This window comes from Rhinolophus sinicus, linkage group LG15 (assembly GCF_036562045.2).
Source record: "Rhinolophus sinicus isolate RSC01 linkage group LG15, ASM3656204v1, whole genome shotgun sequence".
Taxonomy (NCBI): Eukaryota; Metazoa; Chordata; class Mammalia; order Chiroptera; family Rhinolophidae; genus Rhinolophus; species Rhinolophus sinicus.
The window spans coordinates 30,843,839-30,894,329 of record NC_133764.1 but is presented as its reverse complement, the minus strand read 5'-3'; the positions used below and the strand labels follow the sequence as shown (position 1 = coordinate 30,894,329).

The following is a 50,491-nucleotide window of genomic DNA, read 5'->3' as shown; positions in this document are numbered from 1 at the left end:
TCTTTCCTCAGTGCATGTATATGGAGAGAAGGGGAGAGGGGGAGGGTGGGGGAGAGAGAGGGATGGAGGGAGAGAGAGAGGGCGGAGGGGGAGAAGGAAAGAGAGAGAGAGAGAGAGAGAGAGAGAGATCTTCTAAGGCCACCAGTCCTATTGGATAAGTACACCACCCTTAATGATTTCTTTCTTTTTAATTTTTTTTAATTTTTCAATTATGGTTGACATTCAGTATTATTTTATATTAGTTTCAGGTGTACAGCATAGTAGTTAGACATTTATATAATTCATGAAGTGATTCCCCCCATTAGTCTGTACATAGTTATCACAGTATTATTGACTATAGTCCCTATGCTGTACATTACATCCCCATGACTACTTTGTAACTACCAATTTGTATTTCTTAATCCCTTCCCCTTTTTCACCCAACCCCCCAACTCCCCTCCTATCTAGTAACCATCAATTTGTTCTCTGTATCTTTAGGTCTGTTTCTGTTTTGTTTGTTTTTTCTCTTTGGTTTCCACATATCAGTGAGATCATATGGTATTTGTCTTTCTCTGTCTGACCTATTCCACTTAGCATAATACCCTCTAGGTCCATCCATGCTATCGCAAATGGTAAGATTTCATTTTTTTATGGCTGAGTAACATTCCACTGTGTATATGTACCACTTCTTTAGCCAATCAGCTGATGATGAGCCCTTGGGTTGCTTCCATATCTTGGCTATTGTAAATAGCACTGCAGTGAACATAGGGGTGCATATATATTTTTGAATTAGTGTTTTGGATTTCTTCACATAAATGCCCAGAGTGGAATTGCTGAGTCATACAATAGTTCCATTTGTAACTTTTTGAGGAAACTCCAAGCTGGTTTCCACAGTGGCTGCACCAATTTGCAATCCCACCAACAGTGCACGAGGGTTCCCTTTTTTCCATTTCCTCACCAACACTCATTGTTTTCTGATTTATTGGTGATAACGACTTTGACAGGTGTATTGCTAAATTGGGTTTGCTAATATTTCGTTGAGGATTTTTGCATCTATGCTCATCAGGGATATCAGCCTATAATTTTCTTTTTTTTGTACTGTCTTGTAATGGTGGCCTTGTAGAATGAGGTTGAGAGCCTTCCTTCCTCTTGAATTTTTTGGAATAATTTGAGAAGAATAGGTGTTAATTCTTCTTTGAATATTTGGTAAAGTTCACATGTGAGGCCATCTGGTCCAGGACTCTAGTTTGTCAGGAGTTTATTGTTTACTGATTGGATTTCATTAGTAGTAATTGGTCAGTTCAGATTTACAGTTTCTTCTTCATTAGGTCTTGGAAGATTGTATGTTTCTAGGAATTTATCCATTTCTTCAGATTGTCCAATTTATTGGCATATAATTGCTCATACTATTTTCTTATAATCCTTTGTATTTGTGTGGTGTCAGTTATCACTTCTCCCATTTGATTTCTGATTTTATTTATTTGGGTCCTTTCTCTTTTTTTTTAAATGAGTCTGGTTAAAGGTTTATCAGTTTTGTTTATCTTTTCAAAGAACCAGCTCTTGGTTTCATTGATCTTTTGCATTTTTTTTAGACTCTTTTTTGTTTATTTCTACTGTGATCTTTATTATTTCCTTCCTTCTACTTACTTTGGGCTTTGCTTGATGTTCTTTTTTGAGTTCTTTTAAGTGTAGGGTTAGATTGTTTACTTGAGATTTTTCTTGCTTCTTGCGATAGGCTGGTATTGCTATGAATTTCCCTCTTAAGACTGTTTCCACTGTGTCCCACAGATTTTTGGTTGTTGTGTTTTTATTTTCATTTTTCTCAAGGTATCTTTTTATTTCTTCTTTGATCTCATTGTTAACCCATTCATTGTTTAGTTGCATGCTGTTTAGCCTCCATGGGTTTGTGTATTTTTCATGGTTTTTTTCTGCAATTGATTTCTAGTTTCATACCATCGCGATCAGAAAAGATGCTTGATATGATTTCAATCTTCTTAAATTTATTGAGACTTGTTTCATGGCCTAAAATGTAGTCTATCTTGGAAAACATTCCATGTGTCCTTGAAAAGAATGTATATTCTGCTCCTCTGGGTTGAAATTCTCTAAACATATTAATTAAATCTATTTGGTCTAGTGTGTCCTTTAAGGCTGCTATTTCCTTGTTGATGTTCTGTCTGGAAGATCTGTCCATTGGTGTAAATGAGGTGTTCAAGTCCCCTACTATGACTGCATTACTGTTGGTGTCTCCCTTTATGTTGGTCAATATTGGCTTTATGTATTTGGTGCTCCTATGTTGAGTACATAGATGTTTACTGGGGTTATATCTTCTTGTTGAATTGATCCCTTTATAATTATGTAATGTCTTTCTTTGTCTCTTGTTATAGCTTTTGTTTTAAAGTCTATTTTGTCTGGTATAAGTACTGCTACCCCAGCTTTTTTGTTTGTTTCCATTTGCATGAAATATTTTTTTTCATCCGTTTACTTTCTGTGTGTCTCTTGTAGACAGCATATGCATGCATCTTGTTTTCTTATCCATGCATCTACCCATTCATGCTCCTTTTGATTGGAGCATTTAATCCATTTACATTTAAAGTGATTATTGATAGGTACATAGTTATTGCCATTTTATTATTTATATTTTTGATCTTCTTTTGTTTGTTTTCCCCCTTCTTCTTCTTAAAGGACTCCTTTTAACATTTCTTGTAATACTGGTGTGGTAGCGATGAATTCCTTCTGGGAAGCTCTTTATCTCTCCTTCAAATTTAAATGATAGCCTTGCTGGGTAGAGCAGTCTTGGTTGTAAGTCTTGCTTTTCATCACTTTGAATATTTTGTACCAATCCCTTCCGGCCTGCAAAGTTTCTGTTGAAAAACCAGCTGACAAGCTTATGGGAGCTCCCTTGTAAGTAACTACCATGTTTCCCCCAAAATAAGACCCAACTGGAAAAAAGCTCTAGCATGATTTTAGTGCATCTTTTGGAGGAAAAATTCATATAAGACCCAGTCTTATTACAGAAATTAATATAAGACCCGGTCTTATTTTGGGGGAAACATGGTAGTTGCTTTTCTCTTGCTGCTTTTAGGATTTTCTGTCTTTAACCTTTGATATTTTAATTATAATGTACCTTGGTGTGGATCTGTTTGGATTCATTTTGTTTGGGACTCTGCACTTCATGGACTTGAATGTCTATTTCCTTCACCTCTTATGATTTCAATTAACATTAATTACCTCCTAAAAGCCCCATCTCCAAATACAGTCACACTGGGGGCTATGGTTTCAACAAATGAGTTTTCTGGGGGGTATAATTCAGTCCATGGCAGAGACCAAAGCAGTAAGCATAACTATATGCAAATGATGATGGTAGATGTGATTTTTAGTTCCTTTATTTTCAAAACATTTTATAGTTTTTCAGCTGAATTTGCTTGCTGTAATAAGAAAAAAAGTATCCATAAACTTCAGACTTTTGGTTCAAGGTGATTTTAATCCATTCTATACAGATTAGTTTTGAAGGCCTTACCTATAGCAAACAGGTTGGCCCAATCTCTCCATGTCTGGGGTTATTTTATGACAACACACAGCCTCTCTCTCTACCCTGGAGCAACCTGAGAAGGGCCCTGGATGGAGTGTCTCCCATGACTGGCTCCCGTGCAGGCCTGTGTGTGTAACTGACATTATCACTGGCCCGGGGAAAACCTGGCAGGAGCTGCATGGTGGCCAGAACCAACATAGATGGTGTCTTTTCTGCATCCCCGTTGCTTACAAGCAGGACCAAAGTATATTAGGTAAGTGGTAACTTGAGAAACAAAGCCCAAACCAAATGTTTGGGGCTTTCTTCAGAAGGACGCCAGTGAATCTACAGCATAAATATCTGGGAGGAGAAATTCACCAGACTGGAACAGCCCGAGCTTTGGGGCCAAACTGTGAGGTGTGATTGCCACACAGGAGGCCCTAGATAGAGAGTCCTCATTTATTGCTCAGTCTCCACTACCCTCACACAGGGAAGTAAGGTGTAACACAGCCCTACCAACCTAACACCGTACCAAGGATAAGGTCTAGGTTTCCACATTTCTTAAAGTGCTTCTTTCCAAAGTTTAGTTTCTTCCTGATGCCAGATCTGCAGACTTGGGTTAACTTGCACAAATGAGCAGGAAGCATAAAAGCAAACTCAGGAAGGTACCATTCATTGTCACCACAGTGCAAAGCATGATCTGAGTCAGGGGACCTGTACCCTAGTTCTCACCTGCTAGTGACTAGAGGTGCAACTTCAGGCAGGCTGTTTGACTCAACTTTCGAATGGGAATTAAAATATATGCCCTGCCTATCTTGTGGGATTATTTTGAATGCAGTGTCTCTCTGGCTCACCATTGTATCTCTTGTGGCTTGTATAGCACCTGGCAACAGGATAAATTTTGGGGGAAAGAGTCCATGGTGGTTCAGAAGTTGAAAACGCTTGGCCTGCAGATGTGGATGGCAGTGTGGGTAGCATCGCAGGAGCAAACTCTCACCAGCTCAGCCACAGGGTCCCTAAGGGTGGGCAAACACGTAAGCAGAGAAGCACCTGTGACTGCTTCTGGGGAAACAAGGAGGTATGGAAGACCCCTCACTTCTTAAATTCTTTAGCACACAGTGAGTGCTCAACAAATATATTCTGAATGATTGAATAAAGAAAAATACAAGTTAATATCTACAAAGCATTTTTCAAAGTAGAAGGAAACTTACATGTTGTGGTAGACACTGACCAGCATCCTACAAATGCTTTTTCACCCTGGGCCCACAGCTGGACAACCTTTCCCAGACTCTTTTGTAGGTGTGGCAATGCAGAAGCAAGAGCATCAAGCCTGGCCATCAAAACAGCTGGGAATCCAGGTGCTGAAGATGCTGCAGTGATAAGACAGAAGGAGATTGGGTCCCTGCATCAGAGGAGAGCCTGTACCCAATTAGGCAAACCTGTGTTGACTCTATGTAAGTAAGTAATGAACATGTATTTTACTTGAGTAATTAAATGTTTTGGGGGTTATTTAGCATCCGGTACTATCTTAACTAAGATACAGTCTTTGGTGTAATTCATATCATCAATCTGAGAGGCTCCTAGAAGCCAAATGATGTTGGGGAGAAAGCCCAGGTATATGGTTCTGGAGTCTTGTATGCAACCCCACAGCAGAGCTGGAAGCTCACAAAAATGGAGCTCTGATACTGAAAGTTCCAAATGGTCCCAATGAGGAAGCAAAGTGGGGTACGCCTAAAGAGACTAGCTACAAAGGGGATGTCAAGAGAGCTGAGGTCCTAAAGGAACACATAAAACAAGATGGAAAGAAGTTCCCAAGGACAGCAATATTAAAGTAGTCCAGAATTCGAAGCATAATGTCTGCCAGTTGAGACTTCTGAGAAAAAAAAAAAAAAAAGGCTGACTATGCCAGTGAGTGCAACGTTAGCCACTGAAACCAATAAAGCACAATTTCAGTGGTGTAACGTAATGAAAGTTTGTTTCTCACTAATGAAACAGTTCGATGAGGTGGCCTTCCACGTCATGATGCTGGGATTCATGGTTGTTCCACCTTGTATCTCCACCTACAGCCAGGGGTTTGGAGCTCTCTGCTCTCAGCAGGTGGAAGTGAAGACCACTCACATCCTAAGCTTTTTAGTCCAAAAGTGATGCTCAGCACTTCTTCCACATTCTGTTGGAAAGACCTAGTCACATGACATCCCCGAGATGCAAAGGGAGCTGGAAATGCAGTTCCTGGCAGGGCCACCCTGGCCAGATACAACCCTACGCTATGAAAGGAAAGCATAAAACGTTGGTGGGTATCTTGCTGTCTCTGCGACAACATAGAAAGGGCTTGTTTTAAGTGATAGTTAAGACAAGGAGACCAATAAAGGGGTGCACAGCTGCTTTTTGAGTCAAATGCTATAGTAGTTATGATGGAAAAGGGAAATGAGCCCCCTCATCTCCTCTTGCTTCTGTCTGGGAAGAGAAAACTCAGACTGAGCAGAGTAGGACAGACACTGGTAAAAAGGAATTGAAGCCCTACTTGGAACGTTACTGACTCCAGATGGATTGACTCTCCCGGCCTAGAGAGCCCTATTCCAGAGATCACAGAGGATTTGTGAACACGATGCCAAACCAGACTTCACGGAGAGCAGCAAAAGTATCTGAAACTGGAGATGAGTAAGTGTACTCCTAGCTGTCATAGAGGAGACGGTGTCTTCCACATGCTTGCTTAGGTGGATGGATTCCCAGTTTCAGGTTAAGTACTAATGTTTTAGACAGTTGATATGCTCTTAGAAAGGTAAATAGTGATGGTTAAGAGAACAGTCTTCTGAGACCAACATAGGCCAAGCTAATCTCAACTTCGTCTTCCACAGTCTTAATCTGGTAAATCAAGGAGATGCAGTGAATTGAGTTTTATACAGCATTTGACAAGATCCCTCATAAAATCCAGGAAAGACTATATGACCTGGGAGACTGTACAGTTAGTACAGTTACAAATATTTGACAGATCATATTCAGAGGGTGCTGAAAAATGTGGAGCAGGGGCTGCTGACTCAGTGCCTTGGGGAGTGAGACAGGTATATCATCAATGAGTAAGAATGGGCCGGGGGCTTGGTATTAGGGAGTAGTGGGGACAGAGACAAAGTGGACAGCCTGTGTCTTGCCTAATGGCTGTCGTCACCATACACATCCAGGTGGGATCTGCAGTCTACAACCTACACAACTGCACACAGTGGTTTTGGCCACACTAACTGGTTGTTGCCATGCTGGATTGTGGACCCAGAGTTAAGATATCTTTAAACTATCAGGAGAAGCTACAAATCCAGATGTTAGCCACCGATTTAAAGTTAGAAAAGAGAAAATACTATGCAGGTCAAACCAAACACATCTGCAGGCTACATTTGGCAATGTGTGACCTCTGACCCCAAGAAAGATTTCTAGTGACGCAAGGCTGTGTCCCTGGTCTGATTCTATTTGACATTTTTATCAATGACTTGGACAAAGCTCTAGAAAGCATGCAGATCAAATTGGCTGTTGACCCAAAGCCAGAGGGACAGCTGGGTGACCAACTTGGGATTCGGAATAACCATAACAGATTAGGACGGGGTCTGAACTAAACAAGAAAGAGCTCTCGGAGAGACAAATGTAAGATCATGTACTTGGGTCCAAAAACTCTGCCGTACAAGTACAGGATGGCTTAATAAGAACACATGTAAGGAGGGAAAAAAAATGCTGTAGCGTTTTAGTTGCCTGTAAATCAATACGAGGTGACAGTGTGAGGTGGTTGCCAGAAAGCAGAGGCAATCTCAGCCTGCATCAAAGGAAGCAAATCATGCACAGCTCAGGCCAGTTGCATCTGGAGCTCCACCTTCGGTTCTGGGAAACAGTTGAGGAGGGGCGTGGAGAAACTAGAGCCCACTTGAAGGACGTCAGCCTGGATGGTGGAAGGATTGGAAACTATTCAAACGAAGAATAGCCAAAGATGTTAGGGCTACTTTGCTTACAGAAGAGGAGGCTAGGAGATACATAATGCTGGGTTCCAACATTTGGGAAGTAGTTACATGGATGGGGAATGAGACTTGTTCCTTATGTCTAGACTAATGCCAAGGGGGAAATGGTTCAGGGAGCCAGAGTTCAGTTCCATATTCAAATATGTTCCAAACACATCTCTAGTGAAGGGAAGGACTGTCCAGAAAGGAAATTAGTCCCCCACTCACTCCACCCTTAAAGATGGAAATGTAGAAGCAGACGGTGGGAAATCTCTGGGCAGGAATAGGATGGAGGGAATTTGACCATTAAATGGGTGGCCATTAGAACAGTAATAGGCACACTGAGATGGAACACAGATAGAGGCCAGTAGGATTTAGGGTTTTCTTAGCTACTGATGAAAATAAACAGCCACACAATAAACTTCTGACAGAGAGACTGGCAGGGAATAGAAAAGAAACTTACTGGGGTGGTGGTGGGGGAGTCAAGGACAGTAGTGATTTAGGAGAAATCTATGTATCAGAGTCATTACAAGGCATAGTCTCAGCAGGATAATTCAGGGAACATGGTACTGCGGTTGAAGATAGCACATCAGTGCCACAGGGGGATATGGGGACTGAATGTTAACGTGAATTTTTAGCAATGATTGAGAAAATACTGGGTTCCCTCTTGGTGGGTATTGTGTATCATAAGCCGAGCCACTATTCCTAGATCAAAGTTTCCTTGAATTCTTAAGCCAGAACCTTCATGGATGAACTAGTTCAACCTCTTTGGTCTACAAATTGGGAAATAGACTCTCACAAAGGGATGTTACTTGTCTAGGGTAATATAGGTGATAAGTGACAAAGGTGAAACGTGAACCAGGTCTCCTCACAAGCTGTTTCCACGACTGTCATATTCAGTTTAGAAAACTTTACCCCAGAATCAACCCCACTTCGGTGACTAAAAAACTCGTCTTGGTAGTAATTATATTAGTCTCCAGACGTGAAGCCCTCGAGAGTCTGAGAGGTTCCTATTTATTTTTCCCCCGTGTAGGTTGGTTCCAACATTTCATCATATTCGTTTTAAGTCATAGATAACTCCTATCTGTGGTTGCTATGACATATTCTTGCCAAAATGCAAGTCCAATAGGGTCCCTGGGTAGAAACTGAAACCTTCTCGGTTCATCTCTGGAGGCCAGCTCCCAAATCCCTTCATATTCCTTCTCTGATGGCCAGCTGGCATGACAAGGTAGGCACGGGCTGCCCAGGCTATCCACCAGCCCGTGCCTGAACACAGTCCACGGCTACAGATGCTGCCTGAGCTCTTCACTGGGCCAATCATGCATCTTGATCTCCTCAGAAAGACTGCTGAGCTGCCTTCTGAGTGAGAGAGATGCAGAAGGTGACATCCTGAGGGGATAGGCTTACTCCATATTGAGGTACTGTTGCAGTTCACCAATTCCCCTTCAGTTTTCTTTCAGTGGCAGGAAAGGGTGATGGAGCAAAGCCCCACTGGAGAGTCCATATGCCACCAGACCAAGCTCCACTACACAGAACCCTTCTCTTGGGGTCTTGGCGCTTTTATTCTGCTGAGGTGAGGCTTCCTGCGATAGACTTGAAGTAACATCGACAGGGTTTTCCTAGCACCTCAGCAGAGATCTCATTTCCCTCCACTGCCTTTCCCCTCTGTCTCAGAGCTGCTCAGGGATCTCACACTTTGATAGTTGTGGTTTTCTGAACAAGTTCTTGAGAGAACTCTCTCCATTCCAAGTTCTGGAATGTAAGCAACTTGTTCCCTTCCAGAATAGGTTTGGTCTGGACTGTTGAGGTTCTTGGGAATACCAGGCAAGCCTAACTGAAAATACAAAGCCTGAGGGATCAACTATCTCCCAGTGACTGAAGGAAATAGACATTTCATTGCTGCTGAAGGAGGAAGAGAACCTCTGGAGCCCAGAGTCATTCCCTACACTGTGGACCTAAGGCTGTGCTGGCAAGGATATGAGCACCTCCCAGAGCAAGAGGTGAGATGGCCTCTTGGGAGTTAGGGAACCTGAGCTACAGACTAACCTCCTGCTCCTCTGCTGTGTCATCTCTCTTCTTATATCAACCATCTTGTGGGAGAACAAAATGGACCTTCCACTGAAGACTGACTTGTTATAGACCATGACCCTAAACCTTGGTCTATCCATCAGGAACAGCCTTGGTTACCAGTGCAGTGATGCTGGCTTACAGTGAACAAGGGTGTCTCCAGGCTGAGACCAATCTCCTTTGGCCACACTTCGAAGGTGACCTTAACCTAGAGCTTGAGCATCGTAAGGGTACATCTACACCACACTCATTTTCCCGGGTGCGAGACATCTCCTTTGATTTCTATCCTTAGCACTTGGCCTGGCTCATCACTCTGCGCTCCCTGAAGTATCCCCATATTCTGGTATTCACGGCCTTGTGCATACCAGACAGCTGACCTGAATAGGGTTGACCCACTGCAGACATGATAGAAAGTGCAACTACTCATGTTAGTTCAAAAAAATATATTACTGCTTCCTCTTCCCTCTAGGGGAAGCCAGCTGCTGTTCTGTGATGCCCCTCAAGCAGCCTTATGGAAGGGTCCACATGGCAAGGAATGGGGGCCTTGTGCTCACATGTGCGTGAATGAGCCACATGGAACCAGACCCTGCAGATCCTGTCAAGTCTTCAGATGACCATAGCCCCAGCCAATCTCATGAGAGACCCTGAACTGGGTCCACCCAACTAAGCTGCTCTTGAATTCTAGACTCACAGAAATTATGAGATAATACAGAGTTATTATTGTCTACACTGATACATTTTGAGGTAATTTGTTATATAGCAGTAAACAACTGATACTCTATAAATGCTTGGTATGAATGAGTGAATAATGAATGGATAAATCCGACAATGCCTAGACATGACCTGATGTTCACTGCTGCCCACTTCTACCTAAAAGAGGCAAAATGGCCATATCCTACCACAAAAATGCCTCAATCCCACTCTATACAGGAAGAGGACAGCCTAACATAAGTCCAACTCTATGAAAAGAAACTCATTTCCCGCTAAACCCCATTGGGTAAGGGATGCTTTAGTCCTCAAAGATCACCCTAGATGCTGAAAGCCTATTCTTTCCCCTCTCTGTACCACTGCACAGGACGGCTCTTTACCCCAATGGGGAGGTCCTTTCCTAATTCTTCTTCCTGATAATTTCTACTCGTATCTCATAAAGTGAGAATACAAAAAAAAAATAAAAAAAATAAAAAATCCCAGATTGAATTTGTTTCCCTATGAACCCCAGTTCAAGAAACCCAGAACAATGGAATGCCTGTGGGAAGGAATAATATACAGTCATTCAAAGGGATGTTGTAGAAGAGCAATTCACGACCAGGAGAGATGTTTATAATATACTGTTAACTGAAGAACAGCTTACAAAACAGCAAGCTAAGAGCAAATATATTACGTAATATTTATTTTTACTTATATCAGTAATATGTGTTACATAGTTGTATGCATACATTATATGTTGTATGCATACATTATATAGTTGTATGCATACATTATATGAATAATAAAATACATTTCCATGTAACTTGGATTGAGAGAGAAGAGAATACACAGAAAATGCTGATGGTTCTCCTCTTGGGTGGAGCATGATGAATAATTTCAATTTAATTTTTAAATGATCTGTATTATCCAAATTTCTACATTGATCACGTGTGCATTCCTTATAACTAGAAAAAAAATGAGATTTTTGTTTTAAAAGGGAGAAGAGAGGGCACCCCTGACTTGGGGTTGACTCCTCCAGCTTGGGGAGAGACCCTGCTGGTGGGGGCTGAAAGAACAAAGGGACTCCAGCGCCCACAGGTCCCTGGGGACCTCCTGCAGCCACAGGGTGAGGGGAGCTCAGGCCTGGCCAGGCTCCCACCAGCGTGAGGAGCCAGGAGTGGCCGAAGGGCCATCATCTGGGTGGGAAGGTTAGTATCTTTTCCTTCCAACACAGCAGGACTGGGATGAAGGAGTTGTTGGGAGAGCAGGAATAAAGAGCTGGGATGAGAAAATAGGCCACAGGAAATAAACAAAGTGTTCCTGTGAAGGGGAGGCTTGCTTTGATCCTGGGATGGGAATGGGAAGGACTGGCTCTGGGAAGAATGACAGGGTTTCTGCAACATCCTCAGCCCACCATGTGCTGCCACAATTACAGTCTCAATGCAGCACAAATTGGACAGGGGAAAGGACACAAGAGTCCCCCCAACAGCCTCACCCCAACCCACTTCCTCGCTGGAAACACCACAGCTCCATAGTGGGCCTCCAGCAACTGTACTCCACTCAGATCTTCATGGGGCTCCCACCTGACACCCCACCTTTGCACATGCTGACCCCTCTGCCTAGATTACTCTTCTCCCTCCTTTAAAAGTTAGTTCAAACACAGATATGGGAAATAAAGGAAGGTAAGTTGAAAAAAAAAAAAGTTAGTGCAGCTCTCCATTATCCCGAGCAGAATTATCAGTTACATTCCTTTCTTTTTTTTCCTTATTCATTTTTAAGGATTGTCATAAAATATACATAAAATTTATCATCTTAATTATTTTTAAGTGTACCAAGTACATTCACATTGCTTTGCAATTATCACCACATCCATCTCCAAAACTCTTTTCATTTTGCAAATCTGAAACTCTGTCCCCATTAAACACTAACTCCCTTTTCCCTGCCCCTCAGCCTCTGGCTACCACAGTTCTACTTTCTATTTCTATAAATTTGACCATTCTAGGAACCCCATATAAGTGGAATTATACAGTGTTTGTCCTTTGTGACTGGCATATTTCACTGAGCATAATGTCTTCAAGGTTCATCCACGTTGGAGCAGGTGTTAGAATTTCCTTCCTTTTTAAGGCTGAATAACATTCCATTGTACGTATGCATCACATTTGTTTATCTGTTCATCTGTCAATGGACATTTGTGTTGCTTCTACCTTTTAGATATGAACAAGGGTGAACTGCTGTGTTACATTTTGCAGCAAATCTTACCTTGTAGTTTGTTGACATCCAGCATCCACCACTAGCTTCAGTACTAGCTTCGAACTTCTGTATTTACTCATATTTAGCATACTGGCTGCCTTTCCACAAGAGGCCTTTGGGAACCTCCTTGTCTCTTATCCAAGAGAGGTTTCGAGAAAGAGTCACTCTTAGACTTGTACCCTGCATTGACCTAAAATACACATCCCATTACAGATGTGACTAAGTTCAGGATCTAGAAACAAGGAGGTTACCCTGGGTTATTTGGGAATGCCCTAAATGTAACACAGAGTCTTTATAAGGGGGAGGGAGCACTATTGGAATCAGAGAAAGAGATGTGTTGACAGAAGCAGAGGTCCAAGTGGTGTGAGGAAGGGGCCAAGGAATGCAGGTGGCCTCTAGATGCTGGTAAAGATAAGAAAATGGATTATTCCTATAGAGCCTCTGGAAGGAACCTAGACTTGCTGACACCTTGATTTTAGGATTTCTATCCTCCAGAATTATATGTTGCCATTAAGTGGTGGTAACTCGTTACAGCAGCAAGAGGAAACTAATACACTTGCTATATGCGTAGATTGTTCTAAGTATGCCACCCACATTTTTTCCCCCTTTAATCTCTCACCACCCCAGGAGATAAGTGGTATCATTGTCCCTGTTATATAGATAGGAAACTTAAGCAGGGGAGTTAGGTGACTTACCCAAAGTCTTCTGGTTATTGCTTTAGCTAGCCAGAATCTCTCCCTTCTCCTTTCGGTAAAGTGCCCGAGGTTCTCTGAAGCAGATGATTTCTGTCCTTCACATGTACTCTCAGTGAGGTCAAGGTGTGGTCATGTGACATCAACCAGGCCAATCGCATGATATGACTCTTGAGCCAAGTGACCTAAGGACAGAGTGGTTGGAACAGATGCATTCCAGCAGAAGCATTTTCAGAGCTGTGTCCACTGCTTCCTGTCCACCAACCCCCAATCCCACTGCAGGATGGCCCTGACTCTTGTCCATTTTCCAAGACAGATAGTTTCTGTTGCTATATACCTTGCATCAAGACACATCTACCACATGGTATGTAACAGGCAGCTGGAGTGAGGTGCTTATACTACACTCTAGATTCCCAAATCACTGTCACAGTCAAACACAGTGGATTTAGAGGGTGCTCCCTCCCTCTGTGGCTTGATTCTGCTCTCCTGGCCTCAGCACTGATGGCCGAGGGTTAACCACCTGGTCATACACGCACTTCCTCACCTCCTTTGACCAAGGAAACCAAGAGGTGACAACTAGGAAGGCCTTAAGGAGAAGCCTCAAAACTTGCTCTCCCACCCAGGTGCCAACAGAAGCCACCTGACCCTGAGAAGCCTGTAGACTTCTTTAATCCTGAGAGGTTCCATAGAGCCCTGAGCTGCCTCCTTGTCCTGGCCATACTGCATGGCAATTATGTCGTTTATCCGTCTGTCTTCCCTCGTGCACTACTGAGACACTCCTTATTCTTTTTATGTCCCCAGTACCTAGCAGAGTGCCCAGTATGGCATCCATGCTTCCTTCATTTTAAGTGAATGAGTGAATAACTCCGGGAAGGGGATACACTGCTTAGCTAGATATAACTAACTGATTTCCACCCCACTCCAAGACTTCGGACCTACCTGGCTTTGCTTGGTGTTCATTGCAGCTTGTCCGAGGGAGTCCAGGTTATTCTGACCTCCCAGCATTTTTCCCATGTTAGGCAGAGCTGCAAGTGGGGAGAAAATGCAAACTAACATATAGAAAGCAGGCCAGCAATTGCTGGGGACAGTCAGAGAAGTGGGGTAGAGAAGAAAAAAGGATAAAATATGAAGGAGCGTGTGAAAACTTTTGGAGGTAATGGACATGTTTATTATCTTGATTGTAGTGATGATTTCACAGGTATACATTACGTTAGTGCAAAAGTAATTGCAGTATAAAAGGTTGAAAATAATTGCAAAAACTGCAATTACTTTTGCACCAACCTAATACGTATGTCAAGACTTATCAAATTATTCACTTTAAATGTGTGCAATGTATTGTATGTCAATTATACTTGAATAAGACTCTAGGAATACTTTTATTATAATAAAAAACAAAAGAATTGCCATGTATAGTAAAAAATACTAGCATATCATATCCAGAAACACATTAAAAAATAACAATAAAGACTAAATAGTAAGCCTTACTTGGCAAAAGAGTATCCTAGGCATATGTTTCTAATTGTCATTAGAAAACCTAGGTATGTAAGTCAACACATTAACAGATTAAAATGGAACCATATGACCATCTCAGTATATGCAAAATAAAACATTCAATAAACACTTTAACAAACCAGAAATATAAAGGAACTCTTTTATCTAATAACCTCAAAAAGTTTCATATCTAATGTAGAAACATTACAAGCTTCCCTTTAAAGTTAGAAACAATATAAAGATGGTCCCTATTACTGCTTCATGTATCTGCTTGACATTATACAGGTCATCCTAGCCAATGAAATAAGACAAGAAAAATGAATGACAGACAAGTTTGAAAGAGAACAAAGATAATTTTCCACATTGAAAATTCATAAAAACTATTAAGATAATTTTTAAAAGTTGATTCTTTGAGTAGAAATTGCATGCTGAGTCAGATTCAGGCATCCTGGGCTGCAAACAACTCAGAGAAATAGATCTAGTTAATTTTCCTGCCACTTAGTAAAATAATAGTAGTAGTACTAGTAACAGCTACTATTTATTAAGGGTCTCCTATACCAAAAATTCTACACTCACTATTTTTAAATAAATTACATTTTATTAATCATATCATCTACCTACAATTGAAAAAGAAGTATGAAATATATGTAGAAGACATTTATTTAGCCTATTCACAGCACCTGAAGCTCAAATATGAAGATGTTGAAATAATTCCACCACGAAGAGTTGTCTCAGCTAACAGGTTGGGATGCCACAGACGATTATAACCTTTGTAGTTATATAGGCCAAGCATTGCTCTCTTAAATATTTTTTTCTGCGTAAGAGTGTGTCTTCTTTCTTTGCATCTAATAGTGATGGAACAAAAGCTTTCTTTAGACATAGGAGAGTCACAGTGCTTATCTCTTGGATGAGGTATGTGATGGGTGGCAAATGTATTAGTTGGGGAAAGGCAGAATCTTTAGATGACAGATATTGTTTCTCATATTTACAACAATTTTGTGAGGCATGTACTGTTATTATCTACATATTACAGTTAAGGAAACTGAGGCACAGAGAGGATAAGTCAACTTACCCACGGTCACACAGATACTAAGGGATGAAACCCAGATTTCAGCCAGATCTGTTTGATCCTATCCTCCACGTTCTTTTCCTCCTGCTGGCTGCATCACTACAAAAAGATGAAGAGTTACATTGCCTTTGTTTAAAGACCTTCAGATGACCATGCTAAACAGAGAACAGTCAGGCAGGTAATTCAAATTGGCAGATAATAAAAACTCAGTGGCTTTTGAGTCTGGCAAGATTTGAATCCTTGCTCTGCCATTTTCTACCTGTACACGTTTAGCAAGTTTCTTAGCCTCCCTGACCCTGTTACTTCATTTATAAAGTGATAGTAATGGTTTCACAGTGTGGTTCTGAAGATTATCCACTCATTAATTTATTCAACCAATTCTTGTCGAGCACCTGCTGCATGATAGGTACCGTAGTACCTGGGATTCATCAATGAACAGAAGAGACAAAAATCCTGCTTTTCTTGGGGCCTGGATGCAATGACACCTCAGTATCAGTGAGCACACCAGCACCCAGATATTGGGTTCCAATATTCTCCAATAAAAGGAACCAGGGAATTGTGGGAAAATGGATCTTTCTAGGTATTGTACAAGATGAGCCTGGTGCAGCTCGTATTGCCAGAAAGTGAAGAAGTGTTCAAAAACCAAAATGATGGAAGGAACTCTCATGCACAGTTGGTGGGATTGTAAATTAGTGCAGCCACTATGGAAAACAATAGGGAGGTCCCTCAAACAATTAAAAATAGAACTACCTACCATGTGACCTGGCAATTTCACTTCTGGGTATTTATCTGAAGAAACCCAAAACACCAATTTGAAAAGATATATGCATCCCTATGTTCACTGCAGCATTATTTACAATAGCAAAGACAGAGAAGCAACCTAAGTGTCCATCAACAGACAAATGGATAAAGAAGGTGTGGTACATATATACAGTGGAATATTACTCAGCTATAAAAAATGAAAACTTGCCATTTGCGACAACATGGGTGGACCCAGAGGGTATTATGCTAGGAGACACAAGTCAGACACAGAAAGACCAATACCATATGATTTCACTTATATATAGAAACTATAATAAACAAACAAAACAGAAACAATTCATAGGTACAGAGAACAAATTGGTGGTTGCCAAATGGGAAGGGAGTTAGGGGCCTGTATGAAAAAGGTGAAGGGATAAAAAAAATCTCCTGGGAAGGAAAAGAACTAAACAAAATGGAGACAAGATTTCGGACTCAAAGTTCAAAACACTGGTTGTAAGGATTCTTCAGTGATCTCAGGGAGAACTTCAACAAAGAGGTAGGAAACATGAAAATGGAGATAGAAAACATAAAAAAGAACCAGTCAGAAATAAAGACTACAATAACTGAAATAAAGACTACATTAGAGGGAATCAACAGTAGACTAGATGAAGCAGAGGATTCTATCAGCGATTTGGAAGATAAGGTAGCAGAAAACACCAGATCAGAACAACCAAAAGAAAAAAGAATCCAAAAAACAAAAACAAAACCAAAAAATTAGGACAGCTTAAGGGGCCTCTGGGACAACATCAAGATGAGCCCAAAGAGGCCCACACATCATAATTAAAATACCAAAAGTTAAAGACAAAGAAAGACTCTTAAAAGCAGCAAGAGAAAAGCAATTAGTCACTTACAAGGGAGCTTCCATAAGACTGTCAACTGATTTCTCAACAGAAACTTTGCAGGCCAGAAGGGAAGAATATTCCAAGTGATGAAAAGCAAAGACTTACAACCAAGATTACTCTACCCAGCAAAGCTATCGTTTAGAATTGAAAGACAGATAAAGAGCTTCCCAGACAAGAAAAACGTAAAGGAGTTTATCATCACCAAACAAGTATTACAAGGAAGGTTAGAGGGACTTCTTTAAGATGAAAAAAAAAAGATAAAAAATATGAATAATAAATGATAATAACTACATATCTATCAACAATTACTTTACATGTAAATGGATTAAATGCTCCAATCAAAAGACACAGGGTGGCTGAATAAGAAAACCAGACCCATATGTATGCTACCTGTAAGAGACTCATTTCATATTGAAAGATGCATATGACTGACAGAGATGGAAAAAGATATTTCATGAAAATGGAAACAAATAAAAAATCTGGGGTAGCAATACTTACACCAGACAAAATAGACTTTAAAACAAAGGCTATAACAAGAGACAAAGAAGGACCTAGTAAGCCCACTTCTGGGTATTTATCCAAAAAAACCCAAAATTCTACTTTGAGGGGATATGTGCATTCATATGTTCATTGTAGCATTGTTTACAATGCCCAAGATATAAAGGCAGCCTGGGTGTCCCTGAATGAATGAATGGATAAAGAGGAGGTGGTACATATATACAATGGAGTATTACTTAGCCATAAAAAAGAATGAAATATAGCCATCTGCAAACAACATGGATGGACCTAGAGGGTATTGTGCTGAGTGTAGCTAAGTCAGACAGAGAAAGACAAATGTCATATGATTTCACTTATAAGTGGAATCTAAAGAACAAAATGAACAAAGAAAGCAGAAACAAACTCATAGATACACAGAACATTTTGATGGTTGCCATATGGGAGGGGGTTGGGGTGGGTGAAAAACGGGAAGGGATTAAGAATTACAAATTGGTTGTTACACACTAGTCATGGGGATGTAGGGTATAGCACAAGGAACATAGTCAATAATATTGTAATAACTATGTATGGTGTCACATGGGTGATGGGAAGGGGTTGGGGGCAGGGTGAAAAAGGTCAGGGGACTAAGAAGTACAATTTGGTAGTTAAAAAATAGTCACGGGCATATAAAGTAAAGCATAGGAATATTGTTGATAATATGGTAATAACTATGTATGTAACCAGGTGGGTACTGAACTGGTCAGGGGAATCACTTCTTAATTATATAAATGTCTAACCACTACGCTGTACACCTGAAACTAATATAAAATTATATTGAATATCAACTGTAAAATATTAGAAAAGAGGGGAAAGGTGAAGGGGAATAAGAGGTTCAAGTTTCCAGCTATAAAACAAGTCATGGGGATGTAATGTACAGCATGGGGAATATAGTCAATAATATTGTGATAGCGTGGGACGGTGTCAGATGGTTGCTGGACTTATCATGGTGATCACTTCTTTAGGTATACAAATGTTGAGTAACTATGGTGTATACCTGAAACTAATATAATATTGTATGGTAGGTATAGTTTAATAAAAATCTTAAAAAAAAAAAATCTCCTGGGAAAGAGGCTTATAAAAGCCCATTCCTTTAGATCAGAAGGTTTGAGAAGTTCTATTTTAATGCTCCCGTTATCCGAGATAAATTTTTTTTTAAAAAAAGAATAACAACTACTTATGGAGTCCTCTTTGACACGCAGGTTGGGCATCATAATCCTCAGAAAAATCCTGCAAAGGAGATTATACTATACCCATTTTACAGGTAAAGAAACTGAGTTTCAGAGTGCTAAAGAAACTTGCCCAAAGTCACAGAACTTAGCATTAGTGCCACCAAAATCCTCCAGAGCACCAGGCAATGTCAGTCCATTTGGTTTGTTCTTAGTAGCCACGGAGGCCCAGTGCCCCACACTCCCTTGAAATAGGTTGGCCAGGTGCCCCCACCCCACCCCATTCCACCATATGCCAAAGAACCAAAAAGCCTCCATTTATGTGGTCCCACAGGAGGCCCGTGTTGAAAGCAAACACACACAGAGCTGATGACGGTGACTCACAACTTCTAACCCTCCTCCTAACCAGTTGCATAAACTTTTCCAACGTATTGAAGTCTTGTAGAAATAGCGCTTCATGGGAAGATATCAAGGAAAATGTTCCAGAAGCTAACCGGCAGGCCTGACTCCGAGTCCTCCGCCCCTTTTTGAGGTTTCTCTCTTTTTTTTTTTCCTTCAGCAATTCCTTTCAAAAAAAAATTTTTTTTTTCCCCTCACCATTGACCTTGTTAGAATTGCTAGTACTTTTTCCCCTTATACTGTAACACTTCTGTAAATGTTTTGTTCTTTGTTGTACTTCCTACACTCTTTGAGCTTGGCTGTGATGTCTGTTCAGTGGGGCTTTTCTGATCCAATTGCCCCTTGCCTGAACATCCTCTCCCCAGGTATCAAACAGAAGGGCAGTGGGGCCTGGAGGCCCCTCATTAGAGGAAGGCGGCTCCGCTCTCCCACCAGTCACAAGCAGAGAGGGCCGAGCCGACTCCACGAATGACCAGTATTGAAAAAAAAGCTCCTGGGGTGAGAGAGAGACACAGACTGGCAGAGTCAGAAGCAGACGGTTAAAAAAGACAGAAAAGAAAAAAAAAAGAAAGGAAAGAAAGAAAGAAAAACTCCACAAAAGCCTTCTTTCTGACTGCCTAAGTGCCTCCCTTTCAGAACCTGAGGCTTTCCAGAAAAATGTCCTATGAAGAATAGACCATTTCATGCTGCAAAATCTTCCCTCTGAGGGCAACACCTCGGGTACTCGTTGGGTAATCGTTCTGAGAGTTCTTGGCCAAACTCAACTCTCCACTCTGGAGATGAGGGATGTCTTTTATCTTAGCAATCTCTGCCATAGCGATGAGCGGGTGAATTGGTGGGCAGCTCCAACAGGAGCAGATCCCAGGAATTTCCCTGGGATCCACATGAGTCAGCCTCCTTGGAGAGAAGAGGGTGGGGTAGAGGGACCCTGGAGAGCGCCAGGGAGGGTCCAGAGAGTGCAGAGTTCTGGGCAGAGAACTGTGGTGGTCGGTGGGGGCACTGGCTGTCCATAAGCTCATGAGGGCTGGAACTCTACAAGGGGCATGTTTATTCTGAGTAGTGCAAGCAGCGCTGGCCTTGGGCAACAGAAGACCTGGCTCTGAGCCTGGATGACCCAGTGTGACTTTGAGCAAGCCATCCCAACTCTGTGAGCTTTATTTCCTTTTCTGTAAAATGGTGACAATTCCTTGTCTTCATTCGGCATTGAATGCATGCTTTCTTGAGCACCTCCTATGTGCTGGCTGCTAGAAATAGATATCAAGATGACAAGGTACCTACCTGCAAAGACCACTCCCTCCATAGGGGAAGATAGACGCATGAACTGATCATTAAAACCCAGTGTGATGAGTGCAATAAGACAGGTATGTATTGGGTGAGGGAATAACATGGGGCAAGCAGCGATTATTTCTTTCTTGGGAGGTCACAAAAGCTGACAGTAATCTTGAAAGATAATTTAGGAGTTTGATAGGCAGATGGGAGAGAAAGAGAAACTGGCACTACAGGCAGAGGATATACTAGGTAGGTAGCAAAGATTACAGTCCAAATTTGAATAATCACAATAGGAATTAGATTAAGGATGCCATATTGCTCATGTTTCATTTGCTTGTAGAAACAAATGAAAATTCTCTCTGGGAGAAGATAACCATGCAAACATGAAACAAAAGAAAGATTGTATAGTAATATTAAAACAAAGTAGATTTTAAAGGGAAAAGAACATTACTAGAGACAAAAATTTCAAATATTGAAAGTTTCAATTCGTAAACAAATCATATAATAATTCTAAATTTTCATAGAACAAACAGGATAACCAAAGTACATAAAGTGACAATTTTCAAAACTACAAGAAAAATGGATGTTTATAGTCATAGAGGGAGATTTACAACATATCGCTAAAGTTTACAATAAAACAGACAAATAATCAATAAGGATATAATAGATTTGAACAACATGAATAACAAATTTGACTTAATGGATAAAATGTTGGAATCAACAATTTTAATCATGTATTCTTTTCAAACATTCATTATAAAAGGGATTTAAAAATGACTGTATGCTGGGTCATAAAATAAGTCTCAATAAATTTCAAAGTATTGAAATCATATATAATAAATTCACTGACTGCAATACAATTAAGCTAGAAATCAACAACAAAACAGTAAGCAGAAAATCCACGTGTTTTTAAATTAAGCAAGATATACTTCTATGTAACCCAGAGGTAAAAGAATAAATTATAATGGAAGCAAGAAAATGTTTTTAACTGAATGATAATGAAATATAATATAAAATTTGTGTCATGTAGCTGAACTGATACTTAGAGGGAGCTATATAGCCTTTGTTTTATATAATAAAAGGATGCCTGAAAATCAGTGATCTAAGTACCAAAACTAAGAAGTTACATAAAGAACAGTAAATTAACCCCCCCAAAGTAGAAGTTAATGAAACATATAGCTAAAAGCAGAAATTAATGAAATAGAAAACAAACATAAAACAGCCTCAATAAAGCCAAAAACTGATTTTTTTAAAAACTGACTAATAAAATTGATAATTCCCTCATAAGATTAATCACATAAAAAAGAGAAGGCACAAATAACTAACATCAGGAATTAAATTTGAAAGAGAACATCACTATAAATCCTAAAGGCACTGAAGTTATAACAAAAGAAGATATTATAAAGAATTTTACGCCAATAAATTTAAATGCAATGGACAAAATTTTGGAAAAATTTAATTTACCAAAACTGACACTAGAAGATTGAGAAGTGTGAATAGCCCTAAATCTACATTTAAAAAAAATGAATTTTTTTAGTAAAAGCTTTCCACACTGAAAGATCCAGGTCCAGATGTCTTCACTAGCAAATTCTTTCAAACATTTAAGGAAGGAATAACACCAATTTGACATTGACTCTTTCAGCAAATAGGAACAATGAGATGCTTTTCAACTCAACTTATGAAGACAGAATAACCTTGATACCAAAACCTGACAAAATTTCTACAGGAAAGGAAAATTGCAGGTCATGTATCCAATGAATAAAAATGCAAATTCTAAACACAAGGTTGGCAGGCCAAATCCTGAGGTATAGAAAAGGAGAATATGTCACAGCCAAGTTGAGTTTATTCCAGTAGTGTAAAGTTCATTTAACTTTAGAAAATTAATCACGGTAATTCACAATATTAGCAGAATAAATAAGAAAAATTTTACTATTGTCTCAGTAGATGCAGAAAATGTATTTGATAAAATTTTGCAACTATTAATGATTAAAAATAATGAAAGTCTTCATAAACTAGGATTAAAAGAGAACTCTTTAACCTGATAAGAAGTATTTACAAAAATCAAAACAAAACAGAACCAAAAGACCCGGTAATTTATCACAAATATCATATTAAAGGTGAAATGCTAAAATCACCTGAGTTAAAAAAAAATGGGTTCCCAGTATCAATACTTCTAGTTAAAATTACACTGGGAAAACTAAGCTGTGCAATAAGGCATAAAAAATAACAGTATAAGGATTATTATTCACAGACAACAGACTTGTGCATGTGGAAAATCTTAAAAACTATTGATAATTTTTACTGAAATAAATACTAAGAAAATTTAGAAAATTCTTTGACTATATAAATTCAACATACAAAAACAATTGTATTTGATATGAACAACTACCAATTAGAAAATAAAAATTTTAAAGACTGCATTTATAATAACATATGCAGTCATTAAATATTTAGGTTGGACTAAAGCTAGTAAAGGTATTCAAGGTTCCTATTAGAAAGTTACAGGAGATTGTTGAGGGAAACTAAGGAGGACGTAATACATGGAGAATATACTAATTCACATATTGAAAAAGTTAACATTATAAAAATGTCAATTCTCCCCAAACTTACCACTAGATTCAATGCAATCTCAATCAAAATCTCAACAGATTTTTTTTTGTGTGTGTATATGTGTATATTGACAAAATGATCCTAAATTTTATATAAACATGTCAATAGCCATGAATAACCAAGACAGTCTTGAAAAAGAATGACAAAGTGAAAATACTTGCTCTATTTTATATGAAGATATTAGCTGTTATAATTAAGACACTGTGGTAATGTTGCAATGGTAGATAAATAGACCCAAATAACAAAATAGAGAGTCCAGAAACAGAAACAGGTGACTATATATATGAAAACTGGATTTATTATAAACGTGACACTACAGAACAATGCAGAAAGGACAATCTTCTTGATAGAACAAAATTAATTTTGATCCTTCTTCATGCCATGTACAAAAATCAGTTTCATGAAGCTGGGCCCTTATCTTACACCATATACAAAAATAACTCAAATAGATTAAAGACCTAAACGTAAGATCTAAAACTATTAAACTTCTAGAAGAAAATGGAGAAAAGGCTTCCTGACTTTGATTTGGTAGTGATTTCTTGGATATGACGCCAGAAGCACAAGGAACAAAACAAAACACAAATGAGACTACATCAAACTCAAAAACTTTTGCGCATCAAAGGAAACCATCACCAGAGTGAACAGGCAACTTAGAAATAGAGAAAAATATTTGCAAATCATATACCTGATAAATGGTTAATATCCAGAATAGAAAAACAAACAAACAAACAAACAAAATGACAACTCAACAACAAAAGAACAAATAATTTAAAAATAGGCAAAGGCCTTAAGACACTTTTCCAAAGAAGAGAAAACAAATAGCCAACAAGCATATGAAAATATGCTCAACATCATTAATCATTAGAAAAATGCAAATCAAAACTACAGTGAGATATCACCTCACACCCAGCAGGATGGTTACTGTAAAAATGAACAAACAAACAAACAAACACCAGAAAATAAATGTTGGCGAGGATGTGGAGAAATTGGAATCCTTGTGCCTTGTTGGTGGGAATGTAAAATGGTGCAGCTGCTAGGAAAACAGTATGGTGATTCCTCAAAAATATTAAAAATAGAATTACCACATGATCTAGCAATTCTACTTCTGGGTATATCCAAAAGAATTCAAAGCGTGATCTCAAGGACATATTTGCATTCTCATGGTCATTGCAGCGTTATTCACAACAGCCAAGAGATGAAAACACCTGTGTCCATAACAGATGAATGGATAAACAAAATGTATACACACACAATGGAATATTATTCAGCCTTAAGAAAGAAGGAAATCCTGTCACATGTTACAACATGGAAGATTAAAAAACTAGTTTTGGCCTCTAGAGTGCCTAGCTAAGTCGCTAACTAGCTAAGCAGGCCTCCCGATACATTTCTGTTCCTGTCTGCGCTGGTGACAGGTAACAGACAGTTCCCAATCCAGCCCTTTTTCTGTTCCTGAGTGATGCTGAGGACAGCGGCACCTCCTCATTCCTTCCCAGGAAGCAGGCAGGACTCCCTGAGCGGACAGTGGGACATTATTCTGAGGAGCCTGTGTGGAAACCTGGGCTTTTGGGGGCCTATGTGTGTGTGTGTGTGTGTGTGTGTGTGTGTGTGTGAGAGAGAGAGCGAGAGAGAGAGAGAGAGAGAGAGAGAGAGAGAGAGAGAGAAACAGAAAGAGAGAGAGAGACAGAGACAGAGAGAGAGAGACAGAGACAGAGAGAGAGAGACAGAGAGAGACAGAGAGAGACAGAGAGAGAGAGAGAATGCGTGCCTATATGAGAATGTGTTGGATGTGACAAGGAAGTGTATACCTGTCCATGAGTGTGCAAAGGTGTGAGTATGTATATGAGTGTGTGAGTGTGCACGAGTGTATGTGAGTTTCTATGTGTGTGTAAGCATGTCAGGAGGCGTGCTGTACATGAGTGTGTGGGTGTGTATGTAGGTAAATGAAGGTGCATCTGTGTATGTGTGTTAGTATGCGTGTACATGAGTGTGGGAACATATGTGAATGGGAGATATATGTGAGTGACTGAGTGTGTGTGTGTGCGTGCGTGCGTGTGTGTGTGTGTGTGTGTGTGTGTGTGTTGGGGGACAGAGATGGAGGGGTCAGGAGGAAGCACAGTGACCTGGGCTCTGCTGTCCGTGGTGGATGGGCTGCTACACCCAACAGTCACAGAAACGAGGCCAGACTCAGCTTCCAGCTCTGTCCCAGAATTTCTCAAGTGTGTAACTCCCAGACAGTAGGTCTGCATGGCTGACTGGGGAGGGGTCTCCACTACCATGGAGACCTCCGAGACCAGCTGAGTACCCACCCCCACTCCACATTCGGAACTGGGGGGAGGGGCATTTTGATTGTCTCATGCTTGGGAAGACTCTAACTTCTGACAGAAAGAGGCCGAGAATGCTGGATACCCCTGCACAGTGCTAGTCTGTCCTGTCTGATACCCAGTAGAGGGTGGGGCCTGGTGCCTCCTCTTACAAGTGTCCTCACTGCATGCTGGGCTCTGGCCTCTGCTTTTGGGGATTTTTTTTTAATTAAAGTTTATTGGGGTGACAATTGTTAGTAAAGTTACATAGCTTTCAGGTGTACAATTCTGTATTACATCATCTATAAATCCCATTGTGTGTTCACCACCCAGGGGGATTTTAAACTACATCAGCAACAAGACACTCAGTGAACCCACTAGCCCCCATTCGCTGTCTGAAGGTGTAAACACAAACAGACCTGGGGCGGTCAGGCTTGTGCCCAGCTCCCACCTTTCCGCCCTGTCTCACATGCGTCTTCCAGGAACCAAGATGACATGAAAGAGGGGAGGGCATTGGCCCAGGAGGGAGGAAAACAAGGCCTTTCCTTCAAAGGGGCCATCCCTCCCCTCTGCGATGAGCAAATTCTTCCTGAAGGGAATCACCCCCAGAGTGATAGGGCCTCTCTGAAGGGGGGCCGGCCCCCAGTTACACTCCATCTTTGATGCTGACTCCCAGTGCTGGGAGGGCTTTGAGGCCTTCACGGGACACCCCAGCCCCAGGGTGGGAAAGTCTTTGAAGTGTCTGGTGAGGCTGAGCTTCTATGCGTCAGACTTAAACATGTGGGGAGGGGAGGATGACCCTCAGATGGGGGAGGGGCGGGGAGGAAGGAGAGACTGACAGCTCCTTGTCTGAGGCTGAGCAAGAGCCAAAATGAACAAGGAGGCCAGAGAACCCTCTGCAGGTCCTGGTCCCCACCTGTCACCTGCTGGGCTGAATGTCCTGACAGCTTGATCCCCAAGCGCCTGGGGAGGCTGAGGCTATGCAGCAGCTTCTAACCACGCCCCTCCTGCAGTCAGGGATGGAACCTGTCCCTGGGGCCCCCTGATCCCCAAAGCAGCCAGGTCTGGGCCAGGCACTAAGCATCCCTGTCTTATGAAAGAGAAAACCACTGAAGAGCTCCTTCCCCGGCCAGCCCTGACCCTCAGAGTGGGAGCCAGCAGCACCGGCTCCACTTGGGAGCTGGTCAGAAATGCAGCTCACAGGCTGCACCCCAGGCTTGCTGAGTCAGAAGGACCATCTTAACGAGATCCCCAGGGATTCAAGTGCACAGTGAAGTTTGAGGAGGCCTGTTCCACAGAAAAAATAACCAATAACCCCCTTGCCCCTCTCTGAGAAGAATAAACAATCCCTCTCTGGACTAAAACTGGAGTGGGGAAGGGGGGTGATCAAAGGTGGCATTTATCACAGGACAAACATTTTCTATTTTACCAGATGCCTCAGTCCTCATAATGTTGGTGAGTACCTTAATATGAGTGTTATGGTTTTGCAGACAAGGAAATTCATCTGAGCTTGTGTAGGGGGAGGTTTACAGATGGATAAACTGAGGCATTAGCAAGGTTATGAGACCTAATAAAGCAACTGATATATAGGACTGGAGATCCTGCCTCCTCAAAGCCGAGCATGTCACCTTTCTACCTGGATGACCATTTAGTGGCCTGGCCCAGGAGAAGGACCCTGGACAGGATGGGGCGTCCAGAATCCTGAAGTTGATCTCAGTTCTGCTGGACTTGGCTGTGTGCCCTTGGGCAGGTGGCTTAACCTCTCTGGGGATGGCCGACCACAGGGTCTCAAAGAACACTCTGCTCCCGAAATGCAGTGCCTCTTCCTTCCCCAGAAAAGTTCACCAGAGAACATTCTCTTTGTATGTTTTAGAAGGTATTCAACTTATCAAAATGTTGTTTACAACCATCCATTACACAAAACAAGGTGCTTTTTTTTTTTTTATGGAAATGGGGATTAGACTCAGGTTTTGAGTGTCATAACAGGGAGATGACCAGCGCTAAATGCTCAAAGTAAGGTCACTCAGGAAAGGAAAGAAGTTTGGCAGGTAATCCCAGGTTTCAGCGAATGCCCTCTGACAATTAACCGCAAAACAAACAGGGAAGGGAGGACCAAAGCCATCCTTGCTTACATCTCCTCTTCCTCCTGCTTCTGGGACTTTGGTCTCTGTTCTGTTTTAAAATTTTAAATTAATAGACTTTATTCTGCAGAGCAGTTTTAGGTTTACGAAAAAGTGAGTGGAAACGACGCAGAATTCCCATATTACCCTCCCCCGAGTTCGCCCTATTATTGTCTCGCACAAAGTGTGGTACATTTGCTACAATTGATGAGCCCATATTGACAGGCTATTATTAAGTAATGCCCATAGTTTCCATCCGGGTTCACTCTTTTTTTTTTTTTTTTTTTTTTTTTTTTTTTTTTTTTGTTTATAGCAGCTTTATTCATAATTGTCAAAACTTGGAAGCAACCAAGATGGCCTTCAATATGTGAATAGATATACAAATTATGATACATCCAGACAATGGAGTATTCACTGCTAAAAAAAAAGTGGGCTAAGAGATCAAATATATGGTGATGGAAAGAGAACTGACTCTGGGTGGTGAACACACAATGTGACACAATATGATATATAGACTATGTATTACAGAATTGTACACCTGAAGCCTATGTAACTTTACCAACAATTGTCACCACAATAAACTTTAATTTAAAACAAAAACAAAAAAAGAAGTGGGCTATTGAGCCATGAAAAGATATGAAGGAATCCTAAATTAACATTGCTCTGAAAGAAGTCAATCTGAAAAGGCACTGTATGATTCCAACTGTATGACATTCTGGAAAAGGCAAAGCTATGGATACAGAAAATGTGTCAGGGGTTAAATAGGTGGAGCACATAATTTTTAGGGCAGTGAAGCTATTTTGACACCATAATGGTGGATATGTCATTATACATTTCTCAGAACCCATAGAATGTAAAACAAAGAGTGGACCCTAATGTAAACTATGGGCTTTCGGTGATAATGATGTGTCAATGTAGGTTCAATAAATGTACCCCTCAGGTGCAGGATGTTGACACTAGGGAAAATGGGGGAGTGCAGGGAACAGAATTTGGGAACTCTAGATCCTGCTAATTTTTTTCTGAAAATCTAAAACTGCTTAAAAAAATCTATTAATTAAAAGAAAACCAACTTATATTCTATATGTTATAGCTAAATACCTGAAGGAGCAGTGGCAGTCACTTCTTGGCAGACCTCAAGTACAGAATCCAGACATTCCCATCTGTACTGAAGGCATCAGGCAACACTGAGGATGGCCAGGACAGAGCACAGCAATCATTGGGATACAAATCAATCTATCTGTGAGCTATCTATCCACCATTTATTCTTTATTAAGACATGGCCAATCCAAAAGGAATGATGTGGTTGTGTTCAAACCAGGTTGCTTCTACTTCTTCGTTGTAGTTAATTTTTCCATCATCCTCTTATTCCTCTTAACACAATCGGGGCAGAGCATATTATCTTCTAGGTCTGGGTATGGGAAAGTGCAGGCTGGTAACAGGAAGAGAGAGATCATCTTCTTAGGAGGGTCAGGCACCCATGCCTGACCTGCATAGCCAAGAGAGGTCTGCCATGCACCACACACCACCTGACACCAGAGGTTTGCAGCAGAAAGTTCTCAGCAGAAGAAGGAATGGGACATAAATTCATAGCCTTAGGTTGAACGGCTCTTGCAGCAAGTCTTGCCCATGCTGCCAACATGGCTTCCTGAGCTGAAGTTATCACCTCAACGCTATTGGTCATTTGCTCTCTCTCACTCATCTTACAACTTTTCTTACTCCTTGCTTTCTTGGTCACCATCTTGCATTTCTTTGAACTTGACTCCTGTAGTGTTTCAGGAATATTCTTTACACTGTCTCCATACTCCTCACTCACTTGTTTTTCTTCAGAGTACGCATGTTCCTTGAGCCTCAGATAAACATCTATTTTCTTGCCATCAGTACTCAAATTAAATTGTTGACACCAGTTCTGCAAAGTATCCCAACGCACTTTATTAATTGAAGGCAAAATGGTCGGCAAGGGGAGCATTGGTTTTGGACAAGCTTTGAACTGTTCACTCGTTTGAGGAAGATAAACTTCATCATCTGTCCTAGGAATCTTCCGGTTGTCTTCTGAGATTGAAGAAATGCTTGGTTCCATTTGATGTTCTTCATTAGGTTCCTCACTAACTGGAACCAATGTGAGAATCACACTTTCGTCCTCTAATTCAACCTTAAAGTAATCCTTTTCGCTGCTATTAAAATTTGAATTTGCCATTCCCAGGAACACTCAGAGAGAACAGCACAGCCAGCACAGTTAAGGATACCTGCAGTTTACTCCTTTTAACCTCCGGGTTCACTCTTGGTGGTGAAAATTCTATGGGTTTGGACAAATGTATACAGATAAATATCTACCGTTACTATCGTATCATACAGAAGGGTTTCACTGCCCATGGCATCTTCTGCGCTTCACCTGGTGATCCCTCCTTGGCCCCCCGATTGTCCTGGTAATGACTGATCTTCTTACTGCGCCGAGGGTTTTGCCTTTTCCAGAACGTCATCCAGTTGGAATTGCACAGTGTGTGGCCTTTTCCGATTGACCTCTTTTCCTCAGCAATCTACATTTAAGATTCTCCCATGTCTTTTTGGAGCTTACTAAGCTCCTTTCTTTTTAGCACTGGTCCTGTGACCGTCTGGTGTTGGGTAGAAGATCCTGCACGTTGGGCCAGCACCTTCCTGGGAGGCCCCCCAGGGCCTGGCCGCACACAGCTGGACATTGCCAAGTGGGGTGAGGTGGAAGGGACAGGAACAGCGGAAAGGGGGGCCAGGCTATTGCTAAAGCCCACTCAAAATGGGTAGAAGGAACTCTTGGGAGAGCCCTTTAGATGAACTCTGGTCTACTTCAATATGCCGCTCCCCTCCCCTCAGGTGACACTAGCCATCATATGAATAGTAGGACCCCTTGACACCTCACTGCACACCCTGCTCTATTCCCTCAACTGGGCAAGGAAGGAGATTTCTAGAAGGAGAATATCCAACCTCCAACCCATCTTAAATCCAGGCAGGAAAAGCCGACTGGCTGTTTCCCACTCCCTCCAATGGTAGGTTTCCCAGAGGGGCCAGACAGCCTCCTGAACACTCCCAATATGTGCAGACACAGCTTGATTTCATCTGTCTACCTCCGTCGTCGGCCAGGACAAAAGTGTCACTCTGTGTCTGACACCACAGCCTGAACTGCTCTCACCCTGGCCATCTACTGTCAGTTACTCCCAACCGTCTCAGCCTCATTGCTGGCTTTATTTTTTGCCTGGCATTATTTACCACTGCAAAATGAACAAAGTAACAAGCTTTTCACTCAGGGACAACACTCTACTGGACGAATTCATGCAAAGTTTTGCAAAACTTGGCCACCATTGAGGTCTTGCCTCCTGAATCCTGGTGGGCTTGGGCAGGGCTGGGGCTCAAAGCATTTCTACCTGATCAACTGAGGGTAGGGGATGGGGGCTGGAGAGGAAACCCAGCAGACACGGACTATCCCAAAAGAAGAAGAAGCCCTTTAAACACCATCAGATAACTCCTTCATAAAGGGGATCGTGGAGCTGTTTTTAAAGTTTACATTTAACAGTATGGCGTACCCCAGGCCTTTGTGTCTCAGGCCTCGTGTCTCTGAAACAAAAACTACAAAGGTCTCTGATGTTTCTTCTTCCAGACTTTCCCCTCCACAATATGAACTTCTTTTAAGGCCCCCACTTTCAGTGAACCCTCTCCTCTGTCTCTTTTTCTTGCTGAAGCTGCAGACATACATTACGGTAGTGTGAAAAAAGCTAATTAAACTGCAGAGGCTCGGCGGGAGGCAGGCAAGGCCCCGCCAAGCACAGGGATGATTGATTTGCACTGTCACACGGCTCTGCTGGGTGTCATAACTTAGTGACAAATCAAGGATTACAGTGGCCCTGAGTAACTCTCTCCCTTTGTTGTTCGGCAGACATCAAAGCGGCCAGGCATATTAGTGTTTTTAATAAGTAGTTAAGTCAGGAGTAGCTTACAGTTTAGAATTACTTTGTGCACAACTGAAGGTGATGGGGGACGTAATAGAGGGTAGGAAAACACCAAAATCTATTAGTTGGATAAAAAAATAAAATAAAATAAAACAAAAGAAAAGAAAATGAAATGGAGCCTGTGCAGCAGGAGCAAGTTCTTTGCAGGGGTTTTCAGAGATATTGCTTTATTTGTCTAAGCCACACAGAGGCCTGCTGGGGCGAGGCATGCCGGCTGGAAATTAGGTTTTCCCAGGTGTGTGTGTGGGGGGAGCCCGGGCGTGTGGGGGGAGAGAGGTGATGACTATAAATGCTACAATTCTAGGGGCTTGATAAACACACGTTTCATTTTAATCAGCGCAGGAGGCTGGGAAGGTCACGGTAATGTGTTTAAGGATGTATATCCTGTTCCCCAACAATTAGCATCATAAAATTGTTGGGCAACTCACCTTATCTTGAAGGTACGCATAGCTCCGAAGACAGCTGCCAGTTGACGCCCGTTTTTTTCTCAGGGTATTTACCTTCAACAACAGAGCACAGATATGAAAATCAGAGCATGGTGAAAAGCTGTAATTTGTTCTCACTGCAATGCCACGACCACCGCAGTAATGCTGATGGTTTCTCTAAGGGTAGGACTGAGCCCCTTGGAGGACACTGTTGGGGCCAGGGCTTCAAATGAAACAGGATGGTCATTACACTCCGTGGGGTCTCAGTTCCAGTGGAGTGACTCCAAGCAGGTAGAGACCCCTGTATGGGGAGGAACTCTGCCATAACTGCATAGGGACTCCTACAGGGCATACGTCTCCATCAATGATGGGGTGACCCAGCCCAAGTGATATTAGAGAGGAACAAAGTCATGGCTAGGCTGTGTGACTCTGAGAAAGTCTGCCCACCTCTCTGGGCCTCAGTTTCTTCATCCTGCATAACTGAAAATAATCCTTTCTTCCTCACTCACTGGGCTGTGAAAACCTAATACAAGGCTGATGGGAATGTTTCACAAATTCCCAAGTGTTATGCAAATCAATCAGAAAACGGAAGCATGGAATGAAGCCATCTTCCCACATGTATACTTAGTTGACCTGGGTGAAGGAAGGCTGTCATGGAATCACCCACGTGCACCCCATGACAGAAGCACTCTCATTGAAATTCACTTTGGTCTACGTTGCGTATAAAATCCATTTTCTTTTGTGTGTATGCATGAATCTGTGTATTCCTATTTCCATCCTCATGAGCAAAAACAAGAAAAATCATCTTAGTAGATTCGGTTTTTATTGTTATGAGCTAACATGATGGAATTAGTGAGCTGGCCTGCACTGTAGGTGAGAGGGTGAGGGAGAGAGAGGTGGGCCTCTGCACACAGGTGGTCCCAGCAGGCAGCTGATGGCGCGTACTCGTGGTTCGCCATGGCCCCTCTGGCCGGGTCTTAGTCTGGGGAATTCCAAGCGGGATTTTTGTCAGTTTGCTTAGGGGAGATGAGGCTTGGAGAAACTGATGGTCTCTCAAGAAAATTCACACTGTCTGGGGAGCCAGGGTATCCATCTTGCAAGGAGGCTGTTCCTTTGGAAGACTGGGTCCCAGGCCCCAGCTCTCACTTAGTGCTATGGGCAGCCCCAATGATAAGTCAGTATTTCCTTTCTTTTTAGATTGCAGGTCATCTCCTTCCTTTTCTTTGGCATTATCTCGGATACCTTGCAATGAAGTGCATCCCAGGTTAACCTACTTGGAGTGATCCAGTCTATGATAGAAGAAGGACCACATCTTAATAAATACATCCTTCAGAGTGGGCTCCTTCTATATATCCCCAAGTGCCTCATGTTGATTCTTATTTGTTAACATTGCAGAATTGCTTTTTAAAAACTGATCACTTCCTTTGTAATGATTACAGAAGACGCTTTTGAGCCCACCCAGACCTGTGTTCCCCTTCTCCAACTCCAGAGAGTTTCCTTCGAATAAAATCTCCTATGGAAAAGAGCTGTCTTATCTAGTAATGTTGAATCTGCTCTTAACACTCTATACCAGCGATTTCACTCCTCCATCTACCGTGTGTCCCCGAAAATAAGACCTAGCTAGACAATCAACTCTAATGCATCTTTTGGAGCAAAAATTAATATAAGACCTGGTCTTATTTCACTATAATATAAGACCAGGTCTTATATAATATAATATGTGACCCCGGTCTTTAATATAATATAATACTGGGTCTTCTATTAATTTTTGCTCCAAAAGACGCATTAGAGCTGATTGGCTAGGTCTTGTTTTCGGGGAAACACGGTATATATGGGAGATACGCTCACACGTGGACAAGATAGGTCATACAGTCCATTCACAATAGTAAAAACTGGAAAACTACCGAAATGTCCATCAGCAGCAGAAGAGACAAACAAATGGCGGCATTTTAATATAAAAAAACGATATTAACCAGAGAAAATGACTGAACAACAGATGTGGACTTGAACAAGAATAAATCTCAAAAACATAAAAAATGATCAACAATGAAACGCAAGTCATAGACACGACAGCATGCATGTGGTTTTGTTAATATAAAGGACAGAAACAGGCAACCATAAAGAATACATTCGGGCGGCCAGATGGCTCAGGTGGTTAGAGCGCATGCCCTTAACAACAAGGTTGCCGGTTCGATTCCCACATGGGCCAGTGAGCTGCGCCCTCCACAACTAGATTGAAGACAATGAGCTGTTGCTGAGCTTCCGGAGGGGCGGCCGGATGGCTCAGTTGCTTAGAGCGCAAGCTCTTAACAATGAAGTTGCCAGTTCAATTCCCGCATGGGATGGTGGGCTGCGCCCCCTGCAACTAAAGATTGAGAACAGCGACTGGACTTGGAGCTGAGCTGCACCCTCCACAACTAAATTGAAGGACAACGACTTGGAGCTCATGGGCCCTGGAGAAACACACTGTTCCCCAATAAAATTAAAGAAAAAACATTGATACGTTTATAAGTGGTTAAACTATGAAGCGAAGGAAGGAGGAGACAAGTAGGAAGGGAGGCGAGAGGGAGGAAGGACTGGAAGGAAGAGAGAATGGCGTTATTTCTGGACGGGGTTGTGTCCTCCTAGCTCAGTGAGACTCAGTTAGTCTGCTGTGAAAGGATGTGAAGTTTACCCAGGATCTCAGGCGTTCCTTTCTTAGCATGATCAGATGATATTTAGACATATGATGAGTAGGTACCAACACTTTACTATTGGCATATTTCTTCTATCATCCTCTGGAGAAACAAAAGAAGGCAAAGGTAATTCACACTGGGGATGTATTAAAAACAGCATGTAGGAGATGGGTTAGGGCTGGCAGAAGGTCAGGTTGGTCTCCTGCACCTCCCAGACCTCCAATTTGCATCACACACTTTCCATAGTCAACATGGTGGTCACGAACTCCTCAGGTGGGATGAGGGGCCATGGAGAGTATGGAGGGTGGGGGGGGGACGAGGGGTCTTAGCTCTGACACCAGGAATGGGATGGGAGAGGACAGCAGGCAACTCAGAGGGTGGATGGTCTGTGGCTGCCCCTCTGACGGTTAATGTGTGAATGCCAGCGTGTGACTGTGTATGTGAGAGAAGAAACACACCTGGCATCAGGGCAACTCTGAACATGAGGTCCTGGTAGATTCTACAAAGCTGACAAAGAGAGAAGAGAGTTACTAGTTATTCATGTTGTTCACCTTAAAAGCCACCTCCTCAGAGAGACACTGGGGCTGGCCACCCAGTCACTCCCCAACACATCGCTCTATTTTAATTCTCTGCACTCACTAGTATCGCATGTTTTTAGGATCTGTTTGTGTGTTTGTTTATTGCTGGTCTCTGCCACCCTGGTTCCTCGCTGCTGTCCCTGCCACTGGGATATAAGCTGAGTTCCCTTAACACTCTGAGTTCATCAGAGTGGCATCCTTTGAAGGCTCCCTCCATTAGGATAATATTCAGATACCAACACTTCAAGGTCATACAGATAAAACAACAACAACAACAACAACAACAAAAACAACTTTTTCAGTTACCCAGTAAGAATGCCTAACATATTGGTAACAGTAGTTGCCATTTGGGAAAGACAACTAAGGAATTGAGAGACTGTATACTTTTTGTACTAGTCGACTATTTCACCAAGCACATGTACTTCCTATACTAAAAGTTTATTTTAATTAACATTTCAGTCTCTCTCTTTCTTAATTTCCCCAAATGGCCATTTCAAACTGCCCCGCTTAAAGTCCCTGGGGCCTGACTAACGATATTTCAAGGGTTCACTCCCAAGTGTCTCTTGTGCATTTGGAATTTTGACAAAATACATGGATGTTTTCTTGGATTTTCTTTTAATCCTCTTCATCTTCCTTTTCTCTGGTGGAGTCGGGAGAAATTTCCAGAAGAATCTTGAGAAATGATCTGTTGGACTGTGCACCACCAAAAGTGATAGCTGGACTTATTTTTCTGAGAACCTGTTTGCTAAAATGTTGGGGCTGACCACAGAAAGATGAACAAAAACTTTCTTCTCTTACTGCTGATGTCCTTCTGGGTTGGACCTCTGTCTCAGGGCATCCCAGCACCAGCCACCCCAGAGGGCATGAGCCTTCTCCTGTCTGAACCAGGAAGAGCTTCATTCTCACAGAAGGAACCAGGTAGTGGAGATTGTCCATCATTTGTGCCAGTTGGCAGAGTTCCTCTCTCAGCTAAACCAGGAAGCTCATAAAAAGACTTTATCTCTGGGTAACCCATGCCTCCCCAGTTTCCACCCGCCTGGCGCCTGGGGAAGGACAACAAAGGGGTGTCGAGAACAATGCCCGTCTGTGAAGCTGAGCCTGCACCAGCAGAGTCATGGGAACCCCAGGGGCTCAGTCCCTCCCCTCCCTTGACTTGGTGCCCAGGTGGTCAGGCGTCCGCTCTGGTGGACCAGGTGGCCCTGGTGGCCATTTGTACTCCCCTGCTTGTGATTTTACCCACATCCTTTCTAAAGTGTTACGACTCTTCTAAAAAAGACTGAGGAGTAGCCTAGTTTTCTCCGTTTATTTCTTAGACTACTCCTTGTGTCACAACACTAGAATAACCATGCCAGTTTGTTTCTTAACATTCTTTCCCTGGACTGGGCAGAACGCAATGCCAGTAATATGTGACATCCTGTCCCTCACCTCAATCATTCTTCCCAGGGCCCCTGACCTGGGTTGAGTTCTGACTACTTTGACTACTGAGACCATTGCCCTGGCGGCAGGAGGGGGCCACATTCCCATCTGCCCTGCCTGAGCCTCATGGCTCCTTGTAAACACCAATACTATTCGGTCATTGGTCCCACGAGAGCTGGGCCTGCCAGACACTCCAGGTAGGTGCTGTGCCCCTCTGAGCCTCCTGCCCCCTGCCCCACCACCAAGGCTCTCACTACTGGCTGAATAATTTGATATTCTTTTCTTTGCATTTCCCCATCTGCCTTTTCATTGGTGCTTTGTCACAAACCTGAGAAATACATAGATAAGTATTTTTATTTCTCCTTTATGGATAAATTAACAGGTCCAGATTTGTCTAGGGTCATTATTGGTTACTAGCTGAGAGAGGACTCAAAACTTTTGACTCCTAACCTAAGGCTTTTCCTATTCTATTATCTCAGAAATACTGCATCAGGCTTTTGGTCCTATTCCATGTTACTATTTACATCACAGACTATTAGAGCTGAAAAGGACTTAGGCTGTACCCATGTCCCATCCCCTCACAAGGAAAGTCAGCTCCAGGAAAGGAAGAGATTCCCAGGAATATATAGTGAGGGGTGGCCAAGTTGGGATGAGTGGCTGGGCTAGTCCCCAACCTGTTCTCATTCCAGACCTTCCCTCTGTCCCCAGGCTCCTGATGCTGGGGGTCAAAGCCCTTTGTCCCTAATTCCTTTCCTTCCTGCCCGGGTGACCAGGCAGTCCTTAACCTCCTGGCCCTCACGTCTTTCTGCCCGGCCTTTGAAGCTACGAGCACCCTCTGAGGAGGGTAGGCCACAGGAAGAGAGCTATCGTGCATACAGGATGGACAGACAGGATGGACATGGGAAAGAAAGAATGAGATGAGAGAGGAGGTAAGAAAAAGGGCGAGAGTCCCAGGCTCTAAGGACACGGGACCTAAGGAAAACCCCCTTGCCACTTATGCTGAGGGTGGGCTCAGTCTGGGAGAACCAGTAAAAGGTGAAAAGCAAAGAAAAAAAGGTGTTGGTTCTGCAACATCACCACACATTAGAACTGGGTAAGCAGAATACTGTCACCTGGCTCTGACTACCACACGGCTCCATGACAACACTGCATGTCATCAAGAATGTCAGACAGACCTTGTTGCACATTGTGTTTTCTGAGGACAGTTATCCATTTTCTGCCTGCACAGTCTAGGCCATATGGCCAGAGCTTCTGGGTTAGAGGGGATTTGAAAAGACCCCTATTTAAAACAAAACTAAACCCAAAAACCAAAATGAACAAACAACCCCCCCCACCACAAAACAACTGTGTCCCTGAGTTCTGCCTGTGGGTCCTTCCATTTCTGGATTCTAATATTGTTAGGTCACGCCAAGTAGCCCCCAGGGCTGCGGGAGCAGCTCATCGGCCTTGGCCGAGCGAAGTTCTAAAGAAGCTGGAGCAAGGAACAAGCTGCTCACTTTAGCTCCAGACTGAGAACTGTGAGGCTTCCTCAACTGGGGGCACTGGGGACAGGGACACTGCCCAGCTGGGACAACAATGCTGCTGAACTGGGAGGCAAAGGAGAGCTTCTAGCGTTGGGCCTGGAGGTTGTAGGTGTAGTGGCAATACGGGCCTGGGACTTTCTGACCGCCACCCTGCTTTGATGGTGGGTGTGAAGTTAATATCCTTCCCACCTCCAGCAGCTCTTTCCCAAAGCCACCCAGGTTATTATACTGCCGAGTAAACACACAAGCTTGTTTTGCAAACACAGCTTCAAAACTGATCCTCCAGCCGTCCCTTGCCCCAGAACAAGGCCTGTAAGTTCTTCCCGAGGGAAAATCAGGAGCCACCCCATAAGCGGCCAAGTCTACTTCCCTATAGAGGGAAAAACAATGGCAAAAATCTATGCATTAATAGTATATATGACATATAGATTATAAACACGCACACACACGGTGCCAAAAAAAATGTATGCATATTTAAGAAAGGAAAACTGTATTAAAATTGTAATACTTGATATATACCAATACCAAAAGATGACTACAAGTCACGTTTGACTTCTGCCAGGACAAGAGGTGCTCAAAGTGGTTCCCATCAGCGTCCAGACACTTCTGAGTACGGCGAACTGCTGCTTGAGCAACGTTGACCAAAGTGCCCACTTGTATACATTTTTTAGCACCCCCGGTGTGTATGTATGTGTATATATCTATATATGTACCTACCTCAGATGAAAACACCTTAACTATTAACAGTGGCTATTTGGGGCTGATGAGACAAAGCCTAATTATTTTTCTCTCTACTGTTCTTCAACTTCCAAATGTTCTATGATGCATACATAGCCATTTTATGCTAAAAAAAATTATGAACTAAAAATTTAGAGACGTTAAAACCCTCAAAAGCAAACGAATTCAACCATCCTCCACAAGGATTGAGTGCGTCATCCCTGCGCAGACAGGGTCCCTGGACGGAAGTCTTTCTCCCACGGAGGGCAGGCTCCTGCACTACCCCTGACCCAGCAACTCCACTCCTCGTTATGAACAGGTGTCCTCCACTGCCCGAAGTGGAGCGTTCCTATGAAACCTTTCGTAAGCCGAAAAGGTGTAAAGCGAAGAATCAATTACATTGATGTATATGGGAAAATTTCGAGTGTTCGCTGACCCCAAATTCAATGCATGCACGATGTCTGTATTTCGTTCACCACGATGGAGACACTTAATTACATCCAGTTTTATGCTAAGTGTGACACCCTTATGAGCTCTTTTAGGCTTTTCTCATACTTTATGACACTAATGGAGATAAAGCCCAGATGGTCACAGACACAGTTCAAAGCTATGGAGCTTGATGCTGGGATGCTGAGTACAGTTCCTGGGGAAGGAGCTTGGTGGGGCCACACTCCATGCTTGGGGTGCCCACTGCCTTTGTAAGGGCTCGCCACAAAACAGACACTGAACACTGTTTTCGCAAAAGTGAAAATCCTCTTTGGATTTCTTTCAGTTAGCAAAAACAGGGACTAATGTAGGCCTTTCATAAAAGTGAAGTGGTATAACAGGAACTTAATGAAAAACAGGGATACCTGTACCTAAGAGACTTGAAAACCTATATCCACATGAAAGTTTGTACCTGAATGCTTATAGAACCATTATTTATGAGTCAAAAGGTGGAAACAACCTACATGCCCATCAACTGATGAGTGGATAAACAAAATGTGGCCTATCCATACAATGGGATATTATTCAGCCACAAAAAGGAATGACGTTCTGATACCTGCTACAACATGCATGAAACTGGAAACCGTGAAGCTACGTAAAAGAATCCAGACACAAAAGACCGTATAATATAGGATCCATTCATATAAAATGTTCAGAATAGGGAAATGTGTAGAGACAGAGAATAGGGTAGTGGTTGCCAGAAGCTGGGGGGCTGGGGATCAGGAAGGTGATAGCTCAAGGGTACAAGGGTTCTTTCTGAGGTGACGAAAATGTTCTCAAATCAACTGTGGCGACAATTGCACAATTGAGGATAAACTAAACGTCATTGAATTGTATACTTTGAGTGAGTGAACTGTGTGGTATGTGAATGATATCTCAAGGGAGCTGTTTTTAAAAAGCTTTCGCTGCTTTATTCATAAATCAATCGATAAGTCACACTCACACACAGTCACAGGCAGGTGGGGTAGCAGCTCTGAGCTGGGGCAAGGGAGGCATTCAAGGTTGAACCCAGCTGCCAGGGAGCCAGGTCCACGCTCCACGTGGGAAGCAAACACCCAGCTGAGGCGTGCAAGAGTCCAGGGAGGTGTGCCAGGAAGTGGGAGCAGGCACAGGAGGTCTCTGCTGACCTCAGCAACAACCACTCAGTCAGGTGCAGGGGAAATGCGGTGGGGAGGGGCAGGCACTCAGAGTAAACCAGAGGTTCCCACAGGTGCTGGATTCTCTTCCCACGAGAAAACAGCTCTGTTCCCTGGAGCTGCACTGGCCCATCTTTTCTCCCTGAACTTGCCTCACCCCATGGCAGCCTGCTCTGGGGTCGTGCTCTGTACCCTAGTTTTCTGGTGGCCTGGCTGGCTTCCCTTTGACTTGGTTTGCTGATACAGGAAGCAGGTGAAACCTCTGATCACCTGGATGGAGTTTTGTCTGCAAGCGTTTGCTTTATGGATGTTGAGCCCTTTACTTCGGGACATTTTAGTCCTTGAACTAAATCATAAGTCAGGGACACGAAGTCCTTTGTACCAGCAAGAAGCTGATCTTGACATGTCCTATTTTCCATTAGAGAAAAGGAACAGACGCCCTGAGCAGTGTCGCTCCTGCACATGAAATCACCTCTGCACAAAGGCAGCTACCATGGGGCAAAAAGCCAAGAGTTAGAATAAAGGCAAAAACTGCTTCCTATATTCTTCCATCAAATATTAACTTCTTGGGACGCCTGGTCATCTCATGAGCCTCAGTTTGCTCATCTGTATAGTGGAAACGAGCCTCCAATCTACAAGTTATTTGAAAAAGTTAAGTGAGGTGACATATGAATAAGTTCCCAAACTCTTAACTCATCAGAAACCTCTAGTCTTACCATCATGACCCTTCTTTTGTAAGATATTTTAGATACTGTAAGTGTGCTCTCATTTGACCCTGGCTGGAAAGTATTACTATCCCCATTTTAAAGACGAGAAACTGAGGTCAAGTCACCTGCCCATAACTGTAAAGTAAATTCATAGATCTTGGGGTTAGAACCTCCTCACCTAGTATCTTTCCCATTACGACGGGGCTTAGAATCCAGTCTGAACCACTTAACACTCATCAGAACCAGAGTGGCAGGACCTACCCCAGACCTTGGAATCACATTTCCCAGGGTGGGGCCCAACATGTGCCTTTTTAAGTCTCCTCTCAGTGACTCGGGTGCACACTGGAGTTTGCACATCTCTACGCTCAATCAAGAAGAACTTAGAAAAAGTAAACCTAAAGGAAAAAAAGAGAAGTAACCAGAAAAACCAGAGGATAAAGAAAGAAACTAGAAAACACAACCAGTGTATATCTTTTACTTATAGCTGACTTTTATGGAGTGCTTACTTTGCGTGGGGTACTGTGTTAAATGCTTTTTGTACTTTATGTTTACTTATTTGAATCTCAGAGCCACACTACGAGGTAGGGACCATTGTTATCCCCATTTTACAGATAAGAGAATTGAGGCTCAGGTAATTTAAATTGTTTGGCCAAAGTCACACACCTAGTCAAGAGAACCAGGAGAGAATCTGAACCACTTTTTTATGCCTATAGAGAGGGAAATGGGCTGGGCCGCGAGAGTGAAAAAGAAAAAAGGGCAAGAAAAAAAGCACCATGGAAAATCAACATGAAACAAAGCCGTGCTTGGCCCCAATCTGTATCCTGCCTGGGGTGCTGGTATCACAGAAACCCATCTGGGGACTTGGCGAGTTAGAGAATGGGACTTGGGCATCTGTAGGAAAGCTCACAGTGTGTTGGTGGCAAAGCCAGCCCAAATGGTTCCCTGACAAGTGAGAGGGCACCTCACACTGGATATAATGGGTTGAATGGTGCCCCCCCCAAAAAAAAGATATGTCCCTGTCCTAATCCCTGGAAACTGTCAGTGTGACCTTATTTGGAAAAAGGGCCTTTGCAGATGTAATCAAGTTAAGGATCTTGATTTGAGATGATCCTGGATTACCCAGGTGGGCCCTGAATCTAACGACATGTCCTTATAAGAGGAGTAGACACACAGACAGGCTGGAGATGAGGCCATGTGAAGCTGGAGGCAGAGACTGGAGTGAGCAGCCACAAGCCAAGGAATGCTGACAGTCACCAGAAGCTGGAAGAGGCAAGGAAAGGAACCTCTCTTGGAGCCTCCGAAGGGAGTGTGGCCCTGCTAATACCTTGATTTTGGACTTCTATCCCCCAGAACTGTGAGAGAAGTAATTTTTGCTGTTTTAAGCCACCTGGTATGTGGTAATTTGTTATAGTCACCTTGCGAAACCAAACATTGGGGAATTGATAGCTGATTTAATGGACACTGCTGTGTAGGTTGCCCAGCTTTCCTTTTTCCTTTACTTAGGTTACAGCTCCTCCCTTCCTTTAGAGACTTGTTTCCACAACCTTCTGTTATGCACTCTGGTGACCCAATGGAAGGACCTGTCATCCAGAACTGGCCAATCAGAGAGCCCCATCCTCTTGGCTACAGTGATTGGTCCAGGAGTGACTCATGGCACAAGCCTGCCCAATCAGAGTCCTTCCCTAGATTTTTGTATTACTGAGCGGTGAGGGATATACTTCTCTATCCATTCGGACTAGTAAAATGGTGCACAAGGAAGCCAGGCCACTGAGGGACATGTTCCTGCTGTGTGGAGGAAGCTCATTGGAGGTAGGAATGAGGCCAACATCAGAAAGGAAATAGAAACACGAGGCGAAGTGTGAGCCTGAGGGCATCCCGATAATGTTTACATTTCTGGGTCCAGTTGACCCTGGGGCCAGCTCCACCATTCCTATGGTTTGTTACATGAAACAATGTTCCTGCCCAGCCCAGCTGAAGTTGAGTTCTGGCCCTTGCAACTGACAGAGCTTGGACTAACACAACAGATTTAGAGCAACTGACATTTCCCTCAGGTGGACAGGGGCATCGGGGAACAAACTTTACTGCTTTCCTTGCATCTCTTCCCTTTGGGGGAAGGTTTGAGGACAAGATCAAGGAATATTGGCATTACATGTTGAAGAAAAGAAGAGAAAGAAACATGCTTGAGAAAATGGGTCTCCTTGATTCATAAGCATCAGTCAGAATGTCCAAAAGACTCAATAGAGATCATTTCCAAGCAGGAGAATGTGTGTCCCTGTTTAGCAGAGCCTGGACAAGAGAAGAAAAAGTGAAGATTCAGAAAGGGAGCCAAGTTGGGGTCGGCACACGAAGCCACCTATCCGTTCAAACACTGGCCCCAGGATCACAATAACATCTGAAACTTCTTTCAGGCATTTCCTTCCCTTTCAGGTCTCTTTGGGTTTCTCAGCCCATATGTTGCTAATTGTCCATCTTTTCAAAGCTCTCCATTGCATTTAAAGTCCAAATGCATCCTATTCATCACTTCTGAATCCGAGGGGGAGGAAATTACAGAGGTCAGCAGGCCTTTTAATATAGAAAATAAATGAGCAAAGCTGTGCCCAAGTGTGTGAGAGCATGTGAGCACACACATAGCTTGTTATTTCCTGCTTCGATCCACTTTTCCGCTCCCCTGTGCAAGATCACAGGAGAAACTTGGGCAGTACCTCTTAGGAAGGCTCCTCACATCTCCTTCAGGAAAGAAGCTCTTCCCCAAAGTTGCCTTTTGTAGTTTACTGGGTCTGCAGACCTCAACCAGGCTAATTACTGGTCAGCACATGGTCACTTTCAACTGGTCACACACCAGAGACCCTCTGAGGATCCGGTTTGCTAGGTGTCTGTTTTTATATGTTGCCTGTTATGGTTACTTGTGTTGTGTTAGTCTCACTTGAGGCAGAGCAGACAGGAGCCCTTCCAATTAAAGCAGTGACAAAGACGTGGAGGAAATCTGGGACGCACATTCCTCTGATGGGGCTCAACAGTAAAAGGGCTCATGGAGAAACTACATTTGGTGACTGTTATTCATTTAAAGGAAAAACGGATTTAGAGAAAGAGAGAGCATGTGGAATGAGGGTGAGCCATTGGTTTCCTTCCAGCGGAACCACTAAATTTCCAACCCGTTCCTGGTCACCTGCAGAGTTCCCAATGCAGCGATGCGTAGGCTTGGAAATACACATGGATCCTATTCCAAAAAGGTAGCTAGGAAAACAGAAAGGGAGCAAAGGTCACCATTTCCCTAAATAGGGCTTCTAAAAAAGAGCAAAAGAGAAAAAAATGGTGAAAACCAAAGAGTTGATGACACTCATCACCAAGCTAACAAAGTCATTATAAACACGACTTTAATTTCAGAACCAAAAATGGGGACAAGTGGTCTTATGACTAGGAATATACATGAAATCTATGGGATAGAATATCTTAAATTTGACTCTCTCAGAAATTATAGTGCAGTCGTTCTCAACTGGGGCAATTTTGCCCCCTCCCATAACCCCAGGGAAAGTTGGCAATGGAGATATATTTTTATTGTCATGATTTGGGGTGGGGGAGGGGAGTGAGAGGGAAAATATGGTACTGACATCTATTAAAGGCCAGGGATACTGTTAAACATCCTACAAAGTACAGAACAGGCTCCAACAACAAAGAATTACTCTTAAGTGCCAATACGCCACTGTTGAGAAGCCCCAAATGTAGGTTATATAATTGACATACCCATCAGAACCATCCCAGGCCCCTTTAACCTGTAGGCAGTATATTCCTCTTCCCTAAATTATGACTGCATTTCTCACTAAAGATTGTGGATGCCTCCTCTCATAATAGTAATATTTTCCCCTACAAACTCTCCTCTCTGAAGTGACATTTCAATGATAATTCATCTCTGTCTCAGCTACATCTTATTGGACCAGAGGTGGATGACTAACCCAAGCCAGGCCACTCAGATTCTCCCAATAATTTATAGTTAAATAGGAGACAGTCTATCAGTCAGGAAAGGAGGGGACATGCCACAGTAATAAATAACTCCAAAGTCTTAGTGGATGAAAAAAAAGTTTTAATTTCTCGCTCATGGCTCATTCCTGGTATTACATGACAGCATGGGTTGTCAGGGGTGGGGTGGGACAGAGAGTTCTCTGTTCCACAGAATCCCTCAGGCCCCAGGCTGACAGAAGTTCACCCATCTTATGACAGGTTCACTGTGATCTCCACAGGAAGTTTCAGGGTCCACCAGGCAGAAGAAACCCCAGAAGGGGTTCACACTGGCTTTCAAATGCTTTGACTGGAAAGTGACACCTGCTCCCCTCCTCTCACAGCCCATCGGCCAGAACTAGTCATATGGCCCTACCTGACAGCAATGGTGTAGGGATGTGCTATCTTTCCAAGAGCCCAGGAGAAGAGGACAACCACATATGTGTGTGCCCTAGAAACCTCACAGTCAGCTATCTGTGAGAAGCAGGGCTGCAAGGCCATGGAATATCAGGCCTCGGTGAGCTCTAGAAGGAGCCAGAGCTGAAGTTATGGGAAAGCAGATCTCAGGAGAAAACAGACAAGGGCAGTGAAGAGAGAGTGGGTCAGGTGTGCAGAAAGAAACCAAGAGCAGGAGGCTCCTGAGGGATGTAGAAAGTAGGTGCCTTGGTCTTGGGAAGCTCCCTACACCCCAAGAGACCCAGCTGTGCTCTGCTTTCATGAGAACTCTAGGTCAGTACACCAAAGCCTTGCTCGGAACTGGAGTGAATAGATTTCTGTGCCTCGCCTACCAAAAAGCTTTGACTCATGCTTGCCAGTTGTACTTGAATATGTAATTCCCAGTGAAGGTTGTGGAAGAAAGCCGGACTCTCAAATGGAGCAGCCCCAAAGATGACAAATCTCCTGGGGTGAGCATTTTAGAAGAGCCCAACTTTCCACCAGCCCTGACCTAACCTAGCCAATGACGCAGACGAGGCCCAGACAGGCAGTGGCTATTGATGTAACTTATGAGGCTCCCAAAGCCCATCCCTATGTGCGTATGTCACCCAGCGATGCTGATGTAGGGGTTCTGAACTGTTTTGTGTCACGGAGTCCCTCTCAGAATAATGCTTTTAAATGACTTAAATATTTTTAAATGCAGAAAGTAAAATACATAGAAAGAAAACCAATTACACTGAAAAACAGTTACCAAATATTTTTAAATTGAGACTTAGTATTTACTCTATGTACTATTATTAGTACAATAAGAAACTCTAGTGACAGGTTTAATACTGACCATAATTTCTGAGTAGTGACGAACATGAATCGCTCTGAAAGGTAATTGCCACAACTATAACATGATATAAAAATATCTGTTCACTTTGTACGTAACAAAGTAACAGATACCACTAATACTACTATGGTTTGCTGCCTACATTTATTAAAACTGAAGGATGTGCCAAATTTCCATGAGAGGTTTGTGAAAAGATATATTTTATTGTTTAGTAAAAATAAATACAATATTTTAATGTTAATGGAAATAAAAACATGTTTTTCCTAGTCAATTCTATGACCTCTTGGTTGTTCATGAACCACAGATTGAGAGTCTCTGACCACAAGGCCCCAGACAGAACCCAAACAGGTTTTCTGAGCAGGAAAAACAGCCAGTGAAGAGGAAGCAGAAATATTTTATTATTATAGTTATTATTTTGTTATCTAAGGCTAAGTAACGAACAATGATTAATTCCCAAAGCAAATTAGCTTGTCAGCTTAGTTCTTCTTACTTAGTATCACCCTGAGAATAAACAGAACAGGCAAGTTTTAAGAAAGAACTTTCAGTCTGAAGAGCATACTGAATCAGGAAACAGGAGTTTGGCCCACTGGAGTGGAACAGCCAGTGCCTGAGAAAAGAGCGAGCTGGCCTCAGGAATATGGACACATCGGAATTGCTTCCGGAGCAAAGGGAGAAATGTCTGCCACTGCCCACTTGAGAAAAAGATCCAAAATGGTGACCACAGATCAAACGGAGGACTGAGAAGAGGGAAAATGGAAGCCAGGGTGGATGGAATTCAATGCATGGAACAAAACTCGTGGGATGGGGCCGAGGGCTACAGTCAAATCCAAGTCCTAGACTTTTTCTGTGGCTGAAGGTGTCTGAGAAAATAAAGGCTGTATGTGTTTGGAGTAGAACCAAAACCATTCTGAACACGCTGCAACAGAAGAAGCAATGGACTAAGAATGAGAAGACCTGGGTTCTGTTCTTCATTTCCCCTCTCGGACTTGCTGGGGCACACCAGCCAAGCCCTTTTATCTCTCGGGGCTTCATGTGCTCATCTCTGAAATGAGAGAGTTGGTCTCGATCAACTCATAGGCAAACCTTTTACAATGTCAAGATCAGCCATGAGTACTCCAGCCCTATGGTTCCCCGTCCTGACTGCCCAGTGAAATCTCCTAGAGAGCTTTTAAAAAATGTCGATGCCTCGGTTCTATCCCCAGAGCTCAGATTTCATTGGTCTGACGTGGCCTGAGCATTCTGATTTTTTTAAGAGCTCTCCAAGTGATTCTAATAGGCATCCAAGGTAGAGGGCTATTCTAGCACAAATGCGCTTATCAGATTGATAGGCTGGGTAGAGGACAAAGGTCAGACACCTGAGATAGAGAAAAGGAGATCTGGTTCAATAGGTCCCAAGAACAAAAATTGGGAGAGCCACATCAGGACATGGGAGGACCCAGGGAAGGCAGTAGACAAGGGGGAGGGGTGAGCAGGGAATGAGGACGTTTGGCCTGCAGCATAAGGACCAGCTCTGTCCTATTAGCCGGATGAACTTGGGCCAGTCATTTCCCCTTTCTGAACCTCATTTGTAAGATGAGCCCCACATAAATGAAAGGGAAAGGAAACCAACATGTGTAGTGACTACTCCTCATGGCAGGTACTGTGCTAGGTTCCATATATATATTATCCAACTTCCTCCTCCCACTGTACTTGACAAATGAGGACACTGCCATTAGAGAGGTTACCTCTCTATCTCTACCTCATTGAGTGACTGCAGGGCCCAAATGAGATCATGTGTCTGAGATAGGGCTGCCAGCTTTATCAGATAAAAATACAGGATGCCCCATTAAATTTGAATTTTAGATAAACAATGAATACGTTTTTCAGTGTAAGTCTGCCCCAAATATTATTTTGACTGACAATCCATGTTTGAAACTACTTTATCAACCATGACGCCGGATACACATGTACAGTTTTATTGGGTTGTTTGGCTTCTTATTAGTAAGAAATTTTCTTTATTAGGGATATTAACCCTCTGACATGTGTCCTAAATATTTTTCCTATTTGTGTGTGTGTGTGTGTGTGTGTTTTAACTTTGTTTATGGTGTTTGTTGTGCAGAAGTTTTTAATTTGTATGTTGTCACATGTTCCAATCTTTTTCCTTATTGTTTATGGCATTTGTGCCATGCCTAGAAGTTTCCATCCAAAGATTATACAAATATGCATCCACGCTTTCTTCTAGTACTTTTATGCTTTATTTTTTATATTTAAAGCATCTGGAATTTATTTGAGGGCGATGATGGGTTGTTGTTTTTTTTTCCAAGTAGCTAGCCAGTTGTCCCAACAACATTAAAAAAATTATCTTTTTTTCTCACTCATTTGAAAATATCGTATACTGAACGCTGAGATCTACATGTGTATATTTCTGGAACCTCTAATCTGTTCCACTAGTCTTTTCTTTTCCTAGTATGACATGGTTTAAATCACTAATTTTATAACGTGCTTTATTTTCTGGGAGGGCTCGTTCCCCCTTGGCTTCCTTCTTTTCAAGGATTTCCTGGTTATTCTCATCTTTCTCTTCTTCCTAATGAATTTTAAGGTATTTTATCAAGTACCCAAAACTTTTGTTGAGATTTTAATTAGTGTTTTCAGAATAATTTAAAGAGAAAGGACCTCTTAATATTGTATCTGCTTATCCAAAAACAAAGGATGTCTCTCCATTTAGTCACCCTCTTTACGTTCTTCAATAGAGAGTATGCAGTTTCTTCATGTAAGTTCTGCATAATTTTCATTAAACTTATTCCTGGTATTTTATCGTCTGTTGATATCAATTATATTTTCCATTTGATGATTATAGGAGTAGCAGAGAAGGAGCGAGAGATAAAGACAAATTTGATCACTGTCATAGTTTTCCCAGAGTCTGTCTTCCTGAGAGAGTCCAGAGAAGATTCAGTTCATTATGGTGATATCCGTAAAGAAAATCCATGTGTGCAGGGACACCAGTTTAAAGATTGGAGAGACACAAGAACCAGATACAGTTCTCCCCCACCATTCTAACTGCTTTTTTTTCAGGTAATATGAGGCCTGGAGCAAAAAGACCATGGCCTGTCTTCAGGAACTTCCCCATCTTGGCCCCAGCAAGACCAGGCATCCCATTGACTCTCAGGGCAAGCCCCGCCCCCTTCCTACTGAGGCCTCCACTTCCGGTGTGAGGGGTTGGTGCTGTTTGGAAATTTCATTTTTCCTCTCTGGGTTCCTTTCGTGATAATCTGATCCTCTGAAGGGAGTCTGGCATCTCCCTGACACACACGTTTTGCTGAAAGATCTACACTTTCAATTTTCTTGCCCATTTTCTGACTGCATACATAAAAGAGAATCGTAAATGTTTAGAAAAATCAAAGTTCTTCTTAGACACCTGCAGTTCCATCAAGTTAGTATTCACTAATTCATGCAAAGAAGTTGACGAAATAAGGTGGAATAACCTGACCATTTTCTTGCTAAAGTTTTCCGAACTCTATTTCCTCTCATCCTTGGAATAGCTTCAAGTTCTCAAGGCAATTTGGAAGCTTGTCTGGCTAGCTTCCTGCTTTACCTGGGCTGAGGTAGAGCAGGGAGCCCACTCTGGCCTCACCCCTGGGAGATGCAAAGAAAGGCAAGGACAGCAGCCACTGCTGAGACTAGGCCAGGCATTCGTCTGGCCAATCCTGGGGCCTGGTGCTGGGCAGTTAACCAGACATGCCATCCCACCACACCACCCAGCACAGCCCTTCTTGTTAGATCCTGCCTTTATTCTGCCATCCTTTTCTGCTTGTTCCCTTTCTTTAGTTTAGAACCTATGGGTTCTAACCCATAGC

The 50,491-nt window shown here is 42.6% G+C and overlaps 1 pseudogene; it reads right to left on the bottom strand.

Annotated features, from left to right (window-relative positions):
- Positions 1–29,083: 29,083 nt before the first annotated feature.
- On the bottom strand, positions 29,084–30,006 carry LOC141568985 (developmental pluripotency-associated protein 2-like; annotated as a pseudogene).
- Positions 30,007–50,491: the final 20,485 nt, after the last annotated feature.